Source organism: Oryctolagus cuniculus, chromosome 4, assembly GCF_051225735.1.
Source record: "Oryctolagus cuniculus isolate XC-2025 breed Fujian yellow rabbit chromosome 4, ASM5122573v1, whole genome shotgun sequence".
Lineage (NCBI taxonomy): Eukaryota > Metazoa > Chordata > Mammalia > Lagomorpha > Leporidae > Oryctolagus > Oryctolagus cuniculus.
Genome location: NC_142870.1, coordinates 136,459,219 through 136,531,307, shown reverse-complemented (window position 1 = coordinate 136,531,307; position 72,089 = coordinate 136,459,219). Strand labels below are relative to the sequence as shown.

Here is a 72,089-nt window from a genome sequence, read left to right as displayed (position 1 = left end):
TTCCTGTTTCGTTTGCAGTACAGAAACTTCTCAATTTGATGCAATCCCAATAGTTAATTTTGGCTTTGACTGCCTGTGCTTCTGGGGTATTTTCCAAGAAGTCTTTGCCAGTACCTATATCTTGCAGGGTTTCTCTGATGCTCTCTAATAATTTGATGGTGTCGGGTCATACCTTTAGATCTTTAAACCATGCTGAGTTGATTTTTGTGTTAGGTATAAGGTAGGGGTGTTACTTCATGATTCTTCGTGTGGAAATCCAGTTTTCCCAGTACCATTTATTTAATAGACTGTCTTTACTCCAGGGATTGGTTTTAGATCCTTGATCAAATATAAGGTATCTGTAGATGTTTGGACTGATTTCTGATGTTTCTATTCTGTTCCATTGGTCTATCCCTCTGTTTCTGTACCAGTACCATGCTGTTTTGATAACAACTGACCTGTAGTATGTCCTGAAATCTAGTATTGTGATGCCTCCAGCTTTATTTTTGTTGTACAAGATTGCTTTAGCTATTCAGTGTCTCTTGTGTCTCCATATGAATTTCAGCATCATTTTCTCAAGATCTGTGAAGAATATTTTGGTATTTTGATTTGAATCTAAAAATTGCTTTTGGGAGAATGGACATTTTGATGATATTGATTCTTCCAATCCATGAGCATGGAAGATTTTTCCATTTTTTGGTATCCTCTCTTCTATTTTTCTTTAGGATTTTGTAATTCTCATTGTAGAGATCTTTAACGTCTTGGTTAAGTTTATTCCAAGGTATTTTTTTTGTGGTTATTGTGAATGGGATATTAATCTTAGAAGTACTTTCTCAGCCATGGTATTGCCTGTGTATACAAAGGCTGTTGATTTTTGTGCATTGATTCTATATCCTGCTACTTTTCCAAACTCTACTATGAGTTCCAATAGTCTCTTAGTACAGTTCTTTGGATCCCCTAAATAAAGAATCCTATCATCTGCAAAGAGGGATATTCTGAGTTCTTCCTTCCCAATTTGTACCCCTTTAATTTGTTTTTCTTGCCTGATGGCTCTGGATAAAACTTCTAGTACTATATTGAATAGCAGTGGTGAGAGTGGGCATCCCTATCTGGTACCAGATCTCACTGGAAATACTTTTAATTTTTCCCCATTCAATAGGATGCTGGCCATTTGTTTTCATAAATTGCTTTGATTGTATTGAGGAATGTTCCTTCTATACCCAATTACAATGTGTCATGGTGAGGCTCTCTTTTGGTCAAATATATTGGGAGTTTTATGAGCTTCCTGTACTTGGATGTCTCTGTCCTTCTCCAAACCCAGGAAATTTTCTGCTAGTATCTCACCAAAAAGGCCTTCTAATCCTTTCTCTCTCTCCATGTCTTCAGGAACTCCTAGAACCAGAATGTTGGGTGTTTTAATAGTATCCTGTAGATTCCCAACAATATTTTTTAGATTTCTAATTTCCTCTTCTTTTCTTTGGTTTGATTGTATGCTTTCCTGTTCTCTGTCTTCTAAGTCTGATATTCTCTCTTCCGATTCACTGATTCCATTTTAAGGCTCTCTAATGTGTTTGTCATTTGATCTATTGAATTCTTCATTTCACTATGATTTCTCTTCAATATCACAATTTCATGTTCTACTAGATTCTTCATTTCATTTTGATTCCTCCTTAAGATATCATTTTCATGAGAGAGATTTTCTGTCTTGTCCAGTAAGGATTTCTGTGGTTCAAGAATTTGTTTTTTGAGAGCTTCTAAATGTTCTTGTAAATTTTTTGAAATTTTTATCTTGCATTTCTTCTATCTCATCATCTTTATAATCTTGAAATGGAGTTTCATGTTCATTTGGAGGTGTCATAATGTTTTCTTTTTTCTTGTTTCTTGGTTTCTGCATTTGTGCTCTGCATTGTAGAGACATTCTTTGGTTCCTTCTTCTTTTTTTTTTCCTAGCTATGGTGGCTTTTCTCATTATACCATGACTCTAGATTAAGTGGACTGTCTGCTTTTGGTGGATCTTTAGAGGCTGGTAATGGGTGTGGCTAGAGAGCTCTGTTCAGTTCTTCAAGGTTAAGGGTGTGCCAAAGGTGACACACTCAGGTTAGGCATGTAAATATCCTCTCTCTCCTCTCTCTCTCTCTCTCTCTTTTTTATTCAGAAGAGTAGTAATTCCACACAGCTGAGCTATTCTCCTTGCAGGCAATCAATAAGCACTAGCCCCTGTGTGTATAATATTTGTCAGCTCTGTCCCAAGGACCACACAAAGGATCTGTGCAGTCTTCAGTGTAAGCTAAGATCCCCCTGCAATCTCCCACTGGGTTTCCAAGGTTACCGAGTTTGTGGCATCTCCCACCATGTACTCATGTCTCTGGCACTCCGTGAGTTCTCTTACACACCCTCAGTTTCTTTGTCACAGTCCCAGTTCATAAGCTCCACACATTCACTAGGTCTTAACCTCCTGTTATTTCTCCCCACCAGAGTCAGGTTTTTCTGCTTGGCTGAGGGTGGGCATGGCCCTGAGGTGCTGCAGCTGTTACGTATGTCCAAAATGGTGCCTGCTCTTTGCCTTGCTCACCTTTGTAAGGTGAATGGACAGAGAGAATTGTGTCCATATTGGTCCCTTTTATTTTCTTTTTCTCTCCTCTAGTTAGCCTGGTGAGCTTTCCCCCATGGGGCTTCAAGCCTTGTTCCCTCTAAGGTCTTCCTGCCATTTTCCCACAAGTGTCTTGGGCTACTGAGGTTTCACCTCACCCCCCTTTCCAGTGCTGGTGCGTAGACTTGGCAGCTGGGGTCCTGAGCCATGGACACCCGTCCCCTCCATGTAGATCCACCATGTCCCACTAGTTCTGGAAGAGTTTCCTCTGCAGTTTTTCCCTAACTCTTCCCTGAAACTGCAGTATCTCCACTTTTATTAAACTATCTTTTCCCTGACTATTGGTGCACTCCTTCTCTATACCGCCAACTTGGAGGACTTCCTGAGGTTAAATCGATTCTTTTTATTTCTATTGTATCCTTTGTTACATTTTCTTTTTCATTTCTGATTCTATTGATTTGAGCCTCTTCTCTTTTTTTCTTTTTTTTGAAAAATTTATTTGTTTATTTGAAAGTCAGAGTTACACAGAGAAAGTAGGAGAGGCAGAGAGAGAAAGAGAGAGAGAGAGAGATCTTCATCTGCTGGTTCACTCCCCAATTAGATGCAACAGCCAGAGCTCTGCTGATCCTAAGCCAGGAGCCAGAAGCTTCTTCTAGGTCTCCCACAAGGGTACTGGGGCCTAAGGACTTGGGGCATCATCTACTGCTTTCCCAGGCAATAGCAGAAAGCTGGATCAGAAATGGAGCAGCTGGGACACAAAAAACCACATCCATATTGGATGCTGGCATTGCAGGCAGCGGCTTTACCTGCTATGCCACAGTGCTGGCCCTCTTTTTTCTCTTTAGATGGTTCAATGGTGTATCAATTTGTTTTATTTAAAAAAAAACAGCTTTTATTTTCGCTGATTTTTTGTATTTGTTTAGTTTCAATTTGTTTATTTCCTCACTAGTTTTAATTATTTTTTTCTCGTAATAATTTTGGATTTCATTTGTTGTTTTTCTAGGTCATTTAGATGCATTGATAGCTCAATTATTTGATACCTTTCAAATTTATTGATGTGGGCACCAACTGTTATAAACTTTGTTTATAACAGGTTTATAACATTGCTTTTGCTGTATCCAATAGGTTTTGATATGTTGTATTGTCATCTTCATTCATTCTTCAGGGAGGTAAAAATTATAAGAATGAACACATATCCTACAAAGGATTAATGTCCAGAATATGTTAGTAACATATAAAACTCAACCACATAAACCAACCAATCCACTTAAGAAATGGGCAAAGGACCTCAGTAGATACTTCTCAAAATAAGAAGTACAGATGACCAACAATTATATGAAAAACTGGTCATTATCACTAGTCCTCAAGAAAAGCACTTCAAATCCACGATGTGGGCAGAGTCTGCATGCCAGCGCTGGAAGGGGAGGTGAGATAAAAACCTCGGTAACCCAAGACATTGGCGGGGAAAGGCAGAAAGAGCATACAGGGAACGAAAGCCCCACTGGGAGATCAAGAAACTCCACAACATGAAAACAAACAACCCACTAAAGAGATGGGCCAAGGATCTCAATAGACATTTTTCAAAGGAGGAAATCCAAATGGCTAACGTACACATGAAAAAAATGTTCAGGATCACTAGCAATCAGGGAAATGCAAATCAAAACCACAACAAGGTTTCACCTCACCCCGGTTAGATGATTCACATTCAGAAATCTACTAACAACAGATGCTGCTGAGGATGTGGGAAAAAAGGGACACTAACCCACTGTTGGTGGGAATGCAAACTGGTGAAGCCACTATGGAACTCAGTCTGGAGATTTCTCAGAAACCTGAATATAACCCTACCATTCAACCCAGCCATCCCACTCCTTGGAATTTACCCAAAGGAAATTAAATTGGCAAGCAAAAAAGCTGTCTACACATTAATGTTTATTGCAGGTCAATTCACAATAGCTAAGACCTGGAACCAACCCAAATGCCCATCAATGCCTGTTAGGAATTTGGAAAACATTATGCTGAGTGAAATAAGCCAGTCCCAAAGGGACAAATATCATATGTTCTCCCTGATTGGTGACAACTAACCGAGCACCAAAAAGGAAACCTGTTAAAGTGAAATGAACACTATGAGAAACGGTGACTTGATCAGCCCTTACCCTGACTGTTGATGAACAACTTAATACGTTATCTCGCTTAGTAATTTTTTTGTTTGTTCTACTTAATACTTTTGGTTGAATACTGTAATCAATACACAGTTATAATTAAGTAATGAAACTTAACTGAAAAGTGATCCCTGGTAAATATAAGAGTGAGAATAAGAGAGGGAAGAGATGTGCAATTCGGGACATGCTCAAACTGACTTGCCTCAAACAGTGGAGTTAGAAACATACCAGGGGATTCCAATTCAATCCCATCAAGGTGGCATGTACCAATGCCATCTCACTAGTCCCAGTGATCAATTTCTGTTCACAATTGATCATAATGATAGGACTAAGAGCCAATGGGATCACATATACAAGACTAGTGTCTGCAAATACTAACTGATAGAATAAAAAAGGGAGAGAATGATCCAACATGGGAAGTGAGATACACAGCAGACCCATAGAATGGCAGATGTCCTAAACAGCACTCTGGCCTCAGAATCAGCCCTTAAAGCACGTGGATCTGGCTAAAAAGCCCATGAGAGTATTTCAGGCATGGAAAGCCAAGACACTCTGGCAAGAAAAAAATGACCTAAATGAAACATCTCTGTAAGTGAGATCCCAGTGGAAAGAACAGGTCATCAAAGAAGGAGGTACCTTTCTCTGAAGGGAGGAGAGAACTTCCTTTCTGACTATGACCTTGCCTAAATATGATCAGAGTCAGTGAACTCAAAATGCTTCCATAGCCTTGGCAACTCATGACTGGAGCATAGGGAGATTACTGATGCCATAAACAAGAGTGTCAATTTGTTAAGTCAACAACAGGAGTCACTGTGCACTTACTCCTCATGTAGGATCTCTGCCCTTAATGTGTTGTACAGTGTGATTTAATGCTATAACTAGTACTCAAACAGTATTTTTCACTTTGTGTTTCTATGTGGGTGCAAACTGTTGAAACCTTTACTTAATATATGCTAAACTGACCTTTTGTACAAAAAGAGAATTGAAAATGAATCTTGATGTGAATGGAAGGGGAGAGGGAGCGGGAAAGGGGAGGGTTGCGGGTGGGAGGGAATTTATGAGGGGGAAGCCATTGTACTCCATAAGCTGTACTTTGGAAATTTATATTCATTAAATAAAAGTTAAAAAAAAAAAAATCCACGATGTGATATCACCTATCTGCTGTCAGAACAACTAAAATTCAAAACAGAGAGTAACAAATGCTGGTGAGGTTGTGAGGAAGCAAAAATACTACATGATTTCCTGTATATGTGGATACTAAAATTTAAAAAAAATCAAAAAACAAAACCAAAAAAAAAAGAAAGAAGTAAAGAAAGAAAGAAATGTCCATGTGCTTTAATATCACTGTAAATATAGTTGTGTAAAACTTTATTTTATATCTTCATCAAACCAGTAGCTAAGTGTGCTATACTACCATAGTTTAGTAATGTGTGATTACATTAAAATTTATTGTATATTTGTAAAATACCATTTTTCCATCCAATTATTTTTTCTATCTCTTGCTTATATTTCTGCTAAAATAGTTCTTTTTGCTTTTTCACTTAATAAATTTTTATTATTTGAGCATTACCCCTTTTTACTGTAATGGAAATTTAAATTGTAAATCAAAAATGAAGGAATGAAAAAAGAAAGAGAATGAAAAAGAAAGGGAATGAGGAGAGTGTAGAAGGGAAAATAGGGAAGGTGGGAAGGAGGAAGAGAATATCATTATATTCTTAGAATTGTATCTATGAACTATATTGAATATGTTAAAAACTAATTAAAAATACCCCCATAAAAATACCCCCATAAAAATAATGAAAACACAGTAAACTTAATGAATAATGCCTTTAGTAGCTTCATCAAATATGACAATGCAAATTGCATTTGTAAAATATATAAAATACATCATGATAATACTGAAATGAGAAGAAAGAAGCAGAATGTATTATTTTATGTTTCTGCCACATATTAATAAGTTTAATATTTGAAGGTAGATTTTCATTAATAAAAATTATATTGCAAACATTAATTTGTAAGTTGATAAAAGTAATAAATATAAACTGAAGATGAAATAGATTAATATAGCAGAGGAATAAAAGGAGAAAAAAGAAACAAATGCAACACATAGAAATCCAATCGCAATGTAGATTTTATTCCCAATATATCAAGTATCATATTATATATGAAAAATCTAAAAATACTATTCAAAGACATTCTGAATGTGAAAAAGAAAACCAGATAAACCATACTATATGCTTTCTATAGGGAACCCACTTTAATTATAAAGCATAGATTGGTTAAAAGCAAAAGCATGATAAGAGATATATTACAGAAACACCAACCCAAAGAAAGCTGAAGTGGTTATATTGATATCAGACGAAGCAGACTTCAGAGCAAAAAATGTCATCAGTAGAACACTACATCAAATAATAAAATATATATAATATTTTGTTTTATATCTTCATCAAACCAGTAGCTAAGTGTGCTATACTACCATAGTTTAGTAATCTGTGATTACATTAAAATTTACTGTGTATTTGTAAAATACCATTTTTCCATCCAATTATTTTTTCTATCTCTTGCTTATATTTTCTCTAAAATAGGGGCTTTTTGCTTTTTTACTTAATAAATTTTTACTTGGTAGAACATTAACCCTTTTTACTGTAATGAGAATTCAAATATATATAATATATTTTACTATTATGTATTATATATTATATAATTATAAATATTATATATTATATATTTTATTATATATTATATATGTTTATTATTATATTATTACAAAATAATAATTATATTGTTACAAATAATATATTATATATATTTATTATTATATATTATTATTATATTACAAACAAATACATTAAAAAGTAGTAATATCAACAGAGTACATTTTCCAAGGGATAAACAACATTCCTGAATAAGCAAGTAGCTAACAACAGATCTTCAAAATCCATGAAACAGTAACTGGAATAAAGAAATAGAGATATCCTCAATTAACACTTGAATAGTTCAAAGCTGCTCTCTCAGGAGAGGCTTATATTACATCATAATGGAAAACATGAAAATTGTTACAGGGGGTAGGAAACTTAGAAGTTTTGATTACAAAGAGATATGGTAAACATAATAGGGTGATGAAAATCTTTTATATCGTGATGATCTTGGTAAACACATGACTCTTGCAGTTCTTAAAATTCAGAAAACCATAGATTACTTGGACTGAATTTCACTGTACATAAATAAAATCCAAAAAAGTTATAGAAAAAACCATAATGGAATTGTACCAAACTGAGACAAATGAACCTAACTATATTGCACAAGTATAACATAACTATATCCAAAGTTGGTGGGTGAATGGACTAATTCACATCACTCTGAAAACACAACTGTAGGTAGATATATGATAGTTCTCTTATTTTTAGAAAACGAAGTTATGAATAAGGAAGGAGAAGGCTCAAATTAACTCAGTGTGCCTGGAAATGGGGCTGTACATTCATATTTATAACTTTTATCTGTCATTTTGAATATTTGTTTGTATTTCCAGCCACCAGAGTTGGCATAAGGAAATAATTAGCCATGGGTTATGAACATCTTTTTATAATTTAAGACACTCTTTTAACAATCAAAGTTAATAGAACTTGAAAATTTTGATTTAAGAATGGAAAATTTTGTGTTCTTTTCTATTGATTTCTAAATTAATGAACAAATTATAATCATTGTGGTGCAATGTATTCCATCAGAACTTGTTTACTGTAAGTATAGGTTGGATAGAAAAACAGAGTTAAATTCAAAAAAAACATAAAAAACAAAAAACCTAGTTTAGGGACTGGTGCTGTGGCACAGTGAGTTAAGGCCTCAACCATATAGGTGCTGTTTCAAGTCCTAGTTGCTCCACTTCTGATCCAGCTACCTGCTAATGTGCTTGGGAAAACAGTAAAAGATGGCCCAAGTGCTTGGGCCCCTGCACCTCTGAGGGGAGACCTAGAAGAAGCTCCTGGCTCCTGGCTTCAGATTGGCTCAGCTCCAGCGGTTGTGGCCGTTTGGGGAGTGAACTAGCAGATGGAGACTGTAACTTTGTCTTTCAAGTAAATAAAATAAATCTTAAAAAAACAAAACAAAACAAAACAAAACAAAACAAAAACAAAATAGTAAAACCAAAACAAATCAACTGTGTAAGTTCAGTTATTTTTTGTTCTCGAGTAATATATTAAGATTAGTTTGGTTAAATTTCAGAAGTTAATAATGTGGGGAGCAACTCGGACTAGACTAAGTTACTGGAATTAAGACTTATTCTATGCATCTGCTCTCCCACAATATGGTGCTGAGAAGGGAGAAACAGCTTCTACACAGCTGCCTCCAGTTCAACCAATAAACTGTAGGACCTGCTCCTGATTGGAGGAGAGCAGCGTACTCGGCGTGTGGGTAGCAGAGTTGGGATTGGTGGAAGAGGACTATAAAGGAGGAGAGAGACAACATGCACCAGGAACATCTAAGGGGAACATCTATCTGAAGGAACACCTGTGCAGCCCCCGAGAGAGCCGGCTGGCGGTGTGCCGCTCCCCCGCGCAAGTGGGGAAAGTGGCAGGGGGAACTGCCCTTCCACGGAGGTGGAAGGGTCAGTAGCCAACTCGGGAAGAACCAGCAGCAAACCCGGGGAGGGCCGAGCAGACGAAAGAACAGCACAGGGTCCTGAGTCGTTCCTCCACGAAGAGGGGGAGCGACAAATAATGCTTTGTTTTCCTTGACTCAAACATCCCAAGACAGTTTTAACTATGGAGAAAATTCCTTCTCCAAAACTATATTTCTTGCATTCTATTTTTATTATTCCCCAAACTAAAAAGGAAATGAATATTTGTGTTCAGAAATAGACTTTTATTTCCTGGTTCTGTCAATTTCCAAAAAGTTTTTTTTTAATTTACTGACTTTGCATTACATTTAATTATTTGTACTAGAAAAATATGATTTACAAAATTATAAACATGTTACTTTTCCACATTTGAAACTTATCTTTTAGGAAATTCAACATATTCCTGCACACATGCAGTCATAATTTCATAATAGAAAAAAACTTTGTATCAATAGCTGTAGTTCACTAGTAATTGCTTTACTTGATAGATATAATTTAACATCAATCAACAGTTGTATCATTTACATTTTAATATAATCTTTGAAGTGATAAATACATCCTTAATCAGGGTTAATGTAATACAATTACAAAGTAAACATTTGACTAGTACATTTAAATTTTACTGTAATAAGTAACCTAAAATGTAATTAGTAAGGAAAGCACATTTGATATATGTCTTTACTTGAGTTAATTTGATATTACACAGAAGAATGAAGCTTATGGTAAGAGAGGCTTTTTATTTAGATCTTTGGAAGGCTTTATCAAATCTTGAAACCAAATTTTCATAGGAAATGCTTTATTCTATCCAAATGTGATGTGTTTCATGTAAAAGAAATAAAAGCTCATATTTAATTTTCAGAAAGGTAAATGTGTAAATTAGAAGAGATTAGACTTCATAAAAGTAACAGAAGCTCTCCCCTAGTTTTCAGAAGATATGCAATTCATTACTGCATTTGTGAATATAAGATTCCATTTCATGAATGGGACATAAGGATAGAGATATTTTCAGTGACCAGAACACAATTTCATATATATATATATATATATATATGTATATATATATATATATATATATTCTATCATGTGACTATAAAGCTATTGGTTAATGAGAAACCAACTTAAATCTTTGGATTGAAATTTGCATTGAAACAGAACTTCTTGTTCTTTTGGTTAAGATCAACTGAAACTTGACAGCTCACGTATACAGGCAATTGAATTTATAAATAACAAGCAGATGACAATTAAGTGCTTATTTATAGCTTGAGCCCATAAGTATTTACTTTTCCATAATATCACATACTGACACATTAATATAAATTCTCCTGTGTTATCCTATACCTCCTTTAACCATCAGTATTCTTTTGGGGAATCTATATTTGAGTTAATTTACTCTGAGCTCTTTCTAATTGCTATCTCCCAAATGATGCTCACAACTCTTTTCTATATTTTTTCTATATAGTTATCAATAAATCAAGTCAGGTCGAGATAATTAGGTAATTAAGAAGTGGGAACAGGGCCTGGCATTGTGGTGCAGTGGGTTAAGTTTACATTAATATCTTACATTGCATCTTATAGTCGTATAGTAATGTGGTACATTTGTTATAACTAATGAACCAATATTGATATGTCATCATTAACTAAATTAAATTTAGTTAATAATAATCTAATAATAATCTAATTATGTAGTTCTATGAATTTTAAAATATGTATAATGTGATGTGTGTCCCACTGTATTATCAGTATAAAATGCAGTGAAGGGGCCAATGTTGTGGGTTAAGTAGTCACTTCAAACCAGCACCCAATATGAGGACCAGTTGGAGCCCCAGCTGGTTTGTTTCTGATCCAGATCCTTACTAATATATCTAGCAAAGCAGTGGAATATGGCTGAGTACTTGGACAACATGTGGTAAAAAATGTTGTCTTTTGAGTTGGCCTCTATAACCTGCAATTAGTAATTTGACTAAAAATATTCAAGAAAAAATAACAAATTTTTTCCCAGAAATTTACTACTAACTAATCCACATGTATTGGAGATAACTGACATACGTAAAAATGAAATTTTCTTCAAGTGTTTAAAACAAAGAATAAAATATGCAACAAAATTATAAATCTTTCTGGGTTTTATTTTGCTTTTCTGAGACAAAGAATATTTACTGTTATTATTATAACTTAAAATGATTATGTGTATTTTCTGAAATTTTATATATAGTTGAATATTAATGGTAATTTTGATTAGGAATATTAACAAAGAGAAATGAGCCAATACTATTATTCTAAAATAGCTCCTCTTTCTTTGCCTCATGTTTAATTTCATCCTACTTTACCCAACTATTTAATACTGTATATTATAAAGCTTAGTTAAAACAATGTTCATCACTCATGAAGTTCTTATTTTCCTAGGAAATTTACATATATATTTTTGAAATTCACAGATGGCCAAAAATTTTACATTTCTCAGCTAGATTTTTTTCTTGAGTGTTAAAATATCATTACTACTTCCTTATTTATAATTCAAAGATATCTTGCCCTCAGTATATTAAACACAGATTTTAATTCATTTGGATATATACCCAAAAGTGGAATTCTTGGATCAAGTGATAATTCTGATTTTAGTTTTTTTTGGAACCTCCAGACTGTTTTCCAAAATGGCTGCACTAATTTACAGCATGCCGACAGTGTGCAGTGCTCCTTCCTTCTCTACATCTTTGTTAACATTTGCTTTCTTTCATTGTTTTGGTCATCGTACAATACACAATATATATTAGAACAGCACATTGTAACCCGTAAGCATATACAATTAGTACTTGCAATTAACATTAAAATAAAAGTTTCAGAAAAGGAAAAAATATGCAATACAAACTCACTATGGTAAACATGCTTAGGGTGATCCCAGTAAATCCTTCCCCAGGTAGTCACATCCAACATAAATTCCCTTCTATGAATATAGGCTGACCTGTGATTTACTTCCATCGAGTACAATGTCGCAAAGATATAAAACATTTTAGAAATGTGATTAAGTACTCAAAGCAAGTGTTTGGGTGGGAATGACATAAGGAGATGAAACACCTGAAGGGTGTGATTGGGCCTTCACCTTTCTCAAGGCAAGGGATACTCCTTGTTGATCTGATGAAGAAAGCAACCATGTCGAGGAAGCTCCTGCAGCAAGAATTTCTGGGTGACCTGCAGGATGTCGACATTAAGAACAAAAGGCAGCTTCCAGGGTCAGCCAACAAAAATATGTGGACTCTGCCAACCCTCTGAATATGCATTGTCGCTCCCCCTCTTTGTGGAGGAACGACACAGGACCCTGCGCTGTTCTTTTGTCTGCTCGGCCCTTCCCAGGTTTGCTGCTGGTCCTTCCCGGGTTGGCTACCATCCCTTCCACCTCCGTGGAAGGGCGGCTCCCCCTGCCACTTTCCCCACTTCCGCAGGGGAGCGGCACACCGCCAGCCGGCTCTCTCGGGGGCTGCACAGGTGTTCCTTCAGATAGATGTTCCTGGTGCATGTTGTCTCTCTCCTCCTTTATAGTCCTCTTCCACCAATCCCAACTCTGCTACCCACACGCCGAGTACGCTGCTCTCCTCCAATCAGGAGCAGGTCCTGCTGTTTATTGGTTGAACTGGAGGCAGCTGTGTAGAAGCTGTTTCCTCCTCTCCCAGCGCCATATTGTGGGAGAGCAGATGCATAGAATAAGTCTTAATTCCAGTAACAGTCTAGTCCGAGTTGCTCCCCACAATGCATGGCTATGGAATTTTTGAGCCTCACATGGCCAAAGCCTAAAGGATTCTGTGAAGTAATGTTTGATTTCCTAACTCTAGGTAAATGTGAGACAGTAACTGTATGTTGCCTTTCATTATATTTGTTGTATTCTCCAGGTAGCATTGATAAAGATGGGGTTATTTATTAATTTGAGAGGTAGAGGTAGAGACAGACGAGAGAGAGAAAGAGAGAGAGAGAGAGAATATTTCATCTGCTGGTTCACTTCCCAAATGACTGCAACAGCTGGAGGTGGGCGAAACTGAATCTTGGAACTCCATCTGTTTCTTCTACATGGGAGGCAGAGGCCCGAGAACTTGTTGCTTTCCTAGGTGTATCAGCTGGGAATTTGACTGGAAGTGGAACAGCCAAGTCTCAAACCGGAGTCCACACCATAGCCAGATTTCCTCCATAAAAGCTTTGAATGAAATTATTTCTTTATTTGAATAAAAAAGTAAAGTTTACAGTGGATCATAAAAACCAGCACTGTAAGAAAAATGTATCTTAAACTATCATTAACATGCTGAGTGAACATTCAGAGTGCAGCAAGATGCTTACACTGTGGGATGCATATGGAAATCAAGACAGGAAACAGCAGAAAAATGTGTCACATCTTGTGTTCATTTGGGGGAATAAGATCCTTTATAAAAATGTGGCAGAATTCTGCAAAATATTTGTTGTTTGTTGATCTCTGTTATGCTCTATCTGTGTTTGTTTCCTTTCCTGCTTTTAAAGCACAGGCAGCTAAATTTATGTAAAATGTATATTGCCTTAGATTGCGTTTCCCAGATGCACATTCTATGATGGACATTTTGTGAAAGCAATTTGTGAGCAAGGGGAAACAAAGGAAACCTGTAAGGAAATAAAGGACGCAACATAGGGCAAAGGAAGAAGCTAGGAAAATCTTGGGTTTAGCTGAAAACTAGGCTCAGCCTGATCTCGTGTGGCCCTCGGGAAACTGAATGACTTGACAGAGTCACAGCTTCTTGGCATAAGGGGCATATCCTGTAGTCATACATCATTTATTGACAGCAGTCTACCTAACATATCACAACATTCCAGAAATGTCTGCGCAATGAGGTTCCTGACACATGAGGTCAATCGCATAAACATGGAGACAGCTGTGAGCTTTTCCCAGTCAGTGTTCACAGCACCAAGGAATGGGGGCATGGACTTTAAATATCCCAATGTCACTCTTGCAGCTCTCACATATATTTTAAATTAAGCTGACTCCATTTGATTACAGCTTCTTTGGAGTTTTACTGGTTTATAATTTCTGTATATAGTTATAAGAGAAGGGTTAGTTAAAAGAACTACGTAGCATAAGTGCTCTTGTTGGTCCAAAGCCCAGAAGAGATGGTGATTACCTTCCTCTTCCACTACTCAGACTAGTTTCCTCTCCTACTTAGCTAGCACCTCTACAGGGATACGTAGGTAGCTTGTGTAGGGAGGTGGCCCATACTCTTCATTCCTAAGATGTTGAAGATTCATGGTAGAAGTCCAGTATTCACTTATAAGAACTTTTATTGTATAGTTATTAGTAGACATGTGCATGGAAGAACACAGATTACCACAGAAGATCATATGAATGCCAAAGTGACTTCCTCCTGCCTTCGTAATGTAGAAGCAATCAATGTGCCTCCTAATGATGAGAGTGATTAGCTTCTGCCAGTCTTATAACCCATTTCCCTGCTTTCTAGCCTAATGTTATGGAGAACCAAACAATATCAGGAAACAGCTAGTTTGTTTATTTTTTCTGTTTATAGTTCTCTTTCTCTCACCATCCATTTTCACAGGTTTCCTCTGTCTGGAAACATAGGCCCATTGACTAGTATACCTCAAATTGCATAAAAGAGAAATACATATTTTTCTAGGCAGTCACTGGACAATTCCTACTTCACCCTAGCTCCCATTGCCATGTATTCTACTCATTTACAACACAGCACTGTGTAGTAACTACTGGTTTAGTTTATTATTACACCTTAAAGTGATCTTGTTTTTTCAAAGACATCATTTTCAAGTTAGCATCTCAACCATTCTTTCAAGAGGCTGTCCGTCACTCTATAATTCTGGCAGCTTCTGAGATACGGTAATATACCATAAACTTGATCCCATATTTATGTCTGCAATGCCATCCTTGCCTCAATCTTTAGCAACATTATGTAAAAACCTGTATGAAATGCACCATTTTATGAACTCATGCATTTTTTAAAAGATTTATTTATTGGCCAGTGCCGCGGCTCACTAGGCTAATCCTCTGCCTTGTGGCGCCGGCACACCGGGTTCTAGTCCAAGTCGGGGCGCCGGATTCTGTCCCGGTTGCCCCTCTTCCAGGCCAGCTTCTGTTGTGGCCCGGGAGTGCAGTGGAGGATGGCCCAAGTGCTTGGGCCCTGCACCCCATGGGAGACCAGGATAAGTACCTGGCTCCTGCCATTGATCAGTGTGGTGCGCCGGCCCCAGCGGCCATTGGAGGGTGAACCAACGGCAAAGGAAGACCTTTCTTTCTGTCTCTCTCTCTCTCTCTGACAACTCTGCCTGTCAAAAAAAAAAAAAAAAAAAGATTTATTTATTTATTTTAAAGGCTGAGTTACAGAGAGGCAGAGATAGAGATAGAGATAGAGACAGAGAGAGAGAGAGAGAGAGAGAGAGAGAGAGGTCTTCCATCCTCTGTTTCACTCCCCAGATGGCTGCAATAGCCAGAGCTGCACCAATCCGAAGCCTAGAGCCAGGAGCTTCTTCCAGATCTCCCAAGGATTTGGGCTATCTTCCACTTTCCCAGATGATAGCAGAGAGCTGGGTCAGAAGTGTAGCAGCTGGGGCTCAAACTGGTGCCTATGTGGGATGCTAGCAGTGCAGGTTGCAGCTTTACCCAATATACCACAGCAGTGTACCTGAGCTCATGCATTTTTTTTTATTTGAAGGTAGGTGAGAGAGGCAGAGAGACAGAGAGAGTTCCCACCCCCTGTTCCCTCCACAAATGCCTGCAGTGATTAAGGCTGGACCAGCACAGGAACCATTATCTGGAAACACAACCCAAGGGAGACAGAAAACCAAACACCAGAGCCATCACCACCAACGCCTTCCAGCGTCTGTATGCAAGATGCTGGAGTACAGCCAGGAATTGAATCCAAGCACTCCATTATAAGTGAGCATTTACCAGACTAACTACTCCTTCCCAGTCATTTATATTGATGTTGACTGACACACAGCAAACAGAAATGTGTATCAACTCAAATTTGTTTTCAACCTTTTATCAGATGATTTGAGTATTCTTCATTTTCTAGTGCGTGGTTACTAAAATAAATAAATAGAAGTGACTTTAAATTCTGTTGTAAAAGGATTATGGTAATGTCTACCATATTCAATTGTTGTGATGTTAGAGATACCCTTTTCATGGAAATCTGGGCCTGTCTATGCATTCAGAGACTGAGAATTGGCTCAGTTTTGCAAACTGAGCAGGGGATTTTGACTTTTCCTTAAGCAAGCAGACCTTACCTCATGTTCACACATTCTTTATCTCATTTGAGTACAGATATTAAGAAGCTCTCTTGTTTTTACCACTGTGCCCATCTATCCATACTCCAAGAGACATTAGATATCTTCATAGATTTCCTAGAAGTCAAGTCACCACAGATATCAGGTTGGCTTTGTATTTCCCATGGTGATTAATCCTGTCTTACCTTTGATGCTTAAGTTCTACCATCAGGATGGAGAGGTAGGAGAACTGTGAGGGAAAATGTGATTCTATTTGAGAAGTCAGGGAACCACTGTGTTAGCTAAAATTTAGAGAAGAGGTGAATGAGCCTTGGGATTGAAATGAAGGATTTTTCTCAAGAATATTAGCAAGGTAATAAAAAGGTTACTCAAATATTTCTAAGTCTGTTTTTTCAGTGGAGTATAAGATATTATCATATAGTTTACAAGCACCCTTTCTTTCTGCAAAATACGTTGTCTATTTTGAGCCTGATTACTGTTTAATTTTTGTCTTAAGTAGTTTACAACGTGTTATAAGCTACAAAGAAAATCACACACAAATATCTGTAACTATTTATCTATCAAGAAAAAAGAACCAGTATTGATTTCTTTGTCTTGCTGGGATTTATGAGACATGATTAGCTTAACACTTGGAACTTTTTAATATTTAAATATAATGATAGTGCTTATATTTATGTGGAAGCAATGCACTGCTGGTGTGAATTCTGTGCATTTTTGCTATGTAAGTCCTTAAAAGCAGGGAGTAAACTACAGGCCATGAATATATTTGCATGTTTTCTTATATAGTTTTCTGAAAATTCAAGTATCAGATTGTCGTTATTCAAATGTTTTCTCTATGCAAAATAAATGTTTTCCTGTTTTCTTTTTCCTTTATTTTGCTGAGTTTTTTTCACTATAATGATGAAATTTCACAGAGGCTGGAAGATGTAGGAAAAGGGCTGACTTTACTAAAGAATATCTCTACAAAAAGTTATATTACATTGAATATGCATTTTAAAATGTGTAAAATTTGTTAGACAAAAACTCATTGTATCTCTGCTTCAGAAAATGTAATAAGAATGAAATGCAAAAGAATAAACACATGTGAAATAAAGTTTAGTCTAATAATTCTTTACTTTGCAATTTTTAAAATGTGCCTACCAACCTATTAAAAACATGCATGTACTTATTTTCACTATGCTTTTATAGGGTATATGTTAGGAAATTCCTGAAAAATACATTGCATATAGCATTATATAGACATAGATGCATATATAATAGCCCTTTATTAAATGTAAGTTCCATTTAAATTTAAATTTGACAACTTATTTGGTTTAAGGGCTAGATTTCTGAGCCATAGAATATGTTTTGTTATTCACAAAATGTGCATTTACTGAGAAAAAGAAAAACAAATTTGGGGAGAAGATAAACAGTGATTGCTGGCATTGCATTTAAATTCATGAAGTAGAGAAATGGAGAAATGATTATGATTGATGATAAAGTATAAAAGGAAAATATTATTAAACTCTAGGACATTAATTCAAAAATTATGCAGGAGTAGTAAAGGGGAAAAGACTTTCAAGGTTATGGTATTCTAGAGTTTTATTAAAGAAAAATATAGTGGATTTTATTACTAAAATTATTTTTTAGATATTACAATGATTGAAATGGCTTCATAAATATTTATTTTATAGTCAAATTTAAGTAGGTCATACATGGAGAGCAGTTATATATCTGCTAAGGAAGCTAGGAAAAATCAAATTTTGCAATCTGTCAGGTCTATCAAAGAACTCACATAACCAGGAACTTGAAATAAGGATGACCTGTGGAGATTTTCTCCTGAGATAAAATTAAAATGTTTGCATTCTTTACACTTCATTCATACCTAGGGTTTTGTATCTTTCAGAGATCACTCAAGCTGGTGGTGATGCTATAGAAAAGAATTTACATAGTTGTTGTTCCTCCAGAGTATGCTAAGGTGTTACCTCCTACAAAGGAGAAAATAAATCACCTCCTAAGTAACAGACTCTGAGGCCCAGAGTGTGCTTAATTCATGAAGAGAAGTAGTAAGCGTGTTACCATAGAACACTGATGAAGAAAAAGACAGGCCAGAGGGCTTAGAAAAAGAGCTGACTTCACCACGTAATTCCATAGTTTGATTGAAAAGATATTTCTTATGGTAGGTGGATTCGCCCAACTTTTTTTCTTAGACGTCAATCTGCGTTATTTTGTAATGGTAGCCCAAATTTACTAATACACTTTCTAAAGAGCTAACGAGTAATCATAACTGGTTGATTAACCTCTCAAATTAGTTTTCTTATTTATAATTTTAGACAGCTAGATAGACAATAGATAAATAGACAGCTCTGGGTACCAACTAAGTTAGCATTAAGCACCAACCAGTGTGTTTGAAAATGATTTTCTGAACTTAATTCACTTTCTAAATGTTAGTAGTTTTGCTGCTATTGCTATTTTAGAATGGACACATGTGAGTTCACTGGTCATTAGAAAAATAGTCTTTTTCCTTGTCCAATTCTGGAAATCAGACTTGCTCAAATACAAATTAACTAAGAAGTTTTAAAAACATAATGATGGAAGAGAATTTTTCATGAATGCTTTCACATTTCTGCATGAGTGGGGTTTTGTGAGAAAAGAGTACTGACAAAATTGGTTAAGCATGACCAAATAGCAAACAGGCACTGGAGGATAGAAATAGGGTGGGTATTGGGCTGAAGATGTATAAGTCTAGATAAGATGTTTGTTTATACTTCAGGGCTTTCCAGAGTAAAGCTTTCTCCCTTTCTAGAAGGAATAAGAGGCCAGTGTGCCAGCCAAGCTTTGTGAGCTCCAAGTCTCAGGATTTCATGGTTAATGGTTGTGGTGCAGCTACATTGCACACAGTATGGCATCAGGCTCTACCACATCTCACCATGATGGTTAGGGCTCAGGAAACTGTCACTAAGATACACACACACACAGACATGCACACACTTGTAAAGAATATTTCCTACCATTATGCATGGATTCCACTTACCAGTTTTGTTGAACACCATTCCTCCAATAACACAGCTCAATTTTCATTTATGAATAATTGTTAGTTTGGCGGTAATTTTATAAATTGAATGTACTATTACTTTTTCACTTTACAAATCACGTTGTAAATTAGATGCCAGTCATCATTAATGACCACTCACTTCTTTCAAGTTCTTCCACTGATAGGTCACTGTCAAATCACTTCTCAGTTCACAGACAGCAAAGCATGTAGTTGTGGTGCCTCCTACTCACGTGTGATAAAACCATGGAGAAACTTGCAAATATGTTTGATCAGAAGAGGGAACTGGCCTCTTCAAGTGCAGAAAAAAAATTAGAAGTCATATTGTTAAAGGGGAAATTTGAATTGAGCAATGAAAGACTTATGGAAGAAAAAATCTGAAGGTAGGAACAATGGCATTTGTGCCATTTAAAACTATATGTAATGTTATGAGACCAAATGAGGAAGATGTCCCAGTGTGAATTAAAAAGAAACAAATGAAATAGCTTTGATGTTAAAGAAATACTCAAAGATATTTTATGATATTAAAAATACAGGGCTGGCACTGTGGAATAGTAGATTAAGCTTCCACCAGTGGCACCAGCATCCCATATATGGCCTGTTCATGTCCCAGCTGCCCCTCTTTTGGTCCAGCTCTCTGCCTGTGGCCTCGGAAAGTAGTGGAAGATGACGCAAGTGTTGGAACCCTCCACCCTGGTAGGACACCCGGAAGAAGCTCCTGACTCCTGGCATCAGATTATCTCAGCTCCAGCCATTGTGGCCATTTGGGGAGTGAACCAGCAGGTGGAAGATCTTTCTCTCTGTCTCTCCCTCTCTCTGTCTATAACTCTACCTCTCAAATAAACAAATAAAATCTTTTTTAAAAAGTGAAAAGAATAAAATTTTACAATTTGATCCAAACCTATAAAGGAATATGGCAATTTGTCAAGGTCAAGAAAAGATGCTCAGTATATTGTATTATACATTATGTGAGTTCATCTATTGCCATACTAATATGCAAAGCAGGGGCTGCCTATACAAACAGGAAAAATGACATATACATGAGAAGCATAAAACACAACACTCTCCTACTATACCGATAATCACAACCTAGAAATCTATCTTGCAATTTTCCAAGTGGGAACTGAGATTAATTTTATCATCAGAATTTAAATTCATTTTTTTCCATTTTGTTATGTGTGTTCTGTGAATTAAACTTTCATTACTTTCATGTGTTAAAGAAAAAACCAACATTTCACCATTTTACTTTCTGGGCATTCATTAACTTTGGCCAGTCGGTTTAGCTATTTTCATAGCAGTAACATGTAGTGCAAATATATCTTATTTATTTCTGGCAAAGATTTAAAAATGTCTCATTTCTATATAACTATAGAATTTCTCCCTGTGGAAATTACTCAGTGAGATACATACTATTAGCTTTCCAATAATATTTGGTGAGATGTAGGAAGTTTTAAATCCATATTGAAAATAACAGAATAAAATGTAATATGAGATATTTGGGGAAATATAAATAATAATTCAATTTTAGATGATATTAAAGTGAAAAAATGGTACCACAACAAGTTTATAATAATCTTAAAATATTTATTTATTTATTTATTTATTTATTTGAAAAACAGAGTTACAGAGAGGCAGAGGCAGAGAGAGAAAGAGAGGTCTTCCATCAGCTGGTTCACTCCCCAAATGACCACATGGGCTGGAGCTGGGCCAATCCAAAGCCAGGAGCCTAGAATTTCTTCTGGGTCTCCCACACAGGTGCAGGGGTCCAAGCACGTGGACTGTCTTCTACTGCTTTCCCAGACCACAGTAGATAGTTGGATTGAATGTTGGGACTAGAACCGACCCCCATATGGGGCACTGCAGGCGGTGGCTTTACCATAGCGTGGACCTCCTATAATACCTTTATTTCTTAAAAATGTACAGCTTTAAATATTGCTTCATTATGGATGAAAAGAAACAGCATCTCAGATTTGACCTAGAATGTGGAGGATATGAGTACATGGTAAGCATTGGATGATTGAGGATTATATATAAAAATAATTGTTCACATACTGATAATCGTTAAATCTGAATGAAAAGTACAAAGGAATTCATTATTTTGGAATAATAGTATATTGTTTATATTTTTGTAAAATACATTATTATAAAATCTTGACAGAAATGATTGTGGAAAACTGCAAATACTTGGAAGATAATAATCAGAAAATTGAGTTACTGTATGAAAAGCAAAAATGACATTACCACATGCCCACATATAAAAATGAGAAATGAATTAAACATCAAAATACAATAAGAAAGTATAGAGCAATGTTTTTGTTACCTATAAATAGGGAACTTTCTAAAGCAACCAAACAGCTGAAAACATAAGTAAAAAAGGAATCACTAAACAATTTCAATTGAACAAAGAACAATTTAAGCAAAGTAAAAGGGTAAATAATTATGTGATTATGTTTGTAAAGTGTAAAACTTACAAGAATAACAAATAATTCTTGCAAATCAATAAAGAAAATGTTTAAAAATCTTATAAATAAACAAATGGTATGAACTAGGAAGTTTGTATATGAAAAACATTATGTTTCACTACTATTTATAGCCTCTGAATGTATTTCTGCTGAACTGGAGTCTTTTTACTTTTTACTTGTTGAACAGTTTTATTTAGCAGAGCATTAAGCCTTTTACTATAATATAAATTAAAAATATGTTAACCCAAAAGCAAAGAAAGACCGAAGAAAGAAAGAGCACAGAAAGAAAGAAAAGATGGTGGAAGGAAGGAAGGAAGGAAGAAAGGAAGGAGGGAGGGAGGGAGGAAGGAAAGAAAGAAGGAAGGAGGGACGGAGGGCCAGGAGGGCCAGGAGGGGAAGTGAGGACAAAATTGAAGGAGGGAGGGAGGAAGAGAATATTGTTCTATCTTAGAATTATGACTATAAATAAGGAAGGAAGGAAGGAAGGAAGGAAGGAAGGAAGGAAGGAAGGAAGGAAGGAAGGAGGAGACACTTGAGACAAATACATGCTATCCCTTGACATTACACTAGACAAAATTTCATATAATAAATGTTGAGGAGAATGTAAATGAAATAGGAAGCCAGGGTACTTTCAGGGAGTGTGCTTATGTTTATGTCAAGGACATATTCTTCACTGAGTATGTATCTAGTGAAACAGATACATTTATGAGAGCATGCAAGTTGGTAAACCGGCAGTCTGATTCTGATCCCAGTTCAAGCTCACAGACAGTATTAGCAAACAAAGATGTTACCTTGACACTGAATTCACTCTGCATTACCCCTGGTGACATTTGCTTTGAGGGACATTAAAGGTAAGCTGTTCAGGTTGCTTTGGTCATGTATTTGAAGGACTGTCAGTGTAATAATGAAGTTAGCTATGGCATTTGTATTTTTAAAGACAACACAAGCTTTTTCCATCTTTCCTACATTTTGAATTTTGCTTTTTTTTAGACTTTAGATGTCTCTTCTTACATTTAGCATAGCATTAGCATGCTTACAGGCAGTTGAGGATATTCAGTTGAAGACCTTAATTTTTACACACAAGGAAGCAAGTTTTCAGAGAGACAAATTGACCATCAAAGGGTCAGAAATCCAGTCAATAGGAGATCATGGCTACAGTCGTCAGCCAAATCTCATTTCACTGTAGCAACAAAATAGTGGCATCCTGGGACCATAGCCTGTTTTATTTCCTCTTTGGCTCCAGTAGCTCCTTCAGCCATTTATGAGATCACTACAGGGAGAAAAGCTTACAGTGGAAGCAATAGTTACAATAGATTTCTTAAAGCTGAGCATATTGTAGAGTTGTGTCTTAATCTGAGATAAGGTTGTTAGTGATACGTCTTTCAGCTTTACTATAAATCACTTTGATTCAGAATTGTTTTTCAGGAAGAAAATTATCTTAGAGAATCAAACATAATATAAACCAAACACAATCATCAATTTCATTTTTTAAAGATGTATTTATTCATTTTGAAAGAGAGAAAAAGACACACACACACACAGAGAGAGAGAGGGAGAGAAAGGCAGAGAGAGAGAGAGAAAGAGATTACCTGCTTGTTCACTGGTTCACTTCCAAGATGGCCCCAATGTCAGTACTGGGCCAGGCCAAAGCCAGGAGCTAGGAACTTCGTCTGGGTTTCCCTCATGGGTGACAGAGGCCACATATTTGGGCTACCTTCCCAGATCTTAAGCAGTAAGCTGAATTTTAACTGGAAATACTGGGACAGGAATTAGCACCCTTCTGATATGCCAGTGTCCCAGGTGACAACTTAACCTGCCATACCACAATGCCAGCTCACCCTCAACATCTTAAAAATCATTTAAAACATTGATGTACAAACATTGCTTTGGCTGTCATGTGTATCCACAGTAGGCAAGTTCTCTCTCTCTCTCTCTCTCACACACACTCGCTGCTTTGTAATGTTGAGTTTAATTACTGTGGCACACCTGGTTCATACATTGTATAATTCCCTATTATAAGAAGTTTCTCTAATGGATACTTGAAAATATACTCAAAAGTGTAGCATTCCCACCCTATTCAAAATACAAGGGTAGAATGAGAGAGAAAAGGGGATGAAGAGAGAATGAACATCACAGGAAAATCTAATTAGATTTGGGCCTGTTTATCCAATAGGTAATAAATCATTTAATTGTTTAAACAGGTAAATTGAAAGGATGTGACTATTTCAGGTTTAGAATAAACCATGGCCTCCCAAATCTTGTATTGAAGGAAACAGGCTAGAAAAGCAACTAAGTCCTCAGCAATAGTATAACCTTGAGTCCGGTGTAAATATGGCTGGGAGATTATTAGAAAAGGAGGACATCCAAAAGTATGGAGTTAATAGCCATCAAGAAATTTAAAAGAATCCCCCTGAAATCAGAATGGAGCTCTAATCAAGAAAATACACAAACACCCTGATAACCAACTCTCACAGTGTCTGGCCAGTAGAATTGAATTTCCACAGATCATTGACTGTCACCTACTGCGTGTTTCTTTGTATCCCCTTCTAAATGTAGAATTATTTTTGCGATTGCATCTGTATTACTGGAACTGCATGCTCAGTGTGTGTCTGCACACGTGCGTGCATGCGTGTGTGTGTGTATCTGTGTGAAAGAGACAAAGGTGGACTTGATGGAGTATATTTGAGTGATCAGTGGGCTGAATGTGTCAACATTTAACCAAAATTAAAGGGAACATGAGTCATTTGTGTCCTTTCAGCATAATGTCTTATAGATGTTTCCATTTCTTAATAATTTCTGATATTTCACTCTTTCATTTATTATGTCTATCTCTTTCCCTTGGAACATCCATTCCATTTGCATTGGGTATTCAGGTTGGATCCCATGAGTCCTATTCAATCTGCTTTATCAATCTGTTTTATGTGCTGTATTATTTGAACGGGCCACCATTTTATTTTCCAGATAAGCTTTGCTGTAAATATAATACTTGGTTCACATCATGATTTTTAAAAATTCAACTATTTATTTACTTGAACAGAGTTATATATAGAGAGAAGGAGAGACTGAGAAAGAGAGAGATCTTCCATCCTATAGTTCACTCTCCAAAAGGCTGCAACTGCCAGAGCTGGACCAATGTGGGTCCAGGACCCAGGAGCTTCATTGGGTCTCCCACATGGGTGCAGGAGCCCAAGGACTTGGGCCATCCTCTGCTGCTTTCCCAGGTGCATTATCAGAGAGCTAGAACCAGCGCCCATATGGGATGCTGGCACTACAGAATGTGGCTTAACCTACTGCACCACAGCTCTGACCCCCATGATTAGATTTTGAATGCAGTCTTTCTCATTACTAATTGTGGTTTCTTTGATCACAGGCTATTTTATTAATGAATGCAAAAACTGCTCAAATCTCTTGAAGTAATCAAAATAAAAAGAAAACATGTTTTCTTTCTCATAAAATGTTTTATCTATTATTTTGGAGCAATTATAGATGTACGGAAATTATTCAGACTTGCAAATCAAGTCTCAAATTCTCCAAGAGCAAACTCTGAATGGAGGTAAGCAGGGAAGATCTTCCTAAGGCTGTCCTTAGAATTGCCATCTGCAGAAGAGACAAGAAGACAGAGCAGAGGCAGGGACGTCTCAGTGAAGCCTTAGGTGGCTCTGGAGCTGGGGTCCCCTAGAACTTGTCATTACTTGGGAAAAGGAGGCCAGGTTTTCATGCCTGAGGCCACAGCAAATGAAGGCTGAGAGCTGAGCATCATCTCCAAGAAATGAGGGAAATAAGCATTTCTTTCTTTAAGCATCAAAACATTCTACAGAGCATGACCACATTCACCATTTCAGCCTACTATATTCTGCCATCATTTCTTGCTTCTAATACCTTACCAAAGATTGCAAACAGCATTCAGAAAAGCATCCATTTTCTAATTTGCAATTACCTCCTCCCTGTTTTTTTTCACTTCATAATTCCATTATTTAAATATTTGATTAGGTTGTAACCATTGTTATGGGGTACTATGCAGCACTTCAGCACATACATAGCATAAAGCAATGAAGCCAGGCAAGTTGCCCTTCACTTCCTTATCTTTCCTTAATGAATTAAGTGATGGACTTCAAAAGGCAGAAGAGGTGATGGTTTTATCAAATGTTTGGTTATATCCAAGAATCAACTCCCAGTGCTCATCTTCCCAAGCAATCAGATTCCTCATTCCATGTAAAACAACCAGCTAGACAATGCCACACATTCACATATTTTACTTGGCAAAATACTTAACTAGTTGCTAATTACTATTTCATTATCTATGTTATGTTATAAAAACAAATATACTCAAAACATAATGACTTAGAACGGAGGTGTTTCTCATTGTGTAAATGTCTTGTTTATAAGTCAGCTAGCAGTTCTGCTCCACAATATTCTAAATCTAGTACAGAGAGAGCAGAGTAGTTAATACCAGAAATGTTACCTGGCAAAGGGAATACAATGTGGCAAATTGCTCATTTGATTCTAAAAATGCTCTATTCAAACATTACATTCAAAATGCCCAATCTAGTTCCATTAGACAAAGAAAATAATTTTGCTGCAAAGTAAATCAAGGAGTTGGGAAAATGCAATTATGTGAGCAGGTGAACACAAAAAATTATTTGATGAAATGAGCAACAGATTACCAAGACTCACATTCATATACTATTTCAGAGGGAAAAAATTAAGAATTTGAAGATTTTTCCAACAGAAAGGAATGCAAAAAGGAGAAATCTATTTTAAAAATGAAGAAAAACTAAAGTACCTTATAAATTATGTGGAAAATGTGACAGTGAATGTTAATCCAGTGTTTGAGAAAGAATCCCTAAAGAAAAATTGCAGTGTGAAAAAAATAGAAACAATTGACTTTTTTATATTAATAAAAGATTAACAGATGGTGGGTCTAGCTACCCACATGGGATGTATTCACAGATGAAATTCTAGACTCTTGGTGTCTTCCAGCCCACACCTGGCTACTGTGGGCATTTGAGGAATAAATTAATGGACAGATTTCTCTCTCTCCCCCTCTCTTTGCCACTCTGCTATTCAGGTAAATAAACAATGAAATCTTTTAAAAGATGTTTGTTTTAAATCAATGCATTATTTGAGATACTTTTTATCTTTTGTTAAAAAGAAGTGAATTCAGGCCAGCACCGCAGCTCAATAGGCTAATCCTCCGCCTGTGGTGCCAGCACCCTAGGTTCTAGTCCCGGCTGGGGTGCTGGGTTCTGTCCCAGTTGCCCCTCTTCTGGGCCAGCTCTCTGCTGTGGCCCGGGAGTGCAGTGGAGGATGGCCCAGGTGCTTGGGCCCTGCACCTGCATGGGAGACCAGGAGCAGCACCTGGCTCCTGGCTTCGGATCAGTGCCATCCGCCGGCCACAGCGTGCCGGCTGTAGGTGGCCATTGGGGAGTGAACCAACGGAAAAGGAAGACCTTTCTCTCTGTCTCTCTCACTGTACATTCTGCCTGTCAAAACAAACAAACAAACAAAAAAAGAAGTGAATTCAAATTACTGAAAGTACAATACTTGTTCCATGAATGAAGTAGAAAAGCTCTTCCATGATTCCTTTGGAAAAAAAAAAACAAAACACAAATTAATATGATTCAGTGCCTGTCAAAACTGACACAAGTTCAGTTTATACTAATAAAAAATATCTGTATTATTTATTATTACCTTCCTTGAGAAGTCCTTACCTTTATTTACCTCTATCCCTATTAACACAGGTAGTATACATTTCTTTAATCTCTTAAGGTTCATAATCTATAGTATAATGGTAAAGACTGAAGAACTGGATTCTTATCTCTGAGGATAATTCATGTTCCATTTTTATCAGAATAAAATAACTTATACTTTATTTTAAAGTGTATGGGGCTATATTTATATCATCCAATGGAAGGGAAATTTTCCCTGGAAATTTGAATTTCCAAAATGCCTATAAAATATAGAATACCTATACATCAGTAACAATAAGAGAAGTCCTTTGCTATTTTTTTTTTTTTTTTGACAGGCAGAGTGGACAGTGAGAGAGAGAGAGACAGAGAGAAAGGTCTTCCTTTGCCGTTGGTTCACCCTCCAATGGCCGCCACGGCCGGCGCGCTGCGGCCGGCGCACCGTGCTGATCCGATGGCAGGAGCCAGGAGCCAGGTGCTTTTCCTGGTCTCCCATGGGGTGCAGGGCCCAAGCACTTGGGCCATCCTCCACTGCACTCCCTGGCCACAGCAGAGAGCTGGCCTGGAAGAGGGGCAACCGGGACAGAATCCGGCGCCCCGACAGGGACTAGAACCCGGTGTGCTGGCGCCGCTAGGCGGAGGATTAGCCTAGTGAGCCGCGGCGCCGGCCTGCTATTTGTTTTTAAATTATATTTATTGTATTTTTGTGTACTTGAAAGCCAGAGTGACAGAAAAAGAGAGAGAGAGAAAGGGAGAGGGAGAGAGAGAAGGAGGTAGGTAGGTAGAGAGATCTCCTATCCACTAGTTCAATACAAAAAGGTACACAATAGTCAGGCATTGGCCAGGCCAAAGTGAGGAGCACAGAAGTCCCTCAGGGTCTCACACATGGATGGCAGGGTCCCTAAGAACTGGAGCCATCATATGCTGCCTCACAGGATGCAATACCAGGAAGCCGGATCTGAAGCAGTGCAATCAAGTCTTGAACTGGCACTCAGATACAGGATGTAGGCAGATGGAATTAAGGGCTGGTTTAACACACTGTGCTACAAAGCTTGTCCCATCTTTTGCTATTTAAATAGCTCTATATATAAAAGGATACCTCAATTTTTAAACATTTATTAAATTATTTTAAAATTTTTTATTTTGAAATAATTCAGATTTATAGGAAGTAAAATACTGTTTTCATACTTTTGTTTTATGAAGTTTTATGAACTTCAAAGCTTATTTTTTGCATTCTATTTGAGAAAATTGGCAAAGGTAGGTCATCTTTTTACCTAGAGAGATATGTTTAAAACGTTTATACATAGATAGGTGTATATATTGGGAGAAACAGATTTTTCTTTATTTAAAATAAAGTCCAGCAAACATGATTCATGTTATGTGATTTCTCTCTGAAATGAGAAGAGATTTTAATCTTGGCAGGCTTACACTGTGTTGCTGACAATAATTTTTCTCATGTCTGATAACACTGAAAGTCTCAGAACGCTTCACTCAGTATCAGTTGGCAGTGTATACATTTCTTATTCAGTTTATAGCCCCATTTTTTAATCAAGTGAAGTAAATAGGATTGAGAGCAAAAGAAAACCTCTGACCAAATAAGCTGACCAAATCCTGAGAGTCATATATTGCTTTGTGTTGTTTTTGCATTCCTGCTACTGTTAGTTCTATAATGCAGAACATTTGATTTGTGTGTGTACTAAGTAAAAAAAAAAAAATCTCTTGAGCTTATTTTTGCTGACTTCCTTGTCAAATTTGGGGTCTGGCTTCTTTCTGTGTAATAAAACAGCTGCTTGCTAAAGATTTAAGAGAAAACACACACACATAAAAACATCAAATACATTCTTCATTTCCTCCATAAGCTTAAGATTTAAGTTTGCTGATTCTCTGCTTGCAATCAGTACCATTTATTGTTTTCATTGTATTCTCCTCTGCGCCTGTCTGTTTGACTAATTTGGTTCCACTGCATTCTTATCAACTTTAAAGGATTCTGTGAATAAGAGATTATACTTTTTAATTCCACACTGTAATTGAAAGCCCCATCTGTTCCCTTACTTTTGTGTGGCATTACATTTACGAACATTGTCATCTTCTCATTTCCTCCTGATTGGATGAACACAAAACCCATTAGTCAGTGTGCAATGTGTGATGCGGAGCATATAGAAGCGGGCACCTATCTCTTCATCTCCTCCTTCACTTTCCCCATGCTTCCTCATTTCTTGACTTCCATCTCCTGCCAAGGAGCTCACCCAGGTTTTCTGGAACGTAAATACTTCCGTTAAGCATTGGTATAAACCCCTATGAATGCAAGTTTAGACACAAAAGGGAATCTAAGAATTTTTCTTTAGAATGAGATCAGAAATCACATCCTCCTGCTGCTTCTCCTCCACTTTGTTTCTCTCCCAAACAACGGCTGCATTGTAGGAATTCAGTCACAGAACAATTACTAAGCCCTTCTTTTTCGACAATATTGATGGGAAACTGTAGCCCATTTTACACGTTTTCCTCTCTCACTAGTTTTGGGTTTCTTCAAGTCTTACATTATAACTGATTTAAATGTGAGTCTATTTGGTGAAACCAGGGAAGCATGTTTAATGTGTCTGGAATAGACCAGAATTTGTCATAGGTACTAAACCTATGATTTCACTTAATTTTCACAATGTCCAGGAGATAGTAGCATGTTGTTCATTTTGCAAAAGGGAAAAACGTGGCTGACAAAGATTAAGTGATTTACTCAAAGTCACAGAAGCAGTAATACAAGAGTCAGGATTATAATCTAGACCTATCTAACTCAATGCCTTTTGTTTTTCTTTCAAAGAGAGTACATCAAATTAGGTAATTTAGCTCTAAATCAACAGATCATTCCCATTCCTTTCCTTCACTGGAATAGAATAAAATTATAGTGCTTACAATATGAAATGGGGACTTTGTGGCTCATTCTATTTTAGGAGAGGATGAACCATTCCAAAGTAAAACATTTTGAAAATACATCTATTTCAATTTGATACTAATGATTTTAAAAAATTAAATGTTAGGCAGAAGTAATGGTTAGTCTTTCTCTAAGCACTGAAATCTTTGGTAGATTAAATTAATCAAAAATAGCTCATATTTGTATCCAAACAGGAATGTACAACAACTACTATTCTTAATCATTTTACTGTCCAGGGAGCACTTTTGTTCATTCTGTCTCTGAGATGGGTTTCAAATGTGATTTTTCCTGAAAACATCTTAAAATGGGACCCTCTAATCTCTTTTATAGATTATGTTTTCATTTTAATAGTCTGATTTCATTTCTTAACTACTGATACCTCTTAAACTCACTGCTGCCTCATCTGCCTCACACATTCAAACAAGCTGAAAATATAGCATATGCTCCTCTCTCCTTAGGGATTGGCAAGAAGTTGGAGCCATAATGAAAACCTGTACTCTGGCCCTGCTTACCTCCAATAGAAGTGCCAATCTCCTTTCCCTGCTCTATCAAGCCATTTCCCAGACCAGCTTAAGAGCTATACTGTTCTCCCGGAAAACCGAGTTATATGATGAGTACTCAAGCTTTTCATACCCTCCTGAGATGAGTGTGTGTGCGTGTGTGTGTCTGTGCGTGTTTGTGTGTGTGTGTGTGTGTGGTGTCATAAATCTCAATATCTAAAGCAGATTTTGGGAGGTCTATGCTGCTTTTGTGGGTGACCATAAATGCCCTGCTAACTGGACCCTCCTCTTCCACTCTTGCCCACACCATGCCAATTTTTCATTCTCCAATTAAAGCAAAACAAGGGATTTAAAGAGTTAATCTTCATAAAGATTTTAGGTAAATTTAATTGTATATCTTCGTTTTCCCTCTTAAAATGCAGTACCCAACCATGGCCCCCCACAATCCCTAAGTGACTAAGGCCTGGCCAGTTTTTCCAATGTCACTTGGCAATGTTTTCTCACAAAAATATCTAGGTGCAGCTCTATCTGTTCTGTATATTCAATATTCCATTTATTTTCTCTGCCTCAGGGCCTTTGACATGCTCTACTCTTTCCTGGAATGATATTTTCCCCTTGTCTTTTTTATCTTCATGTCACAAATTGTTTTTCTTTCTGTTTTAGCTTAAATGGTAGCTGTGTACAGTGTTGTCTAAATAAGAAACTCTCCTCCTCCTTGAAGAAATATTTTATACCTCAGTCCATGATTTGATTCCTTTGAGCTTTATGAAGGTAGATCTTGTGTTTTTTTTTTATTTACTTCTTATAACTAGTTCCCAACAGTCTCCACCATCTGATAAATATGGTTAAATATATGAGCATTGGCAACAGTTTTGCTAACCAACTAGTTCAGAAATCAAACCCTTCTAAGAAGAAACATAACATAGATGACAAAGCCAGTGATCAACACAAAACTGATCCAAGTGAATAGTGTGGGAATTTTATACAATCACACAAGAATGATCAAAAGCAAAGCAAACAGTCAAAAACCACTCAGCTGAGATGACCAGAATGCTAAAAACTATAGGCATTTTCTCTTTATTTATGCTAAATCTACAAAGGCAATGGATGGATCCAAAAGATTGCAAAGACCTGTGATTTCCCTCTTGAGATTGGAAAGGTAGAAAAGCAGGGAATATGAAGGCAGCCATTCTATTTCTCTGAAGGAGAATTGAAGTGTGGAACTGGATGTATCTCTTTTCTAAAAGGAAAAGCTATAGCATCATCCTTCTTAGTTTATCAGGCCAAAAACTTCCAGCAGAGCTTCAAACAATTATTACACGTAACATCTTTCACTTTTAAAGATAGAACCTTGACCACTGAAACACTGAGGGTGTTAAATGGACAACAAAATCCATGTGGACTTATTTATTCATTTTACATATACTTGTATATGAATGTAACACTGGGAAGATCATTTCTTTTTCACTTAGTGGGAAAACACATGCTGAAATAATTTATTGATTAAATTGTCTCATCTAAAATAAAGAATGGTTACCAATATTCATAATATAGTAAGGAGTTAATATTCTCTAACAGTGCACTAATGTCATTACCTAAAGCAAGGTCTAAAATAAGTACCAGCTCAAATGAGAGAGACGTTAAAATCTAAGGGTCATAAATTCCTAAAGTTTTTCTCACTCTGAAGAAGCTATGGCATACATAAAAAGAATATAGGAAAGCAGAAGAGATATCTGTAAAGACACATTTTTTAAAAGATTGTATTTTCCTTGGATTTGTAAAGTGCATATAGAGATAAATTTGAAATGATTTGAGATAGCCCCAAATATAGAAATGCTGTGTCTGATTATTCTGACAACTATCAATCTTTTAATTCTCCAAATATATTTTTCTCTATGATCTGTCATGACTTATGAGACTAGTTTTTCTATTATTTTTAAATTTCAAAAAAAAATCATGAAGAGGGGGCAAAGTGGATTCCCAGCATTGTGAAATGGAGCACTAGTTCAAATCTGAGCTATTCCACTTACAATCCAGCTTCCTGCTAATGTGCCTGGGAAGACAGCTGCTGATGGCCCAAGTCCTTGGAATTTCTGCCACTCATGTGGGAGGCCAGGAAGGTGTTCCCAGCTCCTAGCTTCCACCTGGCCCAGACCTGTCTGTTTCAGTCGTTAGAGGAGCAAACCAGCAGATAGTAGATCTCTCTCTCTCTCTCCCTCACTCTCACTCATTCTAACACCCTCTCTTTCTCTCTTCCTCTCTCTTATGTTCTGAGTTTCAAATGAATAAATGTTTTAGAAATTTTGGGGTCACTCATTTTGTGCAGTGGTTAAATCATCCCTTGAGATGCCTGCAACTCGTATCTGAGTGCCCAACACAAGTTTCAGCTCTTCTTCTGATCCAGCTTCCTGATAATGCAGATCGTGGGAGGCAGCCAGCAATTGCTCAAGGACACAGTTCCCTGTCTCACATGAGAGATCCAGGAATCCTGGTTTGGCCTGGCCCTGCCCTGGCTGATGCAGGCTTTTGGGGATTGAACTAATGATTGGAACATCAAATAAATTATATGGAATAAAATAAAATGGAAAAACATTTTAAAAACACCTTTACATTTAAGAAAAGATGTCTCCTTTCACCAATCAATGATATGTTTAAATCAATATACCATGCAAAAGCAACATAATTACCTCAATTGTAAGTAACTATAATTGTAAAGCTTAATCATCCTTGCTTCAGAATCTATTATTTACGGTGTATATATATATATATATATATGCCGTAAAGTTCTTTCATGGCCTAGAAACTATAAACTTATAAATGCATAGATTTGAATATATTAATTTGTTTTCTTTTTTGTTTGATGATTGCTTGCTCTTTCTTTTTTTTTTTTTTGGTCTAAGATGTTGATATCATAAATTTTATTTAGGTTATACAAGTTCCATGTATTTCATATATACAGATTTAGGAACATAGTGATACTTCCATCACAACTACCCACATTCCAATCCTTCTTCATCCTCCGTCTCCCATTCCCACTCTTAATTTTTACAAAAATATACTTTCAGTTACTTAATGAAGGTATAGTTAACTCTACATTCAGTAAAACAGTTCAACAAATAGTATGAAGAAAAAAAATGTTCCTCAATGAAAGAGACAAAGGCGGTAAATAATCATAAAATCTAAAAATGTTCATTTCTCTCCAATTCATTATATTTTAGGTACTCTATTAGTTACAACAGGTAAGAGAAAGCATATTATATCTGTCTTTTTTGGGACTGGCTTATTTCACTAAGCATAACGGGTTCCAGTTGCATCCATTTTGTTGCAAAAGACAGGATTTAATTTAATTTTTACTACTAAGTAGTAGTCCATAGTGTATATATACCATAATTTCTTTACCCAGTGAACAGTTGATGGACATCTGGGTTAATTCCACATCTCGGCTGTCATCGCATAGCAGAGCTGTAGTTTGAGTCCTGGCTACTCCAGTTCTGATCCAGATTCCTGTTAGTGAGCCCAGGAAGGCATTAGCATGGGCCCTGTGCCCACGTGGGAGACTATGATGAAGTTCCTGGCTCCTGGCTTCAGCCTGGCCTTCATGTGGCTGTTGGTGGCCATTTGTGGAGTGAACAAGCCAATGGAAGATTCTCTAACTTCCTTACTTTCTCTGTTATTCTGACTTTCAAATAGATAAATCTTTGAGGAAGAAAGAAAAATATGACATGGTAGGTTAAGAAAAACACTTTAAAATTTGACATTGAGTACAACTGATATTTAATTTGTACTTCTTGTTTAATAATATCTCTCTGGTCTATATTCACTCAAATGCACAGTTTATCATGTCATGCCGATTATTTCACTCTAATTTGTGGTTACACTTTTATTATTATTTCTAGCTACCAGGTCACTTAAATATCATGAACTTGTAATGCGTGTGTGAGTGTGTTTTCAGGCTAAATTGGTCCCAAGGTTTTTTGTACAAACTCAGTAACTGCTATTTTGAAAAGTAACATGTTTCCCCGTGGTGTAGCTCCTTCCTCTGAAGTCTGTTAATGTGGCAAGCTTTGACTGCTACGAATATTCTTATTATATTACTGTTGTTACAATGCACCTTTTTCTTACCTAAGCAACAACATCATAAGAATTTCCATTTCCCCAAATCTTCCTGTGAATCTTCTTTATGAATTGAATCCTATTTGACCACTACCATTGTTATAATTCCCCCATCAATTGCCTAGAGTTTTCTAACTACATAGTATATGATTAGTATATGATCTGCAAAAGCAATTTCATTAACCAATATTTACTCTTTGTGTCTCTTAAAACCTTTCATTTTCTAATAATAGAAACCAGATAAATGTTAAACAATAGTATTTATCTTTTATTCTTATCTATAAATCAATATATTCCTTTACTATGTTTTGCTAATATTTAAAAGAATTTTTTGGATATCACTTAGGATTTATCTTTTTTTCTGGAAGACATTATGTTAAGTGAAATAAGCTGGATGCAGAAATACAAATACTGCATGATCTCACTCATGTAGAATCTGAAAAAGTTGACACCATAGAATTTGGGAGTAGGGTAGTAGTTACCTGACACTGGGGAAAGATGGGGGTAGGGGAAAAAGGGATTCGTTAATGGGTGTAATGACACAGTTAGGAGGAATCATTTCTGGTGTTTTATTGCACAGTAGGGTGAACACAGTTAACAGTAGTGCATTGTTTATCTCAAAAAGTCTAGAACAGATGATTTTAAATCTTCTCAGCATAAGGAAATTAAACATTTTAAAGTAATGGGTGGACTAATTACCTTACTTTTAATTTTAATTTTGAAGGGCAGAGTTACAGTGAGATAGGGAGAGACAGACACAGAGAGAGAGAGAAAGAGAGAGATTCTTCTATCTGCTGGTAGAGGCTGGGAAGGGCCAAGTCAGGGGCCAGGAGGTTCATCTGGGTCCTTCACATGGGTGCAGGTGCCCAAGTGGTTGGGCCATCCTCCACTGCTTTCCCAGGCACATTAGCAGGAACCTGGATCTGAAGTGGAGCAGCCAGACTTGAACTGGATCCCATGTGGGATGCTGGCACTGCAGACCTGGCTTTACCTGATATGACACAGCACCATCCCCCAATTCCCTTAATTTGATCATTACACACTGCATACAAGAATGGTAACCTCACATTTCACCCCACACATATGTACAATCATATTATTTATCAACCAAATAAAATAATTTTTATTTTTTAAAAAGATTTATTTATTTTATTTGAAAGAGTTACACAGAGAAAGGAGAGGCAGAGAGAGAGAGAGATGTCTTCCATCCACTGGTTCACTCCCCAATTGGCCACAATGGCCAGAGTTGCACCGATCTGAAGCCAGGAGCCAGGAGCTTCTTCCAGGTCTCCCACATGGGTGCAGGGTCCCATGGACTTGGGCCATCTCCTACTGCCTTCCCAGGCCATAGCAGAGAGCTGGATTGGAAGTGGAATAACTGAGTCAAAAACCGGTGCCCATATGGGATGCTGGCACTGCAGGCAGTGACTTTACCCACTGTGCAACAGTGCCGACCCCATAAAATACATTTTAAATAAATAAGTTATATGTAATTAAAAGGATAAATCACCTGTATAAAATTATTGCAATTTTCTCTTTCTTTCTCTTTTTTTTTTCTTTTATTTAAGATTCATTTATCTGTTTGAAAGTCAGAGTTACAGAGAAAGGTAGAGAAAGAGAGATCAATATCTGTCACTTTTTGGTTCACTCCCAAGATGGTCAAAATATCCTGAGCTGGGCCAGGCCAAAGCCAGGAGCCAAGAGCTTCATCCAGGTCTTTCATGATAGCAAGGGTTCAGGTTATTTGGACCACTTTCTGCTGCTTTCCCTAGGTCACTAGCAGGTAGCTGGATCTGAAGTGGAGTATTCAGGACACAGACTGACACCCACATGGCATGTTAGCATCAGAGTAGGTAGGCTTTACTGCTGCGCTATGATGCTGACTCCTCTCTTAGATTCTAAAAACATATTTGGGCATGCTTAAATGCATTGTACACATTTGTATTTTTTATTTATTTAAATATTTGTTTTTATTCATTTGAAAAGCAGAGAGAGAAGGGGGGGGGGCGGTTTCCCTGTGCTGTTTCACTGCCCAATTGCCCATAACACTTGGGTCTAGGTAGGTCAGGCAGAAGCCAGGAGTCGAAAACTCCATCTGGGTCTCTTACATGGGTCACAGGGATCCAAGTGCCTGGGTTATCATCTATTGCTTTCTCAGCTGCATTAGCCAGGAGCTGGATCAGAAGCAGAGCAGCCAGGACTTTGAAGCAGCACCTTGATATGGTATGCAGGCATCTCAGGTGACCGCTTAATCTGCAGTTCTACAATGCCTTTTAAAGATTTAGGTTGATAAAGTTTCATAATGGAATTGTCTGGATCGAATGTTTTGGGGTGGGTGATATTGATGATCTTTGCAGTATTCTATATTTATTCTATGGCGCTAAATTTTGATGTGTGTTAATGTGGAGTTATTCCAGGTGAAATTACACTTTCATGAAATATCATCTAATAGATGTAGTTTTTTAAAAATGTTTATTTATTATTTATTTGAAAGACAGAGTTACATGAGCCGGCGCCGTGGCTCAATAGGCTAATCCTCCACCTTGCGGCGCCGGCACACCGGGTTCTAGTCCCGGTCGGGGCGCCGGATTCTGTCCCGGTTGCCCCTCTTCCAGGCCAGCTCTCTGCTATGGCCAGGGAGTGCAGTGGAGGATGGCCCAGGTGCTTGGGCCCTGCACCCCATGGGAGACCAGGAAAAGCACCTGGATCCTGGCTCCTGCCATGGGATCAGCGCGGTGCGCCGGCTGCAGCGGCGGCCATTGGAGGGTGAACCAACGGCAAAGGAAGACCTTTCTCTCTCTGTCTCTCTCTCTCACTGTCCACTCTGCCTATCAAAAAAAAAAAAAAAAAAGACAGAGTTACAGAGAGGTAGAGGCAGAGAGAGAGAGAGAGAGAGAGAGGTCTTCCATCTGCTGGTTCACTCCCCAAATGGCTGCAACAGCTGGAGCTGGGCCGATCTGAAGCCAGGTGCCCGGAGATTCTTCCAGGTCTCCCACACAGGTACAGGGGCCCAAGCACTTGAGCCATCTTCCACTGCCTTCCTAGACTATCAGCAGGGAGCTGGATTAGAAGTAGAGCAGATGGGACTTGAACCAGCGCCCATATTGGATGCCAGCCTTGCAAACAGAGGCTTGAGCTTCTGTGCCACAGTGCTGGCCTCATGAATGTAGTTTTATGGGTTTTTCTTTCTTTGTTCTTTTTTTTCATTTCAAGTTTACAGAGTTGAACAATCTCACAAGTTTTTGGCAATACAATTACATTTGTCTTTATATTGTGTTTCCTCTATTTATTTTATAGTTTCTCTGCTTATCTTCAGAAAATTAGTTTGCCTTTGCCAGACACTAATAATCTCTGTGTTTCCTTTATTTTGGTGCTACAAACTTTTTAATTTAGTTTTTATTTTTAAAAGACTTATTTATTTATTTATTTATTTGAAAGTCAAAGGTACAGAGAGAAATGGAGAGACAGAAAAAGAGAGAGAGAGATCTCCCATCTACTGGTTCACTTGCCAGATGGCAGTTTGACCAGCACTGGGCCATGTTGAAGGCATAAGCCAAGAGCTTCATCCAGGCCTCCCACAGGGGTAGCAGGGCCCAAAACACTTGTGCCATCCTCCACTGCTTTTTCAGGCCATTAGCAGGAATCTGGGTCTGAAGTGTTACAGCCAAGACACCACGAATGAGCATGGTTGTGAAATGCTGGTGTTGCATGTGGCTGCTTTACCCAATATGCCACAATGATAGCACCTAGGATTTGTTTTCTAATTAAATAAATTCTACTTTTAAGTTTTGTTTATTTCCACGGCAGTATTCTTAAATCACTGTTTAGTGAAAATAAACATTTATAACAGAATAGAAAAAATATAATGCTTAGAAATAAAAGAATGAACAAAAGAAAATCACACTTAATTTGGGAGATGAAAAATAAAAGCCAAATTACAAAATAGCTAAAAAGATTATAAATTACTTCACATAAAACATATTGAGTGCAGTTGGAAAACAATGTTTGGCAATAAAACAACCAATCTTAACTTTTTATATAATGAAATCATTCAGTATAAAAGTAATTTTACAAATCTTTCAACCATAGAGGCCTAAGAAATATAATAAGATATGCCTAAGAATTGCAGAGACATTCTAATTTAAAACATAAAATAAAACTTAATATATAAGAAAGCAGAAATAAATAGAACTGTTCAATAAATTCAAGAGTAACATTGAACATTTGTAAACTAGAGAAACAATTAGCAAGGGAATAAGTTTAAGTCAACTAATTAAGTTAGAAAAATCTCTAAGCTATCAATAACAAAAAGACATAGTATATTTGTAAATAGCACCAATTCTGAAATTTAGATGTTTCAGTAATTAAATATGTATATTCTAAATGAATCACAAATTGCCACTTTCTTCTCAGATTTGTAACATTAACAAAAAATATTTCAAGCAGTTTCATCATGAGATGAATGAACAGTTCCATAGACATTTTAGTAGGAGTGTCGCATGAGTATCACGTGTCTTTATTTCTTGCTTTTGAAGCAGAGACTTACTGTTCAACAGCATCATTTTTCCTTGCAGCTAGAGGCCAAACAGAATCTATGAAATCACAGATGATATGTTGTATCTTCCATTGTTTCACAATCCTGCCTTATTTACAGCAACCTAGCAGGCCTGGTCTATGATCCTCAAAGCCATGGGAGACAGAGAGCGCCGTGTGGCTGCCACGTTTGCCTCCCTCAGGGGACAGGGCCTCTGAGCCAGTCTCTGGATGACACAGCTCCCAAGAGGGTGATGCCATTTCACTTTCACTTACAGCTGTTTGCTCAGAGATGAGATGAGCCATGCCCTCTACTCCCACCCTGCTGTCAGTCATCCAGTACCAGCTGATGTCTGAAAACCAAACACCTGAAACATGAGACGGAACAGGAGGTTAACTCAGCAATTCTGTACATAGTCCAGTACCAGAAATGTTTCCTGAATAACAAAGCTACTTCTTTCCCCAGGGACTTGGAAGTGAAGGCACTGTAGATGCACAAAGTGCAATCTGATGGGCATGGTGGTGGCATGCAGCCAAACGTGAGCTCCACAAAGACCATGAGGCTAGGGCTGCCTGTGGCTTTCCTTGGAGCTTTGGTTGCCTGGATTAAATTGTTTTTTTTTATCTTTTATTTAATGAATATAAATTTCCAAAGTATGACTCATGGGTTACAATGGCTTTCCCCCCCATACCGTCCCTCCCACCCACTACCCTCCCCTTTCCCACTCCCTCTCCCCTTCCATTCACATCAAGATTCATTTTCGATTATCTTAATATACAGAAGATCAGCTTAGTATACCTTAAGTAAGGATTTCAACAGTTTGTTCCCACATAGAAACATAAAGTGAAAAATAATAGATGATTTTTTTTTAAATGATGATGAAATCAGATCAGACCTATTGTCATGTTTAATCCCAGTGAGAGTCAAGTTGGGAATTGATAATTTCTTTTTTTTTTTTTTTTTTTACAGAAGATCAGTTTAGTGTACATTAAGTAAAGATTTCAATCGTTTGCACCCCCATAGAAACACAAAGTGAAATATACTGTTTGAGTACTCGTTATAGCATTAAGCCTCAGTGTACAGCACATTAAGGACAGAGATCCTACATGAGGAGTAAGTGCACAGTGACTCCTGTTGTTGACTTTCAAATTGACACTCCTGTTTATGGCATCAATAATCTCCCTATGCACCAGTCATGAGTTTCCAAGGCTATGGAAGCCCCTTGAGTTCTCCGACTCTTATCTTGTTTAGACAAGGTCATAGTCAAAGTGGAGGTTCTCTCCTCCCTTCAGAGAAAGGCACCTCCCTCTTTGAAGACCTGTTCTTGCCTGGATTAAATTGTTCGAGCCTTAAATTCAAGAGCCTTAAAAGCATCCCTCTCTTTGGTCTTATAGTCCTTTTTTCCTGGATAGCTATCTGATGAAACAAATGGCAGTCAGCATCCTATAACTAAGAGTGAGTTTTGATAGGATTGTTGCAATAATTTCTCCAGTGTGAAAGATAGAAACTGACACATCACTGGCTCATAGAATAGGTCTGGAAATTAAAAACAAACAAACAAACAAAAAACCTAATAGGACCATGGTGAGAACGTTGCAAGGTTCAACTGAAAAAGGAAGCAATACCTGAGTTCAGCAGACTGAAGATGTCTACAATACCCCCTAAAGAAATCCTGGGAGTAGAAGAAATTCCTCAAAAAAATCACAAATCCTTTCCTTTAAAAAGAGAGTCGGCAGTGGCAGCCTAGTCCCAGCCTCTGATCTGGTTCCTCGGACCAGCCAGTGTTCAGACACCGGTTTCTCATGCTTCCGGTGTCTACATTTCAGAAATCCAAGTGTGCTTATGCTGTGGTGAAGCAGGCTTCAGTGAGGTTTCTGAAACCACGGGCTCACTGGTGAGTGTCCAAAGTTCTCAAGTTGATGTAGCAATGTGCTGTGCATGGGACAGGGAACAACAGATTTATACAGTGAACTTTTGAGTTTCAAAAATGGTGTCAGAGAAACTAGAGATAGTAGAACGCCGCTACTGTGCACAGCCTTCCTTGAGGTTTCCCATGTGGACTCTAGTATATAACTGGAATTCATATGCTGAATTTACTACTATTCGTAAACACCCAGGAGAAAAGTGCTCTGCCTTTCTTTTCTGATTTCTAGTCACAATTGTGATGATGTACAATGCAGTATAAAGTAGATTTAGGGAAGTAGTTTTCACATGTTTTCTGTTGCATGCCCTCTGAAAGACTATTATAAAACAATGCAAGACTTCTTATTATACATATTAATAAAACCGATATATATTACATAATTTGATATATAATCATGAAATAATTTAAAAGTTTGAAACAAAATGAAAATGTCATTGCAAATCTATTCATTAATGAAGTGAATAGACTTTCTGTAAAAGAGTAATAAACTCATCTTTAGACTTGTGTGGATATAATTTATTTCCAGGATGAGATATAATTAAGCAACAATTCTATTCTATATTCTATACAGAATATTCTATTCCTATATTTTTGCTCTAGAGATGTGAATACCGAGTAAACAGATGGATGTAAATGAAAGAGTTTAACTATGACATCTAATTCAAGTTTTAAAATTCTATTGAAAAAACTAAGAAAACTGTTCCTCAACAGTCCAGACAAGGGTTGTTCAACGTTATTTCTTTTCAAAGGTGATTTCCCTTTTTTCCTCTTTTCTTCTCTTTCCTTCCTTTTCATTTTATTTTATTTTTCTTTTCTTTCTCTCTTTCTTTTTTATTTTTTTAAAGAGTTTATTTATTTATTTGAGATGTAGAGTTACAGACAGTGAGAGGGAGAACCAGGGAGAAAAGTCTTCTGTCCATTGGTTCACTCCCCAAATGGCCGCAACGGCCAGAGCTGCACCCATCCGAAGCCAGGAGCCAGGAGCTTCTTCTGGGTCTCCCACATGGGTGCAGGGGCCCAATGACTTGGGCCATCTTCTACTGCTTCCCCAGGCCACAGCAGAGAGATTAATAGAAAGTAGAGCAGCCGGGACCCGAACTCGCGCCTATATGGGATGCCTATATGGGATGCCTATATGGGATGCCGACGCCTCAGGTGGAGGATTAACCTACTGCTCCATAGCATTGGCCCCTCTTTTTTTCATTTCTTCTTTGTCTTTTCTTTCTCAGACTATACAAGAGAGGGAAGAGATTGAGGTGTGGGAGAGTGGGTGGGAAGGCAGGTATGGTGGGAAGAATTACTATGTTCTAAATGTTGTATTTACAAGATACATACAAACAAAATTTAAAAAAATTCTGTTGAAAGTTGTTTTTCATTCTCTTGTGGACCAAAATTAACTAGTGATAAATATGCCAAAAACTTGTTTTCAAAGAGGAAAGCAAACATCTAAAAAGGGAATAAAATAGCTGTCTTGTGAATTATTACTGGAATATTTATTCGGACAATTTCTGAAAAATAAGAAAAAAAGGAAAATTAAAGACTTCACCAATTGCTACAGGTAACTCCAGGTCTTCATTTCTTTTCTTTCAGTGTAACACAGTGTGTTTAACATCATGCTCAGGAAGAATTTCTAAATCGGAACTACTATCTTAAATATATTTATCAATAAAATACTTTCAAAACTTTTTGGTTACCAAACATTACCTGCACACAGTGTAATATTTCAGATGTGCAACTGCAAGATGATCAAATTAGGCACTTATTTTCAATTATTTTTCTATATTCTTCTATAATGATCCTAATAAAACCAGATTTTACTTTAAGACTGTCAATCAAATCACAGTTATTTCTTGCCCTATAAAGTCTGATTTTATTATTCAACTGAAATAAATACTATCATGCATTTTGGGGATATTATGAACAAAAGTCATAATCAATGAATAATGCAGCTTACTAGAATATCATTAAATTGCTCAGAGACATATATTGTATAAACTTAATCTGATTGACTTCATTGTTTAAAATTAAAGAATATGGGCCATCTCTGTGGCACAGCAGGTGAAACCAGCACCTGCAGTGTTGGCATCCCATGTGGGCACTGGTTTGAGTCCCAGCCACTCCACTTTCGACCCATCTCTCTGCTATAGCTTGGGAAAAAAATTGTAAGATGGCCCAAGTGCTTAAGCTCCTATGTGCAGGCCAGACGCACCAGTCAAATGGAACCTAAGGGAGGGAGAGGGACTGAAAAGAGGGACAGGAGATCGCAGAGAGTGGAGCCAAGACAACAAGGCTGATCAGGCTCGTTTATTCCAATGTCATGGTGGTGTTTATACATAACAAGCACAAAGAAGCACACAAGATAACAACATACGTAAGCAACTTATCGGGGCCTCTGGTGGCACAGCTAATTTTAACAGAGCATTTTTTTTATTTCTTATTTATTTATTTATTTTTTTGACAGGCAGAGTGGACAGTGAGAGAGAGAGACAGAGAGGAAGGCCTTCCTTTGCCGTTGGTTCACCCTCCAATGGCCACTGTGGCCGGCGCACCGCGCTGATCCGATGGCAGGAGCCAGGTGCTCCTCCTGGTCTCCCATGGGGTGCAGGGCCCAAGCACTTGGGCCATCCTCCACTGCACTCCCTGGCCACAGCAGAGAGCTGGCCTGGAAGAGGGGCAACCGGGACAGAATCTTGCAGCCATCTGTAATTTGACTTTCAAGTAAATTAATAAATTTAAAAAAAAAAAGAAAAAGGAGTGAAGTGCCCCATTTACCTCCTTTTATGATTTAAATCACCAGCTTCCCCCTCAAAAATAGCACTTTCTTTTTCAACTGCCAGGATAGAAGAAATGACATGATTGAGAGAAAAATGCTATTATTTCCAATGCCCATAGTCTACAATAGAGAAAGATTTCATTTTAGTTCCTCCTAGTTCAGGTTAAATTATATATTATGGCATTTTTATGGTTATAAAAGGATTTGAATAATCTAAAAGGCAAAGCCCTATTTTGTGTCATGGAGGTTTGATCATTCACTAAAGAAGTCTTCATCTACCTTAGAATTTAGAATGCTGAAAGTTTACTTTCAGGAGCGTAAGAAAGCCTAAGATTTGGATGGATGAAAGTTCTTTCTGTTTGTGAAGTGAAGGAGGGTGGTACTGAATAAGAAGGTAGTAGGGGAAAATAAAAATTTCAAGAGTCCATGTAGAAGCAGAAAATGACTAAATGTATTCCTTGAAAACTATAGCAGCCACAAAATCTTTCTAGAAAGCACTCCAGTTTAAGCACACCTATAGAGGGGATCAAATATTTGTGGCTGAATTTATGCAAATATAAAGACCAAAAAATTGTGCAGTTATTGAATCTGTGGGTGCAGAAGAGAAACCAAGAATCTGTTGGTCAACCATCAACACTATGCTCTGTAAAACTCAAGATGATGATGCTGGGGCAGTGAGGGAAACTATAACAGCTAGAGATATGATTAAATACAGCCCAAGAACAGTGGACCAGCTGGAAGAGATAAACGAGCTGCAGCCTCAGACTAGGGAACCATCTGCTACAGTGGTTTCCACCCAGATTGCATGCTAGTATCAGAATCCTCAGGAGGGCTTTTAAAGCTATCGGTCCCTGGGACTGTGCCAACATCAGTGAAGTTAGAATCTTTGTGGTCCAGATAGAAGGATTTGAATATTTGAAATGTTCCCCAGAGATTCTAATGTGCGGCAAAGATTGAGAACCACTGGTTTGGATCACTTTGACCCTGGAGGATTGTGCAGTTGAAGAAGATTTGTTGAAATAAAATAGGAAAGACTGCTGCTAACTTGAAGGCATAGGACAAAAGTCAACGGAAGATTGTGATAAGTGTTATCATGGAAAAGAGTGAATCTTGCCCTACTCCCTTAAAATTTGAGGCAGAAATTAGTAGACTAAAGTTCCATTTAAAGCCATACTTAAAGGATCATAGAAGAAGTAATGAAGACATGAAATGCAAGGCAGAAGCCATTGTTTTAAAAAATACTACTTCAGAAGCTTAGATAAATATTTGGAGACAAAACAAGATTGATGGTAAAGTTAATTATAATAGAAAAAAGTGTGTTACAATAAAAGAATGGTTATGTAATTGCTGCTATCTGATGGAATATGATGAAATTATTGTAATTATTTTCATATGACAATCAACATATTTCTTTAAGTATGAATATCTAAGGCATTATGTAATATTACATACAAAATGTATTTGTGAACACATGCCCATGGACCCATGTGTGTCTATATGTGCACAGGTTGTTTTGATTTATAATGATTTGTTACACAAATTTTCAATGGTGTGAAAATAATATATATTCATTATAAACCATACTTGTAATTTCTTAATATTTTACATTTTGATACTATCACGGTGACATCACTTCCTTATTAAGAAGCTTAATTTCCCTATTTTTTGCATTTTGAGACAAAATGTTTATATATATTGGCCTATTGCTTATAATTTTGAATACTGTCAAACTAATTAATTAGTTTAAGAAACTTGTCTCTAGAATTTTTAATTATTTCTCCAGCATGTTTTTATTTAGAAAGTGAATTTTCCTCTTTAACTTCCAAAATGTATTCTTTTTATTTCTTTGTTTTTGAATCATACAGTCTAGAAATAAGAACATTATTTTAAAAATATAATGAAGACATAAAACTTTATTTTCAATATTAATCCTTCAGGTTTTCACGATTAAATATGACATTAATTGATAAGTTTATTGTGATTGGCCTTTGTTGTGTTGAATAGATTTTCTTACCCCCAGTTCTCATTTTTCAAATACAAGTAAATAGTTGCTTTTTTCCACACCTATGATTCAATTATATAGTCTTTCTTTCATATACTATTAATATGGTGTACTATGCTGATTGATTTTTAAAATGTTGAACCAATATTGTGCTGCCGAAATGAATGCTGCTTGGAAGTTGGGAGCTTCCACTAATTGCCAACAGGGAAACAAAGAGATTGAAGCAGCAATCTCACATAGAGAGATGTCTGATGGTATCTATAATTATATAAATGAGATGAGGGAGAAGCAGTTAGTGTAGCTGACAGAATCTGAAGTCTATCCTTGAGAGTGAAGGAACCAGTTACTGGAATTGAAAGGATTATGATGCTCAGAGAGACTAGGGTGGTACACAAATGCTACACTTGGCTGTAAATTTTCTCAAAATATGATGATAATTGCATGGCAGAGAGAAAAAACATTGAGCCAGGTGAAAATATATTCAAACATGAAATGACCACACAGTAAAAAGATGGAACAAGTAGTGGAGGGTGTCCAGGGTCAAGTGAATGAATAGTAAAATTGAGACTGGCCTCAAACCGAAGACAGCTGAAGAGTATTTACAGAATGCTTATTTTTATATCACTTAATCTTATAAAAACCAAAAGGTAATATATTAGTATAACTCCACAGTAGTTACTTAACCTTGGTGGCAAGCTAACCTTAGGAGTTCCTGTAACCATTGATTTTTTTCCTGAATATGGCATCACCGGAGCAGATTCATGAAGGCTCAATAGATTTGATAATTCCATTTTCAGAGATTTTTCAAGTCAGTGACTTAACAGTCATTAAATTACATAATCTTCTTGGATCTAGAAAAAATTATGCTAAAATTCATATGAAAACAGAAGAGACCCCGAATAGCTAAAGCAATCTTATACAACAAAAAGAAAGCCAGAGGCAACAAAATACCTGATTTTGAGACATACTACAAGGCAGTTATAATCAAAACAGCCTGGTACTGATGCAAAAACAGACATGTAGATCAATGGAACAGAATAGAAACTCCAGAAATCAATCCAGGCATCTACAACTAACATATTTTTGACAAAGTAACTAAAATCAATTCCAGGAGCAAGGACAGTCTCTTCAACAAATGAGGCTGGGGAAATTGGATTTCCACATACAGAAGTATGAAACAAGACCTCTATTTTATAACAACAACCCACTCAGAATACATCAAGGATCTCAATTTATGACCTGATACTATCAAATGACTAGAGAACATTGGGGAAACTATGTAAGACATTGGGATATGCAAAGACTTCTTGGAAAAGACCCCGGAAGCACAGACTATCAAAGCCAAAATTGACAAAGGGGAGTGCATCAAGATGAAAAAAGCAAAGAGGCAACCAACAGAAAGGGAGAAAATATTTGCAAACTATGAAACTGATAAATGATTGTCATCAAGAATCTATAAAGAGCTCAAGAAGCTCATTGGCAATAGGCAAAGGACTTGAGCAGGCATTTTTCAAGAGGAAATTCAAATGGCCAACAGACACATGAAAAAATGCTCAGGATCACTAGCCTTCATGGAAATGTGAATCAAAACCGAAATGAGTTTTCACTTCACCCCAGTTAGAATGACTCTCATACAGAAAATGAACAAACAATGCATGCATTGAGGATGCGGGGAAAGGTATCTTAACTGACTGTGGAAAAGTAGACTGCTGCAGCCATTGTGGAAGACAGTATGGCAATAACTCACAAATCTGAAAATATGTCTACCATATGACTCAAGGATCTCACTCCATGGAATTTACCAAAACAAATTGAAATCAGCATATGAAAGTGATCTGTACCCCATTTTCATTGCGGCTCAATTTGCTATGTCTAAGATATGGAATCAACTAAGAATTCCATGAACTAAAGACTGGGTAAAGAAATTATGGTACATATACACTATGGAATACTACACAGCTGTAGAAAAAAATAAAATCTGTCTTTTGCAACCAAATGGATGCAACTGGAAGCCATTATTCTTAGTGAAATAAGCCAGTCCCCAAGAGACAAATACCATGATTTCCCTGATTTGTGGTAACTAACACAGTACCTAAAAGGCAATCTATAGGATTGAAATAGAAATTTTGAGATTTTCCAGCCCCCCCCCCCCTTTTTTTTTTTTGACAGACAGAGTGGACAGTGAGAGAGAGAGACAAAGAGAAAGGTCTTCCTTTGCCGTTGGTTCACCCTCCAATGGCTGCCACAGCCGGCACACTGCAGCCAGCGTGCCGCGCTGATCTGCTGGCTGGAGCCAGGTACTTATCCTGGTTTCCCATGGGGTGCAGGGCCCAAGCACTTGGGCCATCCTCCACTGCACTCCCTGGCCACAGCAGAGAGCTGGCCTGGAAGAGGGGCAACTGGGACAGAATCTGGCGCCTCTACCGGGACTAGAACCCGGTGTGCCGGCGCCACAAGGTGGAGGATTAGCCTAGTGAGCCGTGGCGCTGGGCAAGAGATTTTCCAGCCCTTATCTCGACTGTTGAGGAACAATTTTTTTTCTTCGTACTATTTATCAAACTCTTTACTTAGCATAGGGTTAATCTTATGAGTATAAAATAAACTGAAAATATATCTTTGTAAAAATTAATAGTGGAAATAGCAGAGGGAGGAGGAAGAATAATGGGAACATGGGCAGGAGGGAGGGTAGGGTGAGAAGTATCAATATAATCCTGAACCTGTAAGTAGTAAATACATGAAATTTGTATACCTTAAATAAAATTATAAAAAATAACATAATCTTTTACTTTTAATATTACATTAAAATGTTTAATATTAAAACACATAAAAATTTATTGTCATTTTACCACTTTTGTTATATCTTTTCCTTTGAGAATATTTACTTCTTTTTTATCTGTATGGTTGAAATATTATATGTTATGCTGCTTTGAGAGGCATTGTGCTGAAAACCTGAAAACTGGTCTTGGTGAGAGTATTTGTTGCAGAGAAATAGTCAAATATAATAAGCCAGAAATTTCCTTCTGTCTTTTTTCTGGGTTTATGAGAATTATGAAAATATTGTTAACGATATAGATAAAACTGAAATGTGTGTCACTTTCACAGTCACTATATTGTCTGTAATGCAAAAAGTTTGAAATTTCTACATTTTTTAAATATTACCTAATTCATCAAGGTTGCAATGCTATTAATAATGAGTGCACTTTTGATATGTCTATCTCTTCATTTTTATATTCACTTATGACATAAATCTTCTCTTATTTTTATATTATTTGTTAATTAAAATTAAAATATAAATGAACATTCAGACATTTTGGGACTTCTGCTGCAACCACAGTTGGCTAGAGACAGAAGAGGTCAGCAAAAATCAAATACATAGATTCTGCAAAAAATAAAAATAAGTAGAACTGATAAAATGCTTATTGCATATTTATTTTCTGTTGTATACCATGGTCTAGGCCCCTTTATCTGGTATAGTTCATGATAAAAACACATTTATGTGTATGTCTGTATAAACAGGTGTTTCTAGACAAGCACTGGAGATAGATACTAAAATTTACCAGCAAGCTGTTGAGTTTTTGAGTGACAAAAGTCACCCAATGAGAAATGTTGGCAATGCTAGTTACTATGGAAGCATGAAGACTGGCATTAATTCTCAGCATCTTTATAGGAGTCTGGAAATCTCTTCTAGCACAATAAGCCAATCGTTGACTTGCTCTTCTGTAGGTTTGCAGAGGCTGCTCTCCTCAGCTGTCACCTTTGTGCTACATTTTGGGCTCTGCTATCTTGAGGCTTATTCTCTCAAGAAGCTGGGTCATTTAAATAGATAACTAGGATCTGCAGATCTGCTTGGAAATCATAATGCCCAATATGTTATTTTTAATTTATTTGAAAGGCAGAATGACAGAGAGAGAAGAGGAAGATAGATAGATAGATAGATAGATAGATAGATAGATAGATAAAGAAATCTTCTATCTGCTGTTCCATTCCCCAGATGGCTATGATGGCCAAGGCTGGGCCCAAGTACTTGAGTTGTCATCCAATGCTTTGCCAGATACATTAGCTGCAAGCTGGAGCAGAAGCAAAGCAGCTGGGACTCCAACCAGCATTCTGATATGGGATGCCTGTTTTGCAGGTGGTGGCTTAGCTTTGTGCCAGAGTACTAGCTTCCAATTAAAATGTTTTAAGGTGAAAGGATATAAAAGTGAAAAAATTTGGAGAATTAGTTTTTTTGTTTTTATAGGGGGGCATAATTTTACTAGTGTGATAAAGCTTCCCTCGTGAAAGGAACAAACTGAGGAAGAATCTTGGTGTCCCCAGCAGTATAGACATGGCAACCTCCGTAAGAGTGCAGTGCTAATTGGTCCCTGATGCCCTTATTCCTTCTCAGCCGTTTCATGTTTGGGTCAAAGACCACACCACCAATGCCACATCAAAATAATTACAGTCTATTTTTCTTCAAGTCTAGAATATCATGAGAAGGTATAACATCTCATCATAGCTCTTAACATCTAATCTTCATGGGATGGCATTGTGGCCCAGAATGTTAAGCCACTACCTGAGAAACCAACACCCATAGTGGAGTGGCAGTTCCAAGTGCCGGCTCTGGAGTGTCAGAGCAGTGCTGCTCTGCTTCTGATCTAACTCCCTGCTATGTGTCTGGGAAAGTAGTGGTAGATGGCTCAAATACTTGAGACAGATGGAGTTCAGGGCTCCTGCTTTCAGCCTGTTCCAGGCCACTTGGGGAGCGAAATAGAGAATGGAAAACATTCTCTCCCTCTCTTGCTTGCTCTCTCTCTCTTTCTCTCATTCTGCCTTTCAAATAAATAAATAAATATCTGCTTTAAAAATGTCTCCTTTTCTTTCTAACTTTACACACTGAAGATGGACTCTGATCACATTCACTCAAAATTTTACCAAAAAATCTTGTCCTCATTAAACTGATCTTTCCCCCATCACTTACTACTTGTTGAAATAAAGGGAATATAGGCCTGCGCCGCGGCTCACTAGGCTAATCCTCCGCCTTGCAGCACCGGCACACCGGGTTCTAGTCCCGGTCGGGGCGCCGGATTCTGTCCCGGTTGCCCCTCTTCCAGGCCAGCTCTCTGCTGTGGCCCGGGAAGGCAGTGGAGGATGACCCAAGTGCTTGGGCCCTGCACCCCATGGGAGACCAGGAGAAGCACCTGGCTCCTGCCTTCAGATCAGCGCGGTGCACCGGCCGTGGCGGCCATTGGAGGGTGAACCAACGGCAAAAAGGAAGACCTTTCTCTCTGTCTCTCTCTCTCACTGTCCACTCTGCCTGTCAATAAAAATAAATAAATAAATAAAGGGAATATAGAAAATTAATAATAATGTAATAATAATAAAAATAATAATAATAATGGAAAACTGTAGCCTAGAGGCAGATCGCCTATGCGAATACGATGGGACATGAAATGTTTGTTGAAAACTGAAATTAAAAACATGTTTACTGTTTTACAAAAATTATTAACAACATAAAACTTACAAATTATGTATTTCTGGAATTTTTCATTAATATTTTCAGCCTACTACTAACCATGATAACTGAAACCATATAAGGAGAATCATGGGTTAGGAGTCGTTAGATAAGGGTGACTACTGTATGTCTGTCTCAACTTTCATTTGATTGATGCTAGCATGCCTCATCTTTTATGATTCTTTATTATTTCTTTTTTATTGTATTGTTGTCCATTCTATTTTATTTTAAATGCTTTTAATAAAATGTAACACTTGCACACTTTAATGAGGCCCAGCACCTCTATCCAGTGTAACTTGATCAAATCAGCCAATCAACGTCTGTACCTCCCCACCCTTCCTCCATGTTTGGAGCACACCAGCTCATCCCCTTCACTTCTTTACACAGAAAATAATAATAATGTTGCGAACCACAGTCACCTCAATTTGCTGTGGAATATTAGAAACTTCCACTTCTGTATCCATTACCCAAACTCACTCTATCCCCTCTCTCCTCATCTTTCCCAGGTTCTAATAATGTTTTTTCTAAATTCAAATCAATTTTGTTTTTAAACTTCCACATATAAGAGAAAATGTAGTGCTGTCTGTGTCTGGCCAGTAGAAGAAAGGATAACTTTGATGCATTATTGGTCAGAATTCAAATTAGTACATTGTGGACAGCTCTGCAGAGTTTCCTCAAAACAGTGAAAATATATCTACCATATTACCCAGTTATCTCATCTCTGGATAAAATACAAAAGAAATGAAATCAGCATATTGAAAAGATAGTTGCACTCCTATGTTCGTTGCAGCACTAAACATAATAACCAAGAAATGAAATGAAACTAGATATCTATATACTGATGAAAGGATAAAGATGTGGTGTGTGTGTGTGTGTGTGTGTGCATGTCTGTGTGTGTTGTGTGTATAACATGCATACAGTGGAATATTATTCAGCCATAAAAATTAATACTGACACTTAGAACAAAATGGCTAGAACTGGAAGTCATTATGTTGGATAAAGCAAGAACTTTCAATATCCATGAATATTATTTTTCATAATAACAATTTTCCATATTTTGAATATTCTCTATTAATTCTGTCACATAGTAGTTTTATAAATGACACTATATCTTCTAGATCTTTAACTAGGATAATAACACCAGAACACCAGAGAATTTTTTGCAATTATTAATGAAAATGGTCCAGAGACAGACAGAGTAAATACTAAAACACATCAGCTTTTATGTACTCATCTTTACTCTCCTTCTGACTTGTCTACACATACAGGCAGGATTGGAACCTCTTCCAGGATATGACGTGGGAAACAGGACTTAAAGACAAGAAGTAACAGGAAAATTAAAAGTATGTCATTGCAAAAATAAAAGAAAAATAAGAAAGGCAGGAAGAGTAAGGGTTGGAGTGAAGGAGAGAGGGTAAGTTGGGAAATACTGTTTTCTTAATATTGTATATATGATACACATGAAATTTGTTCCCTTCATATAAATAATAAAGAAAGCTAATATTAACAGGGCAAGCAGGTTATGCTGCCACCTATAATATCCGCATTCAAAATTAGAGTACTGCGTTGAGTCCTGGCAGCTCTTCTTTTTCATCCACCTTCCTGCTAATGTGCTTGGGAAACAGCAGATGATGACTCAAGAACTTGAGTCACAGCCACCCACATGATACACCCAAACGGAGTTCCTGGCTCTCAGGGTCAACCTGGCCCAGCCCTGGCTGCTGTAGCTATTTGAAGAGTGAACCAGCGAATAGAAGGCCTCTCTGATGTTTCTGGGTTTCTCTCCCTTTTCCCTGTTATTTTGTCTTCCAAATAAATAAATTAAAAAAAAAAACTTTTTCCAAGAGAAAAGTGACTGACATAAGGAACTTCTATAATACATCAGTATTAATATTTTCAGAATATGTATTCCAGGAACTCATGCAGAAAAAATATGGATGCACATCAATGTGGAAGAGTTTTCAAAAAAGAAAGATAAATCGCTTCAATGGTATTTATGTGGTGTTTATCTGCAGTTGACTTGAAGAGACACACTGATAAAAACTCTGTATCAATGTGTTCTTGTTAAATAGCTCATTTAAAAAGTTATATCACTTTCCAATATGATATGGGATTATGGTAAGGAATGAACAATGCCTTAATTTTTGCCTCAAATGGTGTAATTTCCCATTACAGAAGAATCTCCAACCTAAAATTTATATACATTTTTCTAGAACAAAATACTAGGGTGCCCATTTGGTTTCACCATTTAGACACCACTTGGGATGTCTGCCCTACGTGGAGTCCTAATCCCAGTTTCCTTCTAAAGTACACACTGGGAGGTGGGGGAATTTTACTCTCTGCTTTCAGTTTGTACAAATAATTGATGACTCATTAACAACTCCACGGGAAGACTGCAAAACACACACAAGCATAAGAGAAACAATTAGATGTGACAGAATAAAGTGTGTGTCAGTCATATTGAAATCTTTTCGTACATTACAAATGAGAAGTTGGAAAACATTTTGGGTAATACAAAGAATCACAATTTATGCTTGCTAATGGAATTCAAAATTTTTGCAAAATCTTGTAATACATGTTTTTTTTCTTCATGCCCAGATATTTTTAGAAGATTTATTCACTAATGTATTTAACAGTCACAGTGTCAATGACAGAGAGAAAAAGAGAGAGAGTAGGAGAGAGAGAGACAGACAGAGAGAAAGAGAGACAGAGAGAATGCTCCATCCACAGGTTCACTCCCCAAACAGCCACCATAGCCTAAAATTGAGCTGAAACCAGAGCCACGAACTCCATCTTGGTCTCCCACGTGGTGGCAGGGACTCAAACACTTGAACTACACTCCCCTGTCATCTTCCCTGGGCCATTAGCTGGAAGCTTGATTTGAAGAAAAATGGAGAGGCCTGGAACCACCATTGATGCCAAATTGCAAACAGTGGCTTAAACCACCGCACGGCAAGGTCAGCCCCTCTTCCTGGAATTTTAATGTTATTAAAATATACTTGTTCAAGTGCAAATGCAGATGTTACTTGATCATTATATTAGGATATTAGATTCATGAAATGAAAAGCAATAATAACCAAACAACGTACTTGCCTTTTCAGGTATCTGGGAAGAAAGCTCTACCATATAGGTAATTTTAACTCAATAAAAGCATAAAATATGCTAGAATGCAATGTTGAGAAATAAATTTTTTAAAAGAATGGCATGTGGATTATTATTGTGTTAATGTCTGGAATTTAAGTTGAAAGTTGTTAGGTTGTTGGAAATACTGTGACTGGACTCTGGTACATAATTCCATGTAGGAGCAAAGTGCTTTCTACTTAGGGGATTGCCAGTTATTAAGTAGAGTGTGTTATGACAACACATTTGTGAAGTGGAGAGAAACAGGGCTGGCATTTTATACGGTGCCAGGGTTTTAGTCCTTTCAGTCCCAGGTTCGTTTCAGATCTAGTTTCCTGCTAACGTGCATCCTGGGAGGCAGCAAGTGATGATTCAACCACTTGGGATCCTGACACCCAATGGGAGACCCAAATTGAGTCCCTGGCTCCTGGATTGGCTTTTTCTGGCCTGAGCTTTTGCGATCATTTGGAAAATGAACCAGTAGACGGAAGATCTGTTTGTCTCTGTCTCTCCACGTTTTGAATAAAATGAAAATAAATTTAAGAGAAGAAATTGTGAGGGCAAGAAGTATGGTGATATTGATGATATTAGGGAAAGGTAATTAACAACTTCTTTCTAGAAACATTGTTCTTTTAACTCTTTATGCTATGGCAATATTTTTTTTCAGTTGTCAAATTCATTGACATAATAAAATGTTCACAGCATATGGAAGAAAAATACGTTCTTTCTTACTATCTGGCTAATTGCCCAAGAAATTATGACTTATTCTTCAGCTCATCAGAGTACACAAATCAAGTGCAGAGGTGTTACCTGAAATGCATAGGGCAAGCCTCTGTTTTATTCTGGCACACCCTGGATACAGTATGGACGGAAGTTACCACTTGCAGGCTTTCTGTCAGTTGGCTCCCTTCCCCAGATTTGTCTCCCAGCACTTCACCCATGGTGCAGAAGACAGACTTCCAAAGCTGGCATCTGTGCCGGACTATCGTCACAGCCTTTCTTCAGGCTGCCTGCATTGTCTAAGTGGTCCACACACTTATAAATTAAAGTTCAGTCTGAAGGGACCTTTCCCTTTATAATTCACGTTTTTTAATCTAAGCCATCATGGCAGAGTCAGTTCAGGAGCTGCAGCCTGTAGGAAGTAGTTCCACGGACCATAGCCTTCTCGTACAGGAGGTAAATCATTCCTGATGCTTCTGCCTTCTGATTTAGCAGGTAAGGTTATCACTTCATATTGTCATTGTCTGTGTACTCACCTGTTTCTCAAGTGAGGTAGAAGTCTGTGAGATGATTACATTTTACATCCTTCTATCCTGTTCATAACCCTTAAATATGAGATACATGATTTCCATCTCTCTCTCTCACTTTGACAATTTCATTCACTTCCATGACTCTCGTGTCCCTGTGTTTTACTGAAAACCCTCCCATCAAAATCAGCCACATTCTCTCCTGAGTCGTGGATCTGTGCGACCCAAACATCCCTTGGGAATCTCTATTTGGCTTTATCACAGATTCTTCAAAGTCAGGTCCAAACCAAAACTCATTTTTTTCTTTCTTAAATTATTACCAAATCCTATTCCAGAGTCCCTGTCTCAGTAAATAATGCATCAATCCAAACAGAAGATAAAAATGATTAAATGGGTGAGCTCTCAGAGCTCGCAGCTCTGTTAATCATACTCACCGTATAATTTTGGACAGCCTGTGTGCTTCACACTTCTTAGCTGTAGAACGGGAAAAATAACTTCTCTCAAATGATTGTGCTGAATATTAAATTAGTTAATATACGTAAAACACATCGAATACCACTGATAGTATATGGTTAATAAATATTGTCCATCATTTCAATTCTTGATACTCAAGCTAAAATCCTGAATTATCCCTATTTCCTCTCCTCTACCCAATTTTCCACATATAATAAATAATATAATAATATATATGCATTTTCATGTACTTTTCAAAGCTATTCTTTTTTTTAACTTTTATTTACTGAATATAAATTTCCAAAGTACAGCTTATGGATTACAATGGCTTACCCCCCCCCATAACTTCCCTCCCACCCATAACTCTCTGCTCTCCTGCTCCCTCTCCCCTTCCATTCACATCAAGATTCATTTTCAATTCTCTTTATATACAGAAGGATAATTTAGCATATGTTAAGTAAAGATTTCTACAGTTTGCACCCACACAGAAAAACAAATTGAAAAATACTGTTTGAGTACTAATTATAGCATTGAATCTCAATGTACAGCACTTTAAGGACAGAGATCCTACATGAGGAGTAGGTGCACAGTGACTCCTGTTGTTGACTTAACAATTTGACACTCTTGTTTATGGCATCAGTAATCACCTTAGGCTCTTGTCGTGAGTTGCCAAGGCTATGGAAGCCTTTTGAGTTCACCGACTCTGATCATATTTAGACAAGGTCATAGTCAAAGTGGAAGTTTTCTCCTCCCTTCAGAGAAAGGTACCTCCTTCTTTGATGACTTGTTCTTTCTACTGGGATCTCACTCACAGAGATCTTTCATTTAGGTCATTTCATTTTTTTTTTTTTTTTTTTTGCCAGAGTGTCTTGGCTTTCCATGCCTAAAATACTCTCATGGGCTCTTCAGCCAGATCCGAATGCCTTAAAGGCTGATTCTGAGGCCAGAGTGCAAAGCTATTCTTGAATGTATCATATTTAGCCACCTTTCCATTGTCACCATCCTACTTAAGAGCCACCATTCTCTTATTAGCCTTCTAACTCACTTTTGCTCAGACTGCCTTTCTTTAATCTACATGCCACTCTGCTGAGATAATGAATTTAAAAAAGACCTTATCACCTGAGCAGGCTGCTTTACAACTTTTCCATGTCTCCTTTGAACATAATGTAAGCCTGAAATATTTACCACATTTCCTGATTTTTCCCAGCTTCTAACATTGGTCTATTTCAATGTTTTTTCTAGCTGCTGTCACCAATCTTGTGTTTCCTGGCTCTGCTTAGACTATCATGGATCTTTTTTTTTCAGTTTCTTTAAAACAGCAGATTTTCACTAACCTCTCTGGCCTCTTGATCTTCCTCCATGCCATTCCTTCTTCACAGCACATTTTTCTCCTCTCCTGAAAACTTCCCAGAAATTTGTGTTGTTCAGTTTTCCACAATGGCCCAGATACCTCTTAGCACTTAATTGTTTATTGCCTGTAATAATAATCTACACTCAAGTGCAGTGTTCATTAAGCAGCATCAATATTTGTCATTGCTTCTATCTTGACAGTGACTGCTATGGTACCTAATTTGTAATTAAAATTCAATTAAAATGGATGAAATAATGAATCTAAATAGGAGATCTTTCTCATAAATAATAAACAAGTACTAAGTGAAAAAAATCTCATATTCCTCTAAATAAAATCCTATCTGGGTAAAAATTAATTTCCTTCAATTATGTACAATGACTTAAAATTAACTACTTCCTAGTATAATTGAGGAAATTGAAGATCATGTTCTTTGCATTAAAATCAGAACATGCTCTCTGACCAAAAGAGTACTACTCAGGGAATGATGTCCTTCAGTAAACCTAAAGATATGAAGGCCCTCTATTTGAACATTTCCAAAACTGACTCTGACATTGAGACAATTCCAGACCTGGCTGTGGTGGCCATTTACAGAGTGAAACCAGCAAACAGAAGGTTTCTCTTTCTCTCTCTGTTATCCCTCTTTGTCACTCTGCCTGCCAAGTAAATAAAAGTAGAACTTTAAAAATATTGCATTTTGAATTTGATTGGACTCACTTCATATTTATGTCATACCATTTATCTACCTGTACTATTTGTTATGCATTCTTTACAGTCTGTGAAATTTGGCTGCATCAAACTAACTAATTATAGATTTGTAGTAAGGGTTAAATCATTTAACAGATAACGCTTTTTACAGTGTTCAAGATAAATACTCAGTGAAACCAATGATTATTGTTAAGGTTCATTTTCACCTTATCATTTTAAGGATTCCTTATCTTATCATTGTATCTGCTCATTGCAAGGATTCCTCAGTCTTTTTCTCCCCTATTCCTATACTACATAGTCAACCTACTACTTGTGTATTGTGGAATAGCATCAGCTATTGGAGTTAAGAAGGAAAACATCTACTGTTAATTTACTTGCATATGGCTTGCTGTGTGTCATAATCCTTACTATCACATAAATTCTGTGAGGTAATTTGCAAAGTAGATGGTCCCAATCCATGTTACTTGCCAGTGGAGGTTCTAAGATGCAAATTAGAGGGTCTTGTGCAAAAACCATGCTAACATGTTATGATTTTATAAAATTATTCTACCATTCATTTGCATCAGAGTTAACACTTGAACATTTGATGTAACACATTTAGTGGACACATGCTTTTATTATATTACTGTATTTTATATATTTGAAAATAAGATATTTATACATTTTTAATACATGAAAACAAAAAAAATTATTTCTTTGAGATTCATATTTTGGTCTACACCTAGAAGTGTGTGATATGAGGATATACAAAAAGAGGGAAAAGGTAATATTCTTTACATATATATTTGTATATAATTTTTTAAAAGGTTTCTACCCTACCACACTTGCACCCATTACCCAAATAACATAGACTCTAAAATTTCCACCACTTTCTCCATACCTTGCCTTTCATGACAAAAATGCCATTCCTTAAATGGCATTACTGTCCCACACACTGAAACTGTACTTTTCTTTAAGTTCCAGTTCAGATGACTTCTCCATGAATTACTGTTTTTCTGTAGTTGAATTGTTTTCCTCCTTATCCATGGTCTTTAAATTGAGGGCTCTTCATAATATCTTGATCTGAGATTTGTGTCATAAATGAAACTACTATCTCTATTTAAAAGTTAATACATAGTCAACATATTTATATTCATTTTATTAATTTATAATAGAGTTTTACCTATAAATCAATAAAAATAGAATTTTCAAAATATAATGGATACTCTTTTGGATGTAATAGATATAGGTATTTTTGTTCTGAATATTTACCTTAGGTATTTCTTAACTTTATTCTCTGAAACCAGTAGCCATGAGTCCACATACATTTTACACATTTTCAATGTTTATTTTCATCTATTTGAAAGCCAGAGCAACAGAGACAGAGACAGAGAGAAACAGAGACAAAGATCTTCCACCAGTGTGTTCACTTCCCAAATATAACAGCTAGATTTGGGTCTGATGTCAGCAATCTAGAAGTCCCTGTGAGTTTCCCACATGTGTGTCAGGGAAATAATTATTTGGACAATCATCTACTGCCTTCCCAGGCACATTATCTGGGAGTTAGATTGGAAGCAGAGTAGCCAAGACTCAGACTGGCACTATGATATACGACCTGGGCATTGCATGAGATTGTTTAACTCACTCTGCCACAATGCTCAGCTCTGCGTACACATATTTTTAAGAATGAAAGTATTCCTAATTTTAGATTATTTTATAATGTTGGAGAAAAATTTTTTAAAGACCATGGATAAGGAGGAAAACAATTCAACCACAGAAAAACAGTAATTCATGGAGAAGTCATCTGAACTGGAACTTAAAGAACAAGTACAGTTTCAGTGTGTGGGACAGTAATGCCATTTAAGAAATGGCATTTTTGTCATGAAAGGCAAGGTATGGAGAAAGTGGTGGAAATTTTAGAGTCTATGTTATTTGGGTAATGGGTGCAAGCGTGGTAGGGTAGAAACCTTTTAAAAATCAAGATCCAAGCTATAGCTGACACTGAAATTTGGATATTATTTAATATGATACTAAGAAGTTTCACAAGAGAGATTCTCACAGCTTTTTTGTCCAGAAAGTCACACTATCACATATATGCTTCATCAAGTAATTCACACTCACGTGAGGAATGATTTTGGAAAATAATTGAGAAGATGGATAAAATTTTTAATAATTAATGAAACAGCCACAAGGATCTTCACTGAAAAAGGAAGAGACATTTTAAAAGCACTTTTTCAGAAGGGGTGTGTCTGAGTTTTAACTAATGATGTTACAAGAGGTCTGACGATGTGGGAAAAATGACAATTGTTTTCAGAGTTTCATTTTTCCTTATTGGCAGTACACTATATCATCAGCTTGGGGAGGTAACAGAGGAGAATAAGCAGGTTTTACCAAAATGATGTATTTGTCATCTATAGATGAACTATAAAGAAGATCTGAAAAGGCATCACATTTGATAGAATCTTCAATTTATAGCTCATGTAATAGCAGTAGATCACTGACAGGATGATAGAATAGGGAAAAAATAAAAGAATTTTGCTTTCAACTTTGAAATGCACTTACATTTAAGACATTCCCATTAGCTATTATGGAAAAAACTCAGTCATTGAATGAAGAAGCCAAAGCAAAACAAAAAACAAATACCACCAAAAAAATGATATTGCTGAGGTTAGGAGGTAACCCCCCCCCCCAAAAAAAATGAATGCTCTGGCCAAATAGTACAGATAGCATACTTTGAAATGCTGAAAAATAATATAGTGCTGCAAAATTCCATTCAATTAAAAGAAGCCGGATAACAATGTTGACTTGATATGAAAGAAAATCCAGGGGTGTATTGCTGAATTAAAATGTTATATATTGTTTCTATTAGTAAAATATTTTTACATTACTGATATTTTAATTAATCTTTTCATTCTTTTGACTTCAGTGCATAACCTCATGCTTTCAAAGCTTGTTCATTATTTACTATGTGTAGTGCAGAATTTCTGAATATGTCTTTAAAATGGAGGGTTATTTTCAATGAAGTATAGAATCTCTTCAATATTTTGTCATTATTCCATTTCAAAGTACAAAGCACATGAAACAATGATTGAGTCACTTTTAAAAATGAACTTGAAACTAATGCCTTTCTTTTTGAGCAATTAAAAGATGTTCTTATGCTTGTTTTTTTTCTCACTGGGAATAAAATCAAGACTTTCAGCATGTGTTTGAAATCATGCTAATCTAGAAAAACTGATGTTAATTATTATATAAATGTTATGTGATTTTTTTTCATTTTGTATACAACCACTAAGATTCAGATTCATATTTTGTTTGCTTAAGGATTATGGAAGAACAATCATCTATTTGTGAAGCTATTTTAATTTAAAAATAATATTTGTATTAAAGACTTTTAGTATTTTACAAAAATTTACAAAAACTCAACATTTACCACCTGTTCCAATATCTGTTTTTTATGTTGTGTCTTATGGTTTATAATAATTAGAGAAGCACTTTTTAGTAAGAAAAATATGTGCAATAAGAAGAAAGCACATGTAAGAAAGAGATCTTCACTCCTAATACGGCCAAAATTATTGGGGACTGTGCCGGGCAGAAGCCATGATCCAGGAACTTCATCTTGGTTTCTCACATGGGTGGCAGAGGTTCAAGTACTTCAGCCATTTTCTGCTGCCTTCCAGGTGCATTAACAGAGAACTAGATCAGAATGGAACAGCTGGGAATAAAACCAATGCTCCTATGTGGAATACCAACATTGCAGGGAGGGCCTAACCTGTTGCATGACAACTTAGGCTCCTGTTCGTCTGACTTTTCAAACTATACTTCTGAAATTTTAGGGGAGATCCAAGATGGCTGAATAGGGAAAATATTTAGACAGTGGGAAGATAACAGAAGAAATGCTGAGGAAAGGGAAAGTTGGAGAGAAGTTTGCCATGGAAATTCTACTGAAAGAAGAGAGATGCCATGGAGCAGCATGGATAGTACAAATGCGACAGCAGCGAGTGGGAACTCCACTGGAGACTCCCACAGCCAAAGATAGGGAATCAACCCAGATATCCATCATCTGATGACTGGATAAAGACAGAATACTACTCAGCCACAAAAATAATAAAATTCTGTCTTTTGCAACAAAATGGATGTAATTGAAAGCCTTTATGGTTAATTAAATAAAGCCAGTCTCAAAAAGACAAATATCATTTTTGTGTGCTTTGTGGCAGTTAATATAGAATAAATAATATCAGAATGAAATGGACATTTTGTGATAAGATTCTAGTTTTTAGCCTTTGTTTATATTCCGGTGGAACTGTATCCTTCCTACTTTTTTCTTGTTGAGTATTATGGTTAGTGGTGAATTAAGTTTGTGAATGTAGAGTGGATTAAAATGATGTCTTTACAAAAACTGATGAAATGAACCATGGGGCAGGAAGAGGGGGTTTAGAGTGAAGGGATAGAGGGAAAATTGATTGTTTTTCGGAGTTGTATTTGTGGAATGCATGAAATCTGTAAGTAGAATGATTTGCTCATAGGAAAATAAATGAGATATTATTATTTCTTCTGTAATAAAACATGCATTTGTTACACTTTTAGTATTTTTGTATGCAAAACTGAAATAACAGTGCCATATATCCTAATACAATGTAACTGTTTGTTATATACCACTTCTCCTCCAGGAAACGTGTTGAACGATGGGAAGAGCATTGCTCTGAGGCTGAAATAGGTTTAAATGCTGGCTCTGCTGGCACTGTATGAGACCATGGAAATTAGGTTTTTCTTTTTGAGTCTCATATTTCTCTTCTGCTCCAGCTGAACAAGTGAAGCAATAGTTCTTCCATAAGAGGGTAATTAAGATTAGGTACATTTAATGAGGTACATGTTTAACACCATGTTAATCTTCTGGCTTATATTGGCTGTCTTTAATATTATTTCATGACAGATAATTGTTGGAAAATGTGTTGGTAAATACATTTACAGATGTCAAAATTTGCCCACTACACATTGAATCTGAATAGTTTCTGAAATCTTCACTATCTTCAAGTTTGGCAGTAATTACGATTAATCTTGTCCTTACAGCCCACCCCTACAGCAGTCTGAGCTGCTCACATCATCCCCCACATCCCTGCACCTCCCAAAAGCCATTTATATGCACTGAAAAAACTTTCCTTTCTGTGTAGCATCCTTCCATGAGCCACTCAAGCCCTTCTATCCTTCTATATAGTAGAAGATCAAAATTCCACGATGCTGAAACTTAGAACTGCACCAACTAGAAATGTGCAATATGGCTTCAGGCTCTATTTCTGTGATGACCTTTAGGTCATTACAAAGCCATTAGAATAAAATTACCAGGACTGACACACCCACTCCCATAATGCAATTGACACCATGATACTTTAAAAAAAATTCCAAATAATTCCAAATTTCATATGTGATATTTTTTAAACAGAAGAAATCTTGTATGAAATAAATTGCAAAAGCTGATGATCCTGTTGACCAGCATCCTGCCCTTGGCATTCACACTTCCTATTTCACTCTTCTCACTCCCCAGCAGTTGTCAGAAGTTGTCATCATTATTCCAGATTTTTATTGCCTTTCCACACATATATATCCATGTATGTATATACTCCCACTGAATCATACCATGTAAATGACAACATGCTGCTATTTCACATGTTTAAAAGAAAGATATGGAGAAGAGGGGAATAGTAAGGACTCCTGACGTACTAGTAATCCTTTGTTCTTAAATTAGGTGTTGGTTTTGAGTGTGATCAGATGAAAAAAATTATGTATCTGTAAACTTATGTGCGTTTCTTAACATGTACACAATATTTCAATACAATCTCTATATAGTGTTTATTTTATGTATTTGAAAGGCAGGGTTGCAGAGAGCGAGAAATTTTTTTATCCACTGGTTCACACTCTAAATCACTGCAACAGCCAGGGATGGGCAAGACCGAAGCCAGGAGCCAGGAGCTTCTTCTGGGTATCCCACGTGCATGCAGGGACCCAGACATTTGTGCCGTCTTCTACTGCATTCCCAGCTGCAAAAGCTGAGAGCTGGTTCAGAAGTGAAGCAGCCAGAATTTGAATCAGAAACCATATATAATGCTGGAATTGTGACTTCGGTGACTCTAGTTGCTATGCCACAAAACCTGCCCCTTTATATGCATTTTTAAGTGCAAATGGCATATCATACATAGGATTCTGTGACTTCAAGGAGTTCAAAAACAATCTGTAAAACTTTTCTCATAAAATATTCCTAGATCTGGAAATCTAAATTATCAACTTGATAGTATGGTATGGCCTATGTAGACATTTGTTTTCAATTATGAATAATAGCGTAAATTTCTCCTTGAAAACAGGTGTAAGGTTTCTTTAAGAAACTACAAAACTAGAATTTCTGCGTTATTGGGTATTCACATTTTAATTTTTAAACACCACGAAACTAGATCTAAAGAGGCTATAAAATTTTAAATATCTGCCTTCTATGAAAGTATCTATCTAGGGGCTGGTTCCACGGCTCACTAGGTTAATACTCCGCCTGCGGTGCCAGCATCCCATATGGGTGCCGGTTCTAGTTCCGTTTGCTCCTCTTCCAGTCCAGCTCTCTGCTGTGGCCCGGGAAAGCAATGGAGGATGGCCCAAGTGCTTGGGCCCCTGTACCTGCATGGGAGACTGGGAAGAAGCTCCTGGCTTCGGATTGGCCCAGTTCCGGCCGTTGCAGCCATCTGGGAGTGAACCAACAGAAGGAAGACCTTTCTCTCTGTCTCTCTCTCTCACTGTCTATAACTCTACCTATCAAATTAAAAAAAAAAAAGTATCTATCTCACCACCACTATTTCATAAAACTTGAATTTAACAAGTTTCTGAAAAAAATTGTCAATATAATGAGAAATATGTCTGTCTAATGATCTGTCTACATACCTATCTGCTTGTCTATCTTCCTGATTGTTTCTCTGGATAAGCTTCTTTTTATATGATCATTAACCGTATTTTATCTAATGTAAGTGGCTTATACATCTCTTTTCACCATGAAATATTATTTTATATGACTTGTAGCATTTGAATATTAAATCAAGATACTATTCCATAGCCTGTAATATGAATATCTTTTTCACATTCTCTTAACTATTCATAGACTTTGTATCATCTCACAGAAACTTACATTTTAAGTTAGTATGATCGAGATATCCAAAACTCTTATTATATGATTCATTTTTCCTTGTATAAAAAGAACTTATCCAGGAACATTAACATACCATTGTATATTTTCTGGCAATATTTTACTGTCTTATAGAAAGTAGCATATTATTAATGTCTATTTTTTCCTTGATAGTATAAACTATGGTTGCTATATATATATTGTTTTTAATTAGCCTTCCCTTTTTTCTGAAATACAAAACTTTTCTTTGCAATATAAAAATTATGTAACACAAACATATAAAATGATAACCAACAGATATATCTATATCTGTATCTGTATCTATATCTATATATCTATATCTATTTATGCCTAATATTATCATTTATTTTTATGATATCTTTATTTCCATTTTTAAGGACTTATTATGCACCAATCATATAAAATGTTGTTCAGTGAATTCTAGGGCAAGTAGCTACCATCACTGCTCTATGAATTATGCCTAATGCAATACTCTGAAAAGTGTGAAAAGTTTATGCATATTTCAGTTACGTCTTCTCTGGCTTGTGGGTATATGTAAAATGAACAACTATTGTGCAGTTTGAATTTTTCCCTTTGCTTTGAGCTGACTCATCCTCTGTATGCCCTAGAATTAATAGTTCTATGGGAGTTGAAATGAACTGGAATAAAGAGCAGCTGATTTTCAAGATTTAGTTTCCTGTTTGATAACCTTATCAGTACACTACCAGATGTTACAGTAATCATTTCTCCACTGAAGCAGCTGCGGTTTTTATGTGTAATACCTAATTGGTCATCATGAGGGCTATATTACTGTCAACTGCAGGAAAAGTCATTTAAATTGGATTAAAGTAAGAACTGGATTATGCTGTATAGGGCCCTAGGAAGCATTGAGCACTTTTAATTGACTTGCAACCTGCAAAGTAAAAAAAAAAAAAAAAAAAACACAAACAGCTATACTCGTCCAAATTTGTATCTGCTCTTTATACTTAGAAATATAAGAACAGGAAAATCAATGGATTTTTATGTTTGATGATAAATTAATTGCTGCTAAAAGTATTTCACAACTTTGCAGCAAATGGTGGTTTAATTAAACCTAAAGGAATATGAAGTTTATCAAAGGACAACTAAAACTCATTAGTATGACAAACAACAGGAAAAATAGATTAATCAATTTTTAAAATATATTGCTTCTGAGGCCCTATCGTAGGCACTTTAAAGCACAATATTTTATTTATGCTTAGAATAATCAAATAAATTAAGATAGAAAAAGACTGCTACATTGTGTTAGACAGATTTATTTTCTCAATTGTTTTCTCCCCACTTTTGCTGTAATACCTTATTAAGAATCAGTTTCAACACAAATAGATTTTCTTACCTACAAAAGAGTTTGCAAAAAGATTTGCGCCTGTGTAGATGTAAACATCTTGGGCTTCTATCAGTCTCCTACACTTCTGATTTTCTATAATGCATTTACCCTGTAGAAGCAAATAAAAGAAACCATGAGATCAGTTAAGATTTAGGTCTTTTAAATTATTCATGTACAAAATTCATGCCTGTGCACTCTTTTGTAAATAGGGTTCACATATGTACACTCTGTGGTGGGTTTAAAGAATTAGATACACAAAGAATCGAGACCTAAAAATAAAAATGAATTCTTTTAAAGCATTAGAAAATCACTTCTTATGTAAGTGTCCTGATATATTCATCATTACCACAAAATCAACAATGATTTAAGTTGAAATGAGATTTAGATAGGAAAATCAACTTCATTTTTATCCACACATCCTTCAAAAAAGTAATTATGTTTTTCTGCTCCAGTGATTAGTAGAAATAATAACTCAGTTTGAAGATTCCCCATAAAAGCTCTTAAGACGGTGTTTATTTTGATAATATGTTTTTAACTGACTGCATTGCTTTTAAACATGTCATTTACATGACATTAAAATGAAAAGTATAGAAATTTACAGTTCATGCCTTTTAAATTTTTTGACAAATTGTGAAGATAATATTCTTAGATAATTTTTAAAAGATTTTATTTATTTATTTGAGAGGTAGAGTTACAGACAACGAGGAGGAAAGAAAGAGAGAGAGGTCTTCCTTCCGTTGGTTCACTCCCCACATGGCCACAATGTCCAGAGCTGTGCTGATCCAAGGCCAGGAGCCAGATGCTTCATCCCAGTCTCCCATGTGGGTGCAGGGTCCTTGGGCCATCTTCTACTGCTTTCTTAGGTCATAGCAGAGAGCTGGATTGGAAGAGAGGCAGCCAAGACTAGAACCGGCACCCATATGGGCTGCTGGCGCCACAGGTGGAGGATTAACCTACTGCACCACAGTGCCAACCCCTTAGATAATTATTTTTAAAGATTTTTATTTATTTATTTGAAAGTCAGTAACCGAGAGAGAGAGAGAGAGAGAGAGAGAGATCTTCAATTCACTGGTTTACTACACAGATGGCCATAATGGCCAAGGTTAGATCAGGCCAAAGCCAAGATCAGGAGCTTCATCTGGGTCTCCCATGTGGATGGCAGGGGTCCAAACACTTAGACATCTTCCACTGCTTTGCGCAGGCCATTAACAGTGATCTGAATTGTAAGTGGAGAAGCCAGGTAATGAACTGATACCCATGCTATGTCTCAATGTCAGCCTCAAAAAGATAATTTTATATATGTATATATTTGAAAGGCAGAGACAGAGAAAAAGAGACATAAAGACAGTCAGTCTTCCCTCTTCCTCTTCATTCCCTAAATGTTTGCAATAGCGTGGTCTGGGCCAGCCTGGAAATCAGTCTCCCATGTGAATGTCAAGGACCTACACACTTGAACCATTTATTGGATACCCACAGAATGCATATTAGCAAGAAACTGAACAGGAAAGCTGGGATTAAAACTCAGGGGCTCCAATATGGGATGTGGGCTTTCCAAGCAGCAAATTAACTGCTATGTGCAAAGACAGTCTCTCTTGTGACTTTAAAATAGATTTCTGTGATATGCTTACTCAAGGAGGATTTCCCAAGTATCACAGCTATGGGAACATTCTGTCTTGTCCTGCCTGTGTTCTCTTTCAAATAATTAAATTTCCATTCTCATAGTCAACTTGGCCCACAATGTGAATTGTTACAATGACTATTTCCCCACTCCTTCATCCTATTACCTGTTATTTACACCTCTTTAATATCTATTGTTTAATTGTATTTCATAAAAACATTTTTATGAAGATTTATTTATCTGAAAGTCAAAGTTACAGAGAGATCTTTCATTCACTGGTTCACTCCTCAAATACCAGGGGCAGCCAGGACTGGACCAGTCTGAAGCCAGGGGTCTGGGACACCACATTGATCTCCCACGTGGGTGGCAGGGGTGCAGACACTTAGGCCATTTACCACTGTTTTTTCCAGGCTATTAGCATGGAACTAGATTGGAATTAGAGCAACCCGGACTTAATTGGGCACCCGTATGGGATACCAGTGTCACAGGCAGAGGCTTTACCAGCTACGTTACAATGCCAGCTCCTTCCTCAAAAGTTTTAAAGTAGAATCTGAAACTACATCAGCAGCTTCTGTCTTCTAATCTAGTCATTGTAAAAACACAGGTGATTACTACATATTTTATAGTTCCTTTAGTGATACACAATAGCATGTGCCTAATGAAATTATAAACTCATTTAAACTTGATTTAGTTTTCCCAAAGATATTCTCTTACATTTTTTTTTTATAAATTTTATAGTTTTGTGTGTTTATTTGAAAGGCAAGAGTGTCAGGGAGAAAGAGAAACAAAGAGATCTGTCCACTTGGTTCACTCCCCAGTTACCCACAACAGTTGGTAATAGCTCAGAACTGCACAAAGGTGTCCTAGTCAGGTGGCAGAGACTCAAACACCATGAAGCATCACTTACTGCCTCCTAGGGTGCACATCAAAAAGAAGCTGCAATTTAGAGATGAGCATCCCAAGTGCTGTATTAACCACTTTGTCAAACATATATCCCCTTTTGTATTTTCTCAACATAAATTTCTAGACATACTTTGCTTTATACTATCTTGTCTTTATCTTATAAAAGTGTATTTATTCTCCACTGAATTATTGCAATGGTCAGTATTCCAAGGCACACAAACACACAGTCAGAATCAACCAGTATTTTCGTTCTCTCACCAAATTGTGTTTAGAATTGTCTAGAACTGTGGCATTGTGACAGGAAAAACCATTTTGAGATAAACCACTCTTCAATTTTTGAATTTTCACTTAATAACTAGATAGATAACTGACCATATATGAATACTTAATGAAAGAATGAGTCTGTTACTGATGAATAATGAAATAAATTACATATTTAGTTATGAAGACATTAGGAAATTTGAAAAAGATCAGTAACCTTAATTTATCAACAGCAATTGTGAATATAATGATCATACATGAAAGAAAAACATTGCTGATGAGAAAATGTTCAGCATCACTAATATTAAATTAGACATTTGAATCAATAGAATAGTATGATTTATTTACTATATCAACTGTTAAAATTGCCATATTCAAAGGGCCAGATTCCAAGATGGTGGAATAGTAGGGAGCTTACTGCTCTGTTTAGAGGAAGATAGTTAAAAAAAAGTGGAAAGAGTGCAGTCTCAAGGAAGAGTTAGGGAGAAACTGCAGGGAGAACTCCAAGGAAGTTGCAGGGATGATGTGGCTATACAGGGTGGATGTGGATGCTCAGCGCGAACACAGACACAAGACAGAACCCAGCAGCTGAGAGCCTTGGCACCAGCTTTGGAAAATGAGGTGAGACCAGGCTGTAGCAGCCTAAGCCACTGGAAATAAAGTTTTGGGGAGAGCCTGGCCTGAGTCCAGCTGGAGCACTGTGGGGGACAGTGTGCCTGCTAACCTAGAGGAAAAAAAGAGATGCATTTTTCTCCCCCTGACCTGCTGACAATGGCACCCTGCAACTAGCTAAGACAGGGCAGGTGCCATTTTACACATTTGTAATGGCTGTGAAAACTTGTGTCCTCACACCCAGAAACTAGCCTAGAAGAAACGCCTAAGTCAGGCTAGGAGGATTGACAGGGGGCTGGACTGCGAGGTACCCCTCAATTTACCAGCATAGGCCACCTGGGATGAATACCAACAGGCAGCTGGCTCTGGTAGAGTCTCCACCACTCTGTAGATGGGATGGACTGGCAGGGCAGAGTGGATCCTTGGTGCTCCATGACTGTGGGAGCCTTACGTGTTGGAACTGTGAAAATACTGTGATGTGTGGGAGGGCACAGGGTGAGGCTGGATTTCTGGGCAGTCATATTGTAGTCAATCTTTCAATAATAACACATAAAGAAAAGATTCTAAAATGTGCACAAGAGAAATGCCAGATTACTTTTAAGAGGATCTCCAGTTAGCCTTACAGCTGACTCCTCATCAGAAAGCTTACAGGCTAGAAGAGAATAGAGAGATATAGTCCAAGCCCTAAGACAAAAACTGTCAACTCAGAATACTGTACCCTGCAAAATTCTCATTTATGAAGGCAGATGAAATGAAGACCTTCCAAAATGACAGAAATTGAAAGAACCACTAGTTCAGCTATACTAAAGATGCTTATGGAAGTGCTACACATAGAAGCACAGAAATATGGTCATCACTACAAAAGAATCTGATGGCAGAAAATCTCCCAATAAAAGTGCAAAGTAAACAATAGGAATACTTGTGGGAAAATGGCAGGACCAAGTCCTTACTTATAAATAGTCACCATGAATGTAAATGGCCTTCAGCACCCCAGGGAAGAAATGGGCAAAGGACTTGCACATACATTATTTTTTTAAAAAAAGGAAATCTGGATGGCCAACAGATGCTTGAAAAAGTGCTCAGGATCACTCTCCATCAGACAAATGCAAACCAAAACCTCAATGAGGTTTCACCTCACCCCAGTTGGGATGGCTTTCATCCAGAAATTGACATATAACAAATGTTGTGGGTAAAAAGGTTTCCTAATCACTATTGATGGGAATGTAAACTGGTCCAGCCACTGAGGAAGACAATATGGAGATGCCTCAGAAATTTCAATAGAGA

At 36.9% G+C, this 72,089-nt stretch overlaps 1 long non-coding RNA gene across 1 annotated transcript; it reads right to left on the bottom strand.

Moving 5' to 3' along the window:
- Window positions 1-36,430: 36,430 nt before the first annotated feature.
- Window positions 36,431-40,177, bottom strand: LOC149127129 (uncharacterized). The gene is made up of 2 exons (XR_016232120.1): window positions 39,857-40,177; window positions 36,431-36,668 (listed from the first exon to the last, which is right to left on the bottom strand). It is a non-coding gene; the product is annotated as an uncharacterized LOC149127129 (long non-coding RNA).
- Window positions 40,178-72,089: the final 31,912 nt, after the last annotated feature.